Below are 72,089 nucleotides of genomic sequence, written 5' to 3'. Positions count from 1 at the left end.
AAATCCCTTAGGTAGATCCCGGTCCCGACAACGGAACCATTTGTTGGCTTATTGGGGCCTGACCCAGGTTTATAAATGTTTAGCCAAACAAATCCCAAAACTACCGGCCCTTTCGGCAACAGTCCGCGGAGCGCGAACTAAGGTCTCACCCGAGGTAGTATGGGAGGGTGCTTGAACTAGGTTTCCGCACCCTAGGGATGTCTTGATGAGGTCTGGAGAGTTTGCAGACTGATCTTTCGCACTTGTAATGCTTCGCGCAGCTATCTGACCTTCGCGTAGCCCTTGTATTGAACGCAAAGAGGCACTAACTAGATCCCTTACCCTTAGTATGTTTTATTATAGATCTAACTTAATTCAGTAATTTTTATCAATCATTCAATATTCGTAACTTAGTGTGCGCAAAAATAAAACTTAAAGAGATACATAAAACCATAATAGAAGAATAACCATACAGATCTATGAGTAGTTGCACTATATTTCAGAAACACTTATCTTTATTAATATTTGGTTCTAGTACAATCCAATTCCACCTTGCGCACTCAGTTGCAGGGGTCCGTGCACACAGCTGCAGACTCTACTAGGCCTCTGCGCACACAACTCAGAGCCTATTCTACTACTACAACCCTCGACTCGGACTTACAAACTTTAGAGTAAATATCTACTTGAGAAACCAATACCCATTTACATCAAAAAAAGCTACCTTCTACACTTTGAGCCTCTCTCTATTTATACATTCCCATGGTCCGCAGACCATGAGTTATAGAATATTTTAGGGTGGACTACCCTTAGACTTGACCCATTACAATTTGTGCTCTGCGCACTTCGTGGAGCCTTTATAATACCAATACCCAAAATTGTGGACTTTAAGCCCCAAAACCATTACGCGGGGGATCTACTGCCCAACAACGAGGAACACATCACACAAAGGACATTCACATCTTCCAACAGAGTAGTCCACTCGAATGTGACAGTCACAAAAACAAGTTAAGATAACACGAACAACACTCATGGATCAGTCTGAGATGAGTGTGACGGTTGATATAGCAAGGTTCATGAGAAAGTTTTGTCTGAAGTCCGACATAGTAGTTGACATAGACGGTCACATCATTAACAACATATGCAACACATTAACAACAAGATTCATATAGTTGCATATAAATCAATTCATATACAAGTATGTAAGTTAAACAACATATATCATTAAGGCAACCAAAATAGTCCAACTACAGTAACAACATATGCATGAAAATGTGTTGGCTCTTATTATTAAAGAAGTGTAAGTCACAATCATACAATACACCATGTAAACCTGCTAGCCCCAACAGTGGAATGTTACAGTCACATCCGCCTGCTCCTCCAAAGAGATATACTAGCTCCATGTAGTGGAGAAGCCAAAGCACATTACAATACTGTCCAAGCCTTCTTCAAGATAGTCTTAGTAAAAGCTTGGCTGACCAAAATCTTGTACAATGAGTTATGAGGGACTATTTATAGCAGAGGGTGGGGTGACCCTTGACATTCCCCTTTGTGATAGTTCAACTACCCTCATGACTCTTCACCCACTCTATGACTGTTACATCCAACTATTGACCCCTAACTTACACTTAACATACTCAACATTACAATGCACATGTACTCGTGTGGGACAACATGGATTGAGAAAGCCTTGCAAGACATCAATGACACTCGGTCTGTGGTGATGAGATCAGCTCTTTAACATGCTTGTGATGGTGAAGCTGGTGAGCTGATGCCAAGCTTGGTCATCCATGATGGTGTGCATGTACCTCATGGTGACATCTTGCTGAAGTGAACCCTTTCCTCCGTTGTAACCGGTGCATTGGTTTGGCCCCTTCATCCAACTCGTCTTCTAACATGCACATGGTCTTCTTGGGTATGGTTGAACCGGAAACACACTGATGCATAGTGTCCATGATGATCTTCAAGTGTGTACTGGTGGTCATGCGCATCAACTTGCTGAAGTGCATGTTTAGCCCCAATTGGACTTGCTTCTTGTCTTTGCCTTGGTGAGTGTGTTGAATGGGTTGGATTGCATGTGTGCGCTCAATGACATGCATGCTTCTGGATCCTTTTCATGTGATCAACAACACTGCTCACCATGTTTTATCTGTGTCAGCTACTGGGATGGATCCTTAACTTGTACTGGAGCAGTTTCATCCATAAGTGCATGTTGCGCCCACTGCTGTTCCCGTTCCTACTGCAATTCATTGAACTATTTGTGCAACTTCATGTTCTTCCTGAGTTTCTACTTTATTACATGCAACTCCTTCTTTGTTCCATCTTCTGCCTTAGCACGATCTTCATGTCACGCCATCACTTCATAGCCCGAGTCTCCAAAGTTTCTTTCATTATTAGTGGATTTGCTTGATCTTGCAACTTTTCTCCACCTCTATGTTGTCAACAACCTTCCTCTTGCATTCGCCGCGTTTGCTTCATTCATTGCGTTCGATGCATTTGGTTTGCTACCTTCAGCTGTTGTTCATGATGCTGCTTGCTGTGATGCTGCTGCTTGATGTCATTTTCCATGAACAACTTGACGTCTTCGTGAGTAGGCAAGCTCATAGATACTTGATCGATTGCATCCCCAAGTGTGCTCTGAATGGTGTCTTCGCCTTTGCTCTCTTGTAAGCCATTGTACCTGTACTGCTGAGAGGTAGATGAACATCTGCAATACCTGGATACATGACAATGCTTATAGCAAGAAATATTTTAGTTGAAAACTAGAATGAACATGAGAATTGACTTACAACATACCTAGGTGGATGATCATGATGGTTGCTCAATTTCAACCGAGAGGTTGGGAGACCGACTGCCAAGACTGCATAAGGCACTTTCTGGGCTACTGAGAGATTGACTGTCTGTTGGAACTATGTAATGCACAATCAAGTCTTGCTTCTGACAGCTGGGATTGCGCATTGCACAATTCCATCTGGGAAGGACTGCTAGCCTAGGGACATATTTGCGCAATTTCTTGGGCTAAGCAGCCACTGTCCTCTAGAAATGCGAAAAATAGTCCTGGAGGCCAGTGTTGGGCGGGAATGTGAAAATCTGGAGAGGAAGGTGAGCCTTCCTTTCTTAGATTGCGCAATGCAGCCTTGGTGAAAGCAAAGCTTGGGCCGACTTGCTGATGGGAAAATGAAAGAAAGTAAGTCAATGAATGCATGGAGACATGAAGTGATAGTAGAAGTGATTAACAGTGCATGCAAAACATGTATGAAAGATTCAACAAGAATATCAACATGCATGTGGGTGAGGCAGTTCGCTGGTTGGGTGAACGTCCATGCAAAACGGTTTCATGCATGTGACAACAGTGAGATAACAATGAAAATTGAAACAAAGCTAGGACAAGCTAGTATACATGTAAACAACAACAAGCGTTCAAATAAATCAAGCAAACAATACTCCCACAAGCGAAAAAACAAAAAGCGACAAAAATGCAACACAAGGCATGGGAAGAGAGCTTACCCAAAAAAAACTGATTTGAATGTGTCGATTGATCCTAGATGTGATGTGGTATGTTAGAGCTACAAGGTTGATGTGAGGAATGAGCTCTACAGCATCCGATTGATGATTTTTGATAACATCGAGGTTGGGACACACATGCCACAAATCTAGGGTAAGTGACACTTGGTGGGAGATTTATGAAATGATCCTTGCATGTAACCTCCAACTGCTAAACATAGATCCCTGAAACAAGGGATGCCTTTGCATGCTGCCTTGGGATAAGAAGCCCATCCATGCAAGTCAGTTTTTCTTAGTCCTTAAGGGAACCGGTCAACTCAGTTGCACATGCAAGAGACTACTTAGCTACTAGTGAAAAATGCGCATTTTTGGATGGGAGATGGGTTGGCTTCCCAAGGGATTTGTACAATTTCTAGGCTGAGTAGCTGACCGCTACCAAAATTTGTGCAAATCCTAGGCTGAATAGCCTGTTTCTGGGAGAATTTATGCAAATCCTGCTAGGAGGGTTGGTTGGCAAGATTGCGCAATCCTGGAGTCCAGCAGGTTGTCAGAGAGGGTTTCCCTCCAGAAATGCGTAATTTTCAAGGGGAAGCTACTCATCCTGCAGCTGGACCAAGTTCGGGTGAGGAGCTTGTGAAGGGAAAAGATCAAACTATGATCGACAAGCTGCCTTTGAGTAAGAAAGACACTGAATCTTGAGGACTTAATAAAGCAAGGCAAGCTATTGTGAAGGTTGGTAGGGAGGCTCCAAAAAAGCTAAGGAAAAATTTTTGAGGGTGGTTATAGCCGCTACAACACCTTCTAATCAAAAACATCTTTGATTTTTTCTTGATACTTGATTAAATTATGAGCTACTTGTTCTATATTTTCATTTAGTTCCACCAACTAATTAATCCCCCTGGTCAATGGATTTGGTTCTTCCTCTGCATCCTGAATCAATTTGGCTACTAGCATGGCTAATTGCCTAGAAAATAGTGTTGCAATTCCATATACTAGTTCAAATAGTGATTTTCTAGTGGATCTTTTTGTTGTCACCCTATTTGCCCAAAGAGAAAACTTAAGCTGAGAATCCAAATTCTTCTTATTCTGTGCAATAATATTCTTTAAAATTCTTACCAAAGTTTTATTTGATGACTTTGCCAACCCATTCCCTTGTGAATAATAGAAGGTTGAGTATAATGTTATATTTTTGGTAGAAACTAATAACTTTTGCAGACTTAAATACTTTGGCATTATCTGCCACCAAGTTCTTTGAACAACCAAATCTAGCAAGAATATTTTCTTCAATAAATTTAATAACCACCAAATGAGTTGTAGTCTGAGTAGGAATGGCTTCCACCAATTTTGTAAAAGAGTCAGTAGCTGTCATATTCTATTTGTGTTGTCCATTGGAAGGTGGGTGAATTTAACTTATGAAATCCAATCCCCACTATCAGAATGGTTCTTCTACAAAAAATTGAATTAATGGTAACTATTCCAGTTTCTTCTTCTCAGCAAAAATATGGCATTCTTTGAAGCCTTTCACCAATATGTAAACATGAGAGAACATAGTGGTCTAGTAAAACTCAACTTTCATAATTTTATGAGCTGTAACTTTCCAACCTTAATGGCCTCCACAAGCACATCCATGATATTCATTTACAATTTTGGGAATTCCATCTTCTGTCAAGCATAACAACAATACCCCTACATGATCCTTCCAATGCAGCTAACCATTTGAGATAATATACTTATGGGCTTTCATTCTTAGAGATTTATATTTTGTTTTATCACAACCTGGTGGACAACTGAGAAACAATAAATAATGGAAAATACTTTTGTACCAATATGGACATAGATATTTATATGCAATTCTATTATTTTTCTCATTAGCCTTACCATCCTTGCTCTCTGCATTTGGTTAAGAATTTTCATCCAACAAATTTATTCCATAGCTTGAAAATTTTCCTCTCATAAGATCTTGGCCAAACCTTTCCCTTTATTAAATTAGTTGGATTTGTGTTTATATCGTACTCTTGTATTTTTTCTATCCACTTTCCTCTTCTTCCTGCACTTTCTCCATGTGTCAAAACATCTTTCACTGCTGAATTAGGAGCATAAGTCATGACTGTTGACTGTAGAATATATGTTCTCAATGCCTTCAAATATTTGACAAGAGCATATGATTATTTCTCCAAAATATTATATTTTAGCTCTCCATCCCTTAACACTTGACTAAAAAACGCCACCAGTTTCTCTTTTTTATCTTCATTTTTCTACAACATCATTGCTGCAATAATAATAGGTGATGCAAAGGAGAAAATCTGGGAAGGTTTCTCATAATTGGGACTAACTAGAATAGAGACTCTCTAAAAGCATTTTTAATTCTTGAAATTTTTTCTATGGTTGTTGGGGTATATTTTACCTCTTTATCAATTTTAAGCATATCACTAATCTCCTTTATAATTTCTACATAATTTGGGATAGATCTCCTGAGAAAATTTATTCTTCCTAGAAAAATATGAATTTCCTTCTTGTTTCTAGGTAAAGGAATGTTATTGACATCCTCTACTCATTTAGGATTTATTTTTACTCCCTCCTTTGGTACTATATGATTCAACATTTTTCCTTCCCTGAGAGCAAAGTGTGACTTATTGGGATTCAGGGATAGCCCATATTTTCTACACTTCTCAAAAGTTTGTTGGAAGTGATCTGCTAATCATCAAATTTTGAGAATATTGTTATATCATCAAGATATATGACCACAAACATTTCCTTCTATCCAACAAAATCTATGTCCATGGCCCTTTGGAAAGTAGTACCAACATTCATTAGGCCAAAGGGCATCTTGGCATACATAAATGTACCCCAAGGTGTTGTAAAGGTTGTTTTCTTCTGGTCATCTAGATGAACAACAATTTGATTATATCCAAAAATCCATCAATCATTGATAGCCTTGAGGATCCCACAACTTTCTGCAAAATATGATCCATCTTGGGTAGGGGATAATTATCCTTCAGGGGTGCTCTATTTAAATTCCGAAGTCCACACATAGCCTAATTTCCCCATTCTTTTTTCTTATTGGTGATATCCAATCTGAATACCTTAGTGGAACTATGATTTTAGCTTGAAGTAATTTCTTGACCTCGTTCTCTATTAAAGGCAACAACAAATGGTTAACTTTTCTAAGCTTCTGTTTATATGGTTTTACCCCTGATTTTAATCTAATCTTGTGCTGAATAATATCTTTATTATATGTCCTTAAATTTTCCTAATACCAGGAAAAAATATAACGATACTTTTTGAACAGATTTACATACCTCTATTGGTAGTCCTTCGAGATTCCCTTCACTAATTTTATGAATTTGGGCTGCTTCTCTGTACCAATATTACAATATTCAATGTCTTCTTCCCAACTGTGCTTGGTTAACTTAACTAGAATTTGCACCTTATGTTGCAAAGGAAACGTTGTAAGGCATAGAGTGGGGAAGAATAGCGACATGTGAATGGGCATTGTTGAAAGCAAGGGTGGACGATAATGTGTATTCTGAAAATGGATATTTTGTTATTAAAACCTAATGCATTCATTAAATAGATGACAACGAAAAAGTTTCGGGCCCAGGTTGAACCAACACAAATATTTTCTACAAGACTGAAATTGCCTAAATGATTCCTCAATCAATGGAAATAACCGTTTCCCTCCTCTGATACCTAAAATACATTGTAGGAGACTGATTTTTCAAGTAACTTAATATAACTAGCAATTGCCCCAAAAAGTGCAAAGAGAGGCCGATTACAGACAAGTTTTTTTATGTATAAAGTGTTGAGAATGGAGGATCTCGGATTAGACTTTAGTTGGACTCCGTTGGTTTGGGAGATGTATCATGTGTTACCATTTGTGCATATTATGGGAATAAAGTTTGTTATGATGATGGAGATTATTTTCAACCAGTTGTGGGTTGGCAACAACTTTTGTGAATGCCTTGGGTAAGATTCCATCTTCTGGATAATGGAAATTCCAATGTCCATTTAGTCTTTACTAGAGTACAATGATTGTTGGCAAAGCTAAAGAAACTATCATCAATGTATAGAGCCAATGTAACTCGTAGTCATCAGTTTTTATCCATATAGGGATATGATTATAGGTACCAACCATTTGAGTGGGCAGCCGGTGTATTTGCTAAATAGGGATCATGTTGTCCTCATGGAGTTATTGGTTGTGCTTAGAAAATATAAAGTAGGATTGAGCATTGACTATCTGGCTGGATGGAATTTTTGATAAGTGCTGGCCAATTTTATCTATTGTGTAATCATCCAAAACATAAAGGCTAACCCAAGTGGATGCTTCAGTGGAAATTGTGTGGCCCTCACATTATCTAGGTCCTATAGAAGCAAATAAAAAAAATAACATCAAGTACAATCCATCTCTAAATCGAAAAAACATCAACAAACAGGGTAGTACAATCCATCTCTAAACCGAAAAAAACATCAACAAACAGGGTCTAGATGACCGTTAGCATAAAAAAAAAAATCATGTTACAAAAAATACCTATATATAATCAAAATCATTGTCTATATTAGGATCTCCATCATCAATATCACCCTCTAAGCATTAAAATAAGATAGAAAAAAAAGTAGCATCTCAAGTCAAGATTTTGTTTAAGTGATGGGTACATTTTTAGTAGGGTTTTGAGAGAAGAGTTCATCAACCAATGTCACTAACATTAAGGTACATAGAGAGCTTAGTGTTCTTGATTAATTACTAGTTCATACCCTCATACATAACAAAATACAACGGAAATGTGGCAATCCCCACAATCTTGAAATCCTGAAGTCTACTAAATTTTGAGTGAGATCTAAAATTTTACTTTCTCCATATGAAATTCAATGAGGTCAGAACTACTCTCAACATCCAAAGTCATTTCATGGTAATGTTATGAATTGAATAAGCAATACTAAAGCCATAGGCTTGAATATTAGGCTACCCCACTCAAAAATTCTTGTTTTTTTCTAAAAAATAATTACGTTTGGAACATCTTTAATCAAATTGTGCAGAATTGGCCAGTTTGGTACCTAACCAGCCAGTGCAATACCAAACTAGCCATTTCCGGTTCCAGACCTCAAACCAGACCCGTTTGGGTGTCAAAAAGATCGAACCGGCTGATTTCACCAGTTCCGGTCTGGTTCCAATAACACTGGTTCTATGTTATTCAAGATTTTTGAGCAATACCCTGTAGTTATCATGCATGCATATTTATGATAACTACTATACTTTTTCTTACCTTTGTCATTTCCCTGATTTAAAGGCTGCTCTGAGTTACTAATAGAGACAGTTCTAAAAGATAAGGCTTCGAGAACCTTGCTTTAGTTGGTGGAGGCTTAGTACATTTTCTTCTGAAGCTTTGGCCTCAAACTCGAGAGCTACTTGTAAAGCATTCTCCAAAGCATTTATACTAAGCAGGTCCATTTTTCTTTGGATATTTTGGTTGAGAGTCCTCTGAGAAGTGAGTCGAGGAACTTCCAAGTTCATCACCATGGACTTGAAGCCATCAAAAATATTGTTTGATGCCTTTGACCAGTTACTTGCCTTACGTGAATCCATTGCTTCATGATTTCCTCTGCTTTCCCCTTCAGGTATAACTTATCTTGCATTTCTTGCTTGAAGCATATCAAAGTTTGTGTAGGAGGTGAATTTGAGTTGACTAAGTCTCGTACAAGAGCCCACCACCATGTTAAGGGTTGGTCGCTCCATACTGACTTCCTTTAGCATCAACTTCTGTGCATCATTCAGTTGTTATATTTGAAAGAAGGCTTCTCGTACAAGAGCCCACCACCATGTTAAGGGTTGGTCGCTCTATACGGAATTCTATTAGCATCAACTTCTGTGCATCATCCAGTTGTTACATTTGAAAGAAGGCTTCTAGGCTTTGCAGTGAAGCATCCATAACTTATATTTTAGGATTGAAAGCTTGATATATAGTTCATATATCAGTGATGTTATTGTCCCATAATACCGTAACACTGAAAGATTCATATCTGGTTTGAATTTCGATGATAGTGCTGGCCTCACATTCTACTGGACTCTACATTTTCTAAAAGGCTGGGAACATATTTTGCATTTTAGATGCAATTGTTGGTTGTCAAATATGTCTTATACATTATTTTTATTGGAATTCATGCTTGCAAAGATATTTACTCTTGGCTACTTCCCCAACCATGATAGAGAAAAGGAGCCCAAACACTTGTGAGGCTTCTTCCTATGCATAGGTGGTGTGTCAGAATGGGTGCTCTTTTTGGCAGACATTTGAGTAACGGTCTTTCACCAATATAAGATTCCGGTATGCAAGTATAATATTCAACATAGAAATGCCTACATGAACTTAGACCTGAACATTGCCGCAGAATATAGACTTCAAAGCTAGTTCTTCAAAGTGCATGTAATATAGATTCATTAGAAAAAGGATACGTAAAGACAATTGTAATGTTGATGACAGACTTTGATCACCGTATTGAGGAACTAACATTGTGCCCGAGCCCTACTGGCTTGAGAGTTTTGACAGGGTTTTTGTCTGACTAATATAGTCATTGAAGGTGAGTATTGAATAGGTTCTGATTGAACCACAAAACCATGATGAGTCTCAATGATTCCTCAACAAGGAATCAACCAAAACAATGCAGGAATTACACAAGCCTTTCAGGATGCTCTCTAAAGAAACATGAAACTTCTCATTGTGTTCAACAACGTTTCTATTGAAGGTCAAGTTGGCTCATGTAAAGCAAGGGAATTTTTGCATCTTCAACAACTTCACATTGTCAAAGACAACAGTATTCTCTTGTCCAATGTAAGAAGAGAAAGAACACTTACAATGCAATATATTCATAAAAACATACTAAGAAATGATAGTTATCAAGATAGAATCTGAATTCAAATGTGGATACCATACAATACAGAAAACATTTGTCCCACAAAACTACAGTTCAGAAAATTCAGGAGTATACATATTATTAAAGCAAAAACATGCACTTCTTCAAATTTATTGAAAAAAATAGGTATGTGGATAGCCCAGACTAATTTTATCAAAAATTTTAATGATTGGATAACATAAACCCCTACAAAAATGCTCAAAGGTCCATTGAGCCTTCTGATGCAATCCCTTCAAGAAATGTATCTCCTTATCATACACTATAAACTGTACGAAACCCAACAAAAACTAGAGTAGCAGATCTTCTCTAAAGAACATTAGATTTATTATTGAGATTATTACAAGTTTGATTTAAAAAAGTTGATAGCCATCACACTTTTTTCTTGTGCTTGGTGGGCGTATGTATTTGTTTGTGTGTGTTGTGATTCTAAATTTGATAATGCACGTCATGTAACCTGTTCTAGGTGTTCTGGAAGTAAGAAGGATATGCACAGACATTAGGTACACCCTTTCAAGTTGAAAAATAAAAATTAAATAAGCACATAGAAAACAAAGAATATATGACTAAATACCTAGTGGAAGCTACTTATTTAGTATGTTGGCTCGGTTGGCATGCTTCATTTGAGTGTAACTTTGTTTATGAAGGTCTAAGCAGGCCTTTAAGGTGCAGGCAACAGTGTCCCAACTACAAATGCAGTCTCCTCGAGACTTCACACATGAATAGAATAGACAAACCTCTCTAGGCATCAACAACAACATAGTCTCCTGAAATCTCCCATGGCTAGCTCCTAAACGAGGGAGTAGTGACAGGCATTGGCGGGACAGGGAGAAGAAATGGGAAAATAACATATTCATTGGTGGCTTGAAAGTTAAAATGCATTTTCTTAAGAATTCTTTAGGGTTTCTTGGGAAGATGATTTTTTTGGGTTAAAATTGGATTTGGTTTGGTTCAGTTTTGGACAAACAACAGATTGACTATATGAATCCCAACTGAACCGAATTATTTGGCTGTACCAAAGTTCTTCGAGATTTTCGAATGCTTTCCTCGATTCAAAGAAACTTTTTTACCATGTAAAATATAGTTGTTTATTAGATAGAATTGCAATCAATTGAAAGCAAGAATAAACAACTAAGCACAACAAAACAACCACAACTCTAAAAGCATTTAAGCAAACTATACTACAAAAACAGAAATTAATAAAACATATCATTTATTACATGAATATGAAAAACACTACATATTTCAACAATAATTTAGAAAAAGGCATCACTCAGCATCAATCTCAAACAACATAAAATGCCATGTTTCATCAACTGCATGATAACTTGCAGTGGAATAGCGTTACTTAGAGGAAAGGAATCCTTTTGGAACATTATATACCATTTTTTAGTAGAATGGTTGAGACAAAAAAACACCCTTGAATTTTAGATGTCAAGAAAATACAACCTATATTTCTAACACATTGTTGATTTCATGCTTGCCAAAAATCCATGATGTTGCCACTGTTAAAAGACAATCCTTGGTTGACTAGGTTATTGTAGTTGTGTTTTAAAGTGCCTATAATGGCACACAACACATAGAATTTGAAACAATTTACAAAAATGTTCACTTTAAGGCTTTTCTGCATATGTTTCTGGCAATCCCAAAAGGAAATTTCTGAATCTTTCATATAAAAATTAAATGGGGAAACCAACAAGCAGAGAAAATATCATTATTTATTTTAACAGTAGGCCTCTTCTACACTTGTAATCATTCACAGTTAATGTCAGACTATGCCTCCTTCCATCTTTGCTAGGAACTTGCACTCCAAAAGTTGACTCAATCTTCTGCTTTCTAGCCATAAAAGCTAAAGGGGCCCCTTGAGCACCCCCATACTTCTGCAGTCCAACAAGTGAAATTGGAAGTTCAAAATCATGCAAAGAATACACCTTTTCATATTCTGATACAGGAGCATCAGTGTCGACAAGCTTTCCATCATCCTCAGCAGTTTCTATTGCTATGGCTTCCTCTACTTTGGCTGCATCTGCCTCTTTGTTTGCATCAGTGTTGTCTTCAGCAACCTTCGCCTTTGTATCATAATAATTTTGAGATTGAGTCCAATGCCGAGTGAAAGGATCATACCCTACTTCACTTGCTTTAAGATTAAGGTTTAGAGGCTTGATCTCAGAAGCGTTATTGAAATTTTCGGCCTTGTTTTTCTTATTATTTCTGCTAGCATCAAGGATTTTGCATCCTTGCTTTTTCTCTGAAGAGAAAGGACTTCTAGTTCCTTCAATCTCACTTTAATTCTCTCAACTTCTGAATAATCATGCCTGCTCTCCGCCAGCTCCATCTCTCTTCTAACCCTATCCTTTTTAGCAGCCACATTTGATGGCCTTTTGGAAGCCAACTTCTTTTCCTGCAACATTTATTTTACAGTTTCTGCAGAATACACAAATTGATTTATCTTTTTTAGCGCATTTATTTTTTCCTCAACTTCTGCTGGACTAATCATCTGACCACCACTGCATTCTACTTCCCGTTCCCAATCTGAAAACTCTTTCTCAAGTGGAGGTGAATCAGACACCCTGGCCATCTTCCATCTTGCTGCACTGCTCTTGCTACCCCATAAACAATTCAAATACTTGTATGTGGTGCGGTTCTCAAACTTGTATTGTTTATCAGGGTTTGTCGCATCAACATTTTTTACCATGCAAAGACGGTAAGTACTCTGTCCTGACCTAGACATTCCTATCCAAATTCTTACAAAGCAGCCCACAATGATATTCTTAAAGAATGGTTCCATAAACCACTTGGCAAGTTTTGATCTCCTTGTTGTTATGCTTCTAATATCTTCAAAGCTAGGAGTGTCAGCAGAGCCGGGACCATCACCATCACTATCTGATTCTTCGCCACTGCTTCCACTTCCTTCTCCTTCACTAGAGGATGAAAAACTAAGGCTCAGACTCGCATGATATTTTCTTCTACTAGGTGACGAATCCCGCCCCTTAGATGAACCAGTATTATCTCTCCGCTTACGCTGAATGTCAGAATCCTGTGCTTTCTCCCGCCTTGCTACCAATTCACTCAAAGCATTTTCTTTTACAGACCTTGTCGATTTCACAGAAGAGCGCATCTGTGAAGATGGAGGCCCTGTTTCTTTCCATTGTTGATTTCTAATCTCGTTTTGGCGAGCCCTTTTACGCATTAAATAATTATCCCTTGCTTCTGCTCGTTCTGCCAAAATCAACTCCCGGTCCAGTTCAGACATTTTCCCAAGCTACTCCCTATCTTATTCATCTTTGTATAAATCACTTCCTATGGATAATTCGCTATCGAAATCATCACGGCGACCCCTGTCATCATCATCCTTGTCACCAGAATCAAATCTCTTTTTTAGGGGCATTCTTGACCCAGAAGCCTTCCTATTTGTTGTCCCAACATCATCTGAATCATCGTCATCAATGTATTTCGAGTCACTGCCATCATCTGAATCAGAATCTTCCAGTCTCCCTTTCGCAGGATTTTGGTTTTGCTTTCCATCATTGTTAGATGTTCAACTAGCTGCTTCTAGCAGCAAATGCTCCAGTTCAACATAACTTTTTTTCCCCTCTAAACACCCATGCTGATTGAATAGTCCTTCATTCCCTGGCTAGAGCAGAGACTGCAAATACCACTCCTCATTATATTTTCAAAACCTAAAACCTACTATCATCAAACAGATTAAAATTGTGAGAGGCAAACCACACCATGGAGCTTAATAAATGTACATCATCGACATTACGTTTTGTAATACATGGTCCTTATAATGAAACGAACATTACTATCTCAATTAGTTCAAAAGAACCCTTAGACCTGTAAAGAAAGCACATTGAACATAGAGATGGCAAATTTCAAAAATATTTCTGAGCCAAATTCTTCATAGAACTGAAACGTTTGAGAAGTACACATATCACAAACCAAGTATGCGCAAAAGCGTGAGAATATAACAAACCCTAACTATACAATTAATACTGACCAAAAGTCATAGAATAATAAATAGCACATGAAATTCAAACCAAGTAAAATCAAAGTCCTACCAGAAATCTGAATATTGCCCTAAAGAAAATTTTATATTCACAATGAAAAAAAGGGCGTTACAGAACAGGCAACGAAACCCTAAACGACCAACTCAAATTTATATTAATGTAAGTACAGACACTGACAAAACTGTGCAGATGTAAGCTACTGAAAGAATGAAAAGACACCAGATTTCTAACAGAGATGAGAAACAGATACAGAACAATTAATGATTGAAAAAACTGAACTTTCTACAGGGAAAGAGTTAACGAACATTGTCACAAAAACCGAGTTCGAGTAAATAAATGGAATTTTATCTGATTGTCTGAAACGATAATTACCTGAATCCAAAACATCACCGAATACACAGACACTATTTTCAAAGAAAGAAAAAAACAGATCTCGCAACAAAAACTGGAACTCTCTGGATTTCAGCTAAAATAACTGGAAAGTGGCGAAGAACGTCTAAACGAGCGGCACGAAAATACACATAAAATCAGATATTAACACATACCTAGCCGACCTGAGATGAAACAAGGCCGAAGACCAGACACCTGAACTTGTAAACAGACCGACTCTGTCTCATGAAGCCCTAGCTCGCATACCTCCAGAGGAAACATCCCCGAACAATAACTCTGAAGACAGAGAGGCCATTGGGTTGGGAGACAAAAGGACAGTGTGAGGATCAACGATCAAACTTCGTTCAATCGTCTAACACCAAAAATCCACGGTCAACAATAGGACACGACATCGGTTGGGGCAATTCATTTCAAAGGGAAATGCCTTACGGCGTAACTAGGACATCATATGCATCAAATAATATTTCCAAAGGTACAAGGCCTTTTGGAATCACATTTCCTTTGAGTTGTACAATCTTGTGATCTACAATTGAATCCTTTTGAGGTAATTCTTCTTCAACTTCCTCTTCTTCATTCTTACCTTCTTCTTCTTAAATAAATTTTTGAAGAATAAAATTCCCCAACAACCTCCATAAAACGTTTTATCTTCTCCTCATCCTAGAATACTTGCCAATATTTTACATTATCTAGTATTGAGGGTTTGCATCTAACTTCAACTTCATATCTCAACCGAGGGTTCTGTGGAGGTTTGAAAGTACTGGCTGCTTTTTCCAGAGAATCATCCAATTTATTTTTTTCTCTAGGTAAGAACTGAATATTGAAAGTTGAGAAATAATTATCAACAAGGTCCCAAACTTCATTTTGATATGATCTTAACCTTGGATGTTTAGTTTGACATTGACCCTTTATTTTCTTCACTACTAATTCATAATCTCTAAACACAGATAAATAATCAATCTTCAATTTTTTTGTAGCTTGCAGTCCAAGAATCAAAGCTTCATACTTTGTAATATTATTTGTTGAATCAAACTCTATCTTATAAGAAAGAGGTATCATCTCACCTTTAGGGTAAATCGATAGAACTCCTGCACCATTTCCCTCTCTAGAGTATGCTCCATCAAAAAACAACTTCCAAATGGATTTTTGAATTGTTCTTTCGTTTGAAATGTTGTTGGAATTTGAACTTGCATATCTCCAAATACTTCTAATAAAAAACAAGAAAAATCCTTCTCCTATCCATACACTGGGGATTTATTTGGATTACTTTCTTTGGTAATAGTTTTGACAAACATGGATTCTTTGTATAGCCTGCTCCCTTCACCACCAAAAATTGGAATTGTGGCATATGTTAAATCCAAATTCATAGATCCACTAGCTTAACACCCATGATCTTAACAAAAGCATCCCAAACTTACTAGAATATCAACAATAAAAACATCCATTGCAATAATTCTAACGTGAATTTATGCCAGGGTGACCACCATATATTTAATCAAGCCCACACATGACTCTTTTTGAATCAAAACAATATAAGTTTTTATAAGTTTTTGAAATCTACTTGCCAATTTGTTCCTTAATAGAAAGAGGCATAAGATTATGTGATTCCCTTGAATCCAACATGAAATTATGAAACATAAAATCATGAATTAGAAGAGTGTTATAAAAAGGTGAGGTTGTGGAATCCTTCTCCTCCACATGAGGCCCAAACATGACAACTGGCATTTCCTCTTGCAAATTTACAGTCTATTGCGTAGTACTCACTTGTGACAAATTTATGAAATTTTCAATTTGCTTTTTATAAGTTGGTTTCTTTTCCAGTTCAACTAATGGGACAAAAATATTCACCTTCTCTAATTCATTTTCAATGTTAAAAGAATGAGAATTTTTCTCCAACTTTGCTTGTTCTTCTTCTACCCCTTTATTCCCTTTGGATCTCCTATTGAGTTTGAATAATCTAGTTTGCTTGTTTTTCTCGACTAGGCTTGACTTGCTGAATTTTGATGGATATGCTTCATGGACTAGAATAGTCCAAATAGGCTACTTCCCTGTATCATTGCTCTTCTGTATATTCTGCTGGGGTTTCTCCTCATTTCTATCTTGGGTCTTGGACCCTTTTCTTGATTTCAATTCATAATTTTTTTGCAACTCAACTTGCATCGAGTTTGAAAATATCTTGCAATAATCAATTTCTTCCTCATTTAAAGTGACCTAAGGGTCCAAATCAACATCATATTCATATGTTTCTTCTCCTTCATCCTCCTCTGAAAAGGTAGAATATTGGTTTTCTTAAAACTTCAATGCTTCTTCTAGAGTCTCCTCAAGTTTATATTCAATATACAAAGGAAGCTACACTTGATCCTACTGGTCCTTTTTCTCCCTCTAAAAAATTCGTAGAGGTGCTCTCCTGAATTGAGGATTGAAATTTATGTTAGGTGCCTACTGAATTTGTCTTGGTGGATTCTTGTTTTCCAAATCTAGTTTTACCAATTTATTTGAAACATTTCTTATGACCTTAGTCATCTCATCCAATTTTTTCTCTTGAGTATCTTTTTTCTTAAATGAAGATACAACTTCTTTCTTCCCTTTTCTTTTGTCACCGTGATTAGTCTTGGCCTTTAATTTTCCAGCTGTTGGTAAATTGGCCTCTACCTCCAGAGTGTTAATTTTTGCAAATAGGGTCAAATTCCACCTTGTACAACTCATATGGCCGAGATGATGATTGAATTAAATTCCTCTTTTTGAGAGGACCAAAACCAACCTAATGATCACCCTATTTGGACAAGCAAAACTTTATTTTTTGAATTATTTTATCCACTCATGTATAATGGAATAGGTCGGCCCTAAGCACATGTAAAATTGGACAGGTCGGACTTAAACCCAAGTGGACCCTCATGGAAGCCTATAAATAGAAGAGACCTCAAGCTCATTTAGGCACATTGATCGAGCCATATTCTACTCTCTTCTTTTGTCTCGGTTCACACAGGTCTGATGGAGGAATTTCATGCAAGGGTCCAAAATTATAGGGGTGAAGCTCACATGGGTCTATGGTTTCTATTTCTTGAACGCACGTGCGTAACTAAGCTTTTTCGTCCCTGGATGCACACACATAGTAGATAAGGGAGCATACAGATAGTCTTAGATCCTCACACAAAAGCCTGAAGGGAGAATCCAGGGTTTTTAAAGCAGATTAGATGGAGTTGGTCCCTGGATGCTCACATAGAGTGGTCAAGGGAGTGTCCCGGCAGTCCCAGACACATGCATAATAACTGGAAGAGAGCGTCTTGGAGTTTGGAGTAGTTAAGTGTGCGTTTGACCCTGGACGCATGCATACATTCTTCATGTGAGTGTCCAGGTCAAACACAGATGCCCTCACATAGTGCCTAAGGGAGCTTCAAATTTTTTTTAGTTGCACACAGTTCGACTTGTTGGGAGCATCTAGGTCTTTGATTTAGGGATTGATAGTTGTATTTAGTTGGCTTTAGTGGTCTGATGGATCAAGGGTTTCTCTCTTCTGTTCTACAGTCTCTTCTATAAATCTATGTTGCAAGTTTATGTATTGGGCTTATTGTACTCTCTGCTGAAAACTTCTTATGACAATCTAATAAAGAAGAAGATTTGAAATGGTTTTCCCCCTTGTGGGGTTTTTCCTTGTTCTTGGACCAATTTGCTGTCTCTTATGGTTGTGTTGTTGTCTTCTTTGTCATTTCATATATTTTTCTATATTCAGTTACATTTTATGATTGGTTACATTACTAATAATTGAATGCATTATTAAAAGAAGAAGTAAATTCATTTAAAGTAATTGATACATCATAGAACAATCTAAAAAATTAACATGGTATCAAATTTGAGGTGAAGGACAAGCCCAAAAGAGGACAAGCATTGAATCCCTCATTATTAGAAAGAATATTTCCTAGTTAAGGTCAAGATGTCTTCCTCTACCTTCAAGGAGCATGAAAAGTTGGGCGACGCATTAAACTTTGCTTCATGGAAGGTCAGGTTGGAGATCATAGATGAAAACAATGATGTGCTAGAACACATTCAAGGAATGATTCCCGAGCCCTTAGAAAATGCTTCCACTTCCCTCAAAAATAGGTACAAGAAAGGTGAGTCCAAAGCAAACCAAATTATAGTTGATGGTAATTTACAAGATCATTTACTTGCATATGTTGGGAACTTAAGAAAGTCTAAAGACATGTATGAGAAGATAGCTGACATATATGAAATCAAAAATTTGAATGAGATCATCACCTTGAAAGATGAAATCAAGGAAACCAATATGAACAAAGGAGAGGTTGTTCATCCTACATTATGAAGATATCTTGCCTTAGAGATCAATTGCAGAGAGTTGGAGAAAATGTTTCTGATAGGGAACTAGTAGTCGTGACTCTTAGAGGTCTACCTCCTATTTGGGAAACCTTCATTACTACAATAATAACCAATAATTTCCTTCCATCATTTGATGAAATTGTCGGGAATCGTACTCAAGAATAATCGAGGATGATTGCAATAGGAAGGATTTAAAATCACGAAGAGGGAGAGCCCGTTGCATATATCACTCATGACAAAAAGAAGAAGGGAAAAGGAGGTCCATCAAGGAAGCCTCCTTATCAAAATACAAAAGGAAGGAATGAAAAATATTTATCTCATATTGAATCCTATAATTTCCACAAGAAAGGTCATTACGCTGGAGATTATCTAGAGAAGATAAAAAGGCCACGTTACAACACGAAAAGAAACAAAAATAATAAAATAGGAAAATAAAATCAAAGGAATAACGACGATAGAAGATATGAAAGAATAAGAAGAGATTCCTCAGGTGGTCGTGAATAAGATCATCCTCCTCAAAACAAGTCAAGAATTCTCAGGTATCAAAGCAAAACTGTAAATAAATCTGAATACATTCTTATTTCTTCCCTTACAAGTTCTTCTCCACCATATTAATGGGATAGTTGGTTGGTTGATAGTGGGGCCACTCATCATTTCTCTAGATACAAGAAAGTCCTCTCTAATCTAGTAAAGAGTGAGACTAAGGTGAAGATCATTCTTGGAGACAAATCCACTCATCGCGTGAAAGGTTTTGGGTCCATCAAAATTAAGTTGAATTATGGGGAATAAATTTTGTTGCATGATGTTATGTATGTGTCGGGATTAATGAATAATTTGGTATCTATATTTGCATTGGAAGATAAAGGGATGAGGGTTTCCTTCTGTTGTAGCGACTGCAACACCATCCAAAAATTTGGCCTACACTCAAATTTTGGAGCCTACTATGGATCCTATGATCAATAATTCCTTAAGTCACTTATTAGTAAGGTTATGATTTCAAGCTCCCTTCTTAAATATTAAGAGTCATTCACAGTTTCATATTTATATAATATGTGTCATCTTCGGGCATGGGGATTATCACTTATCAAGAAAAGGGAATTTTTTTTTACTTCAAGGATAAAATTTGTGAAAATGAGTTGTTCTCATCATATAGACATGTTTCACACTCATTTGCAAAGTTTCATGCACTATTACACAAGTATTGCCATTATCCTAAAACATTATATCATTGGAGCCACACTTGTCATAATTTGCCACAATGGTTGTTTCATTAAGCGAAGTATGTTTTCATATGTTCTGGATGGTATATGTTGTATTACTAAGTTTTCAAGTGTGTGATCGTAGTCAAGTTCTATCATTTTTCACATTGGTTAGACTGATCCCACACTTAGCCAAATTCCAATTATTCCTAACAACCTAGCTTCAACTAGATTTCTTGAACTGCACACTTCGCATTTGCAACCCTCAAGGTTTTTCCTTGCCTTTTAGAACTCTGTAATGCACAAAAATCCAAACCTCCCTTGGCATCCAAAGTTGTGCATTAGATTCCTCTAGTGTCCTTCCCTCAACCAGAACCCACTGTCTCCAGAAACTGCGCAATTTTGTTCCTCAAGCATCTCAGATGCCTATCCCACGTTGTGTTTTGAAACTGCGTAGATTTGTCTTCCAAGGGCCTTATCCTGCAGCAGCCACTGCATGACTGAACTACGCAATTTTTTCTCTGAGTGGCCACTGCGAAATTATTTCCCTTAGTGAGGGTTGTGCAAAAATTTCCCTTAGTTGGGCCCGAGTTGCGCATTGCATAGTCTCAGTGGTCAAGCTTGACCCTTTGCTACATGAACTATGTAGTCACTGAGCCTTCTCCTCCTGTCACTCAGTCTTGATCCAGTTTATGAATCCAAGTGCAACATATTAGACTAGGGGTTTATCAGACTGATGTCATCTTGTCATGAGTGGATTACAGATACAAGAATTCTACCAGGCTATTGCAATATGATGAAGAGGTGATGAAGGAGGGCATGCTAGATGAAATTCAAGGAATTGAGGAGAAAATATAGTTATTAGATAAGAATACCAAGGAACCCAGGGTATGATAGAAGATCGAGACTGCATGAAGACTCCATCTAATGTATAACCCTTTGGAGGGTAGGTATGGGAAACAAATCACATATTTTTGAAATACACCTCTTAGTGTGGCATGAAGGACCGTTTATCATTGTCATATCATTAAGTCTTCAATGGCATGCATGGTTGCAAGCACTGAAAGTCATTCCATGTGTTTCCTTTAAGTGTCTTGCTCCCTTTCGCTTGTTGGAACAATTGTCATCTTTTGGCATGTTTCATTATTATGACATGTTTGCGAACCTTTTCTGGTGATCTCAAAGGTTGGTATTTGTGTATACGAGTTTTCCTAGCCATGTAAACACCTTTCACACTCATACAAAATGCCTTGAGAACTATCGCACAAGTGTCATCATGTTCGTCCTAAAGTCTATCCCAAGTGTCACACTTATTGTCTCTTGTAATGAGACAGTCCCTTAGAGGGTAATGGTTTGCTTGTTGTTCTAATGGTTTGTGGTTTTCATGTCATCGAAGTATGCTAAGTGTGTGATCATAGTTTGAGTTCAACACGATTTCATCTTTTCCCTCACACAACCATTTTCCGAATATTCTTGACCAGGAAACTCAACTTCACTAGGCCTCGACTGAGTTGTGCACTATGCAGTCTCAACCCCAATGATGTGACCTTGCTGATTCAAACTGTGTAGTGCACAGTCATTGTCCTCCAGGGTAGTTCACTATGCAATTATAGAGTTCAACAACCTTCCTTGATTCCCAGAATTGCGCAACAGTTCCTTCAAGTCCGGCTTGAATTGGGTATTTCACACTTTCAGTCCTCAAGATTTTCCCTTTCCTGTTGAAATCCCACGGTGCACAGAGAACCCAATATCCCTTGCCCTACGGAACTGCGAAATTTTTTCCCTCATTGTCTTCCCTCACCCCGAGATCATTGTCCTCAAGAACTATGCAAATTTGTCCTCCAACGTATTTCCATGCATGACTTGTGGATGTTTGTAAGACTATTTTGTGAGCATTTATATTTCATGTTCATTTTCACATGTACTAAGATAGTTGAACTATTTCGGTTGTTTTAGTGCTTATCTTATTGGAAACATGTGATAATGGTTGTTACTACTGCCTCATCCTTATGGGCTATTCCACAAGATACTAGACAAACCTTTCCTTACTCATCAGATGTAACAACCGTCACATCCACCGTGGACTACTCCGCTGGATAGTAGACAAATATTTCCCTGTTCATTGGTTTTAATGACTATGGCATCCACTGTGGACTATTTTGCTAGATGTTGGATAGGCCTTTTTGGTTCACGTGTGTCTCTTCCTAGGTGGTACTATTACCTCGCACTTATAGGATCACCTTCCTCCCCCCTTTTGCAGTAAGAGAACCTTGACACAGTTACATTGCAAACACACCAGGCACACTGACCTTGTTGTTTGAAGATACCATTGCATCACTCTCTTGTGTTGACAACTAGAGACAAGGTAGATCTTTGAGTATTTGGAAATTGGGCCTTTAAACTAGATGGGACTCCTACACCAAATGGTGTGAGGTATAATTGGACTTCATATAGGGGAGATCCCCTTGGTTGACGGATTTATAGCACTGTCAACAAAATGGCGCTAGAAGGAGGGCAAGACTTCAGACCATGCGTGTTGAGTCTGGTTTGAATCACTTATTTAAAATGGCTCTTCCCCAAATTATAATCCCAGGATGTTTCTTTAAAGAGCTTAATTGTACCATCCTTACGGAAGTTATTCATGACCTGTCTCAATTTAAGTTCGATGGTGAGGATGAATAGACTTTTTTTGAACATTTGTTTCAAGTTGTCTGACTTTGTTTTTGTCACCTTATGTGTTCCAAAGATGTCATTACTAGATTACTCACCATCACATTTGAAGGTCATGTTAACCAGTGGTGTCATATATTACCCATTGTTTCTATCCATTCATTCGATCAGCTTGACAAGATGCTGTATAAATATTTCGATAAGTATAACCACCAAGATGTCTGTGAAAGAATCTATCATTTGATAATGAAGCCTGATGAATTAGTTGAGGATTTTTTTGATTGGTTCCTTCACCTCTGTTGGAAAATTCCTGAAAAAAATTTGAACTCGTATTTCTTGAAATAAGAGTTTGAGCGCTTGGTTCATATCTTCTTATATAGTGAGCTTGAATCTCCTATTTTCCCTTCTTCCTCAACTCTAGTGAATCATGAGGCACCTCAAACTTTAGAGGAGCTTATTACTCATTTTTAGGTCCCAATGTGGGTGCCTCCTTATGGTGATTGTAAAACTGGGAAATATGTGAATCAAATCTCTAGCCTATCTTCTCATTCTTCTCCCACTTCAATGGAGGAAATTCTAGAATAGGTCATGAAGCCTATGATGAAGACTCACTCCATTCCACAAGAGGATGTCACCATTCACAACTCTAATATGAAGGCTGAACCATATTTTTGTTATCCTCTATCTTCTTCACATCTTCTCTTCGTACCATGACCTGCTTAATCAATTTTCTTCACCAGCTAATTCTTCACATTCTCTTGATTCTTCAGCTGTTGGCTCAAATTGTGATCAAGTACAAGGCAGTCACATTACGCAGGTAAAGGAGAAAAAAGGCGAGGACACTTTTCAATTTTTCCTCTCAGTTTTGAAATCTTCCACGTCAAAACAATGAGTTTCCATTTTTGAATGATTCTCAATCCTATAATCTCGGTGGAAAATCCAATACAATCAATTCTTTCAACCAACCCATAGCCTTAGGTAGTAATCATTCCAATGATGATAATTCTATTTATGTGTGTTGTGAAGAATTCCCAACACATCATATGATATTTTGGTTCCTCATGAAGAATTTAATTTGGATCTAGAATCTACTTCACTCAAAGAAGACGTTCATATTGAAACTTCCCCTTCACCTCAATATCCTTTGTGTCCTACCATTAGAAACACATATACTTGCGATGGATATACTCCATGTTATTTTGTTTCTTCATCTGATGAGTTATCTTATAACACACCCTCCTCCCAGGTCTATCCAAGCAACGAGCGAGTCGAACAGACTTGTGATGAGAGAGGTTACTAAGGGATTCAATCTCCTAGGTGACCTTAAGGAAATCAAATCGACAGAACTCATCAAAAAAACCCATCCACATCAGCAACAACACCCCCAAGAGACATGTCAGCCACTTAGAAATCCTATCCCTGGGTCCTATTGATGTTTAAGCCTCTTAACCCAATGTTACTCTCATGCTATAAGAAAGACAGTGACCAACAACTCAAAGTCGCTCTCATAGGCCTCTGTGCTAGTGACTGTGGAATTTTCTCAGCATACTTGTGCCAACGACCTCGAGATTTGAGCCACTTTTCTTGCCCAAAATCCCAGCCTATACCCAGAACTTGCTACAACCTTCAGAATCATTCAAAGACATGATAATAATGCTGATAAATCAAAATCAACCTTAGGACTAGGCTTGAGCATCCCTAATCAGGACTGACATTTTGTCAAACACTTGGCATCAATGCAACCTACAGGTCTAGGATACAAGATAAAGCATAAATGACTGACAAAACTTATGAAACATAACCATAAGGATCACCTCCTTATCAATGGAACTAGTACATCATCAATTAGGTCTTGCATCCATCCATTCAACATTTACAAGTAAATACATGAAATAACCATGACATAAACCAATCATTCAACCATGCTTATAAAAAACATAAAACCATATAGATATCAGAGATAAGACAACCATTAAATCCACATATGATCCAGGTGGATATTGGTGGCTACCTACCAAGTCCACTTGGACCCCCACCATTGTTTCTCTCAGTTATGTCAGTTTCCTTAATTGTAGCACAACTTACTATTTTTAGCAATTTTTCAAGTCCTGAACTTTCGGAGCCGTTTTGAGGCCCTAAACGACGTTTTTTGGGAAAAATGGGAGCAACATGGGTCCATGGACCGATGTTGCTCTTCCGAAAGTTGTAGTTCTCGAGATAGATATTTCTAGCGAGATATTGTGCGCATCAAACGGAGATCATATGCCAAAGTTACGACCCCAGGAAGTTGATGTACCAATTTATCCAAATGGGGCCCACAGTTTGGCGTGTCATCTTCTAGGGTTAGGTTTTTGGATGTTTAGGGTTTTCCATTATTTCTCAACAATAAATATGCCTCCGAGCCTCATTGTAACACAATTCAAAGGCATGTAGCCACCACATCTCTTCTTAGAGATAAGCTACCATCGCCCTAGCTGGTTTATTTCCATTTCTGTTTGTAAGCATATTTCAGTATTTTACATTAATGAAATGAAGTATTATTTCTGCTACATCTTTGTGTTTATAGTTATCTCTGTAATTTTTTGTGTTCCTGTTTAAATTTGGATCAGTGATATCCAAGCGATCTATTTTTTTTCTCTGTTTTTCTTTGCATGTCCCCAACGAGGTCGGGATATAAGGAGTTAGGGCTTGAACTGGTCGAACCTTTGCAAGACCAGCCTCACAAATCCTAGCGGCCTCCCATCGTGGATGAAAAGAAAGATGAGGGGGCAGAAGATCCTATCAAAATCTTGCTCAAAGAATCCCTCAAGCAACAAAGGAGCGTGATGATGGAAAAATTTGCCAAGATCCTTCAGCGGCTACCCAAAGACGACTCATCGGCTTCCAGCAGCTCCTCTGGAAACACACACCCTTTAAGGTACAATTTAATTTGGAAATTCCCATCTTCGAGGGTCAAATAGATGCAGATGCCGCAGATAAATTGTTAAATCTGCCAGAGGATTATTTTTTTGTTCATGATTTTTCCAGTTGGGAAAAGATTATTTTCGCTCTTCTCAAAGCAGCCCCCATGTCAAGGATTGGTGGGAAACCTATTGCGAGCTAAAGGATGAAAGTACAAGCTCACTATTTTCAGCTGCACACACTTGGGATTTGTCTAGTCAATTTAACGTCTTAAATTACTCTACATAAATTATCAATCCGGGTATCGTAAACTGATGAAGTGTGGTGCACCATATGTGCTTAGTTAACCTTTTTCTTACTTCGTTGTTTTATAGTTTTTATCTTGTTTTGGGGTTTTGTTCTTGTTGATCTCCTAAAGTGTCTAATGCAAATGGAAATCCTATTCTAAGGTCTTAAGAATACTTTTAAAGGTCAAGTATGGATGTAGATTTCAAGACAAGGTTTATGTCCCTTATGGTAACTTCCAAAACTTAGCACTTCAAAAGATCTCAAAACATGTTATTGATAAAATTAATACTTGAACAGGAATGTAAATATGCAGCTTCTTAAATCAAACAAAAGATGAAATACTGATCACGAAATCACTGTCTCTGTTGCTCATCTAATTACAGAAATAAAATAAACTATTGCACTCAAACAAACCAAAAATTGCAGACTAATGAAAGCAAGATCAATTTACTTCACTTATAATCTGATAGCTCGCCAAGTAGCCTTTCCGGGTTAAGCCATGGCTGTTGAAAATGCAACAAGATGATGGAGCTTAGTGGAAAGGAGTTGCCTTCACTAAGTGGGCCCGCAGGCTATTTTTGGTGCAAAATCTATTTTTAGACTATGTCTATTTTTAGACATATGGATCGTGGTCTATGAGTTGCAGGATGCTATTTGTAGATGATTGGTCATGTTGGTAACAATAGATGGACTTCTATTTTTAGACATATGGGCGGAGTCTATTTTTAGACTGCCAGGCTAAAAATAGAACAGTCGAATATTATTAGCTCTTAATAATATTTGGACTACAAACATTATCTTATCCTCTTGGAGCACTTCAGTTCAAGCTACGAATGTGGCACATGCAGCTGCCAAAAGGAAATATGCTTTTCTTATGGGTCAGTTGAGCTATTGCATGATGGACTTCAGTTAGAACTCAAGTGATTGAGTTTGGTGGAGTTGATTGAGGAGTTGATGGAGTTGTGTTCAGTTTGACTTGGTTGAACTAGTTGTATTTAGTCTAACTGCAGAATACACTAGTGATGAGTGATGTGAATTAATTATTAATTAATTCACTAATTATTAACTCATAAAGCAACTAAAGAATACATCAGTTAACTCAGTGCATGGACAGTTCAGTGGAGACAAGTGTTAGAGGTGGGTGAAAGAGTGAGACTGCTATCAGTTGTGACTATAGTTGTGCATGAGATTTGCACATGCATTGATGGAGATTTCCAATGAGGATTGCACAGTACAAGCCAAGGAAAACGAGCTTGGATCGTTCCTATTCTTGCTTTAGATTGTGCAGTAGAGGCAGGTAGACAGCGAAGGAGATTTGAACCTGTGACTTGATTCAGATCTGAGCTAGTTTGTGTGTAGTAGGTGGAGATAGTACTGAGTACTTGTGAGGAGTATTGTACTATGTATTGTTACATGTTCTCTATCATTATAATATACAGATAGTTGGGGGTTTTCAGATGTATGCTTTCCTGATTACATATTGTGTTAATGTGCGCATGCGATTGATGTTTCATTGTTTTTAATGTCGCAAAATCGATGGTCAACGTAGAGGAGGTTATGTATTATGCATGCATTAAAAAATAGTGTATAATAAGGATAATCTTTGTGAATAAGTGTCATATTATTCAAAATTTCTACATGGTATCGGAGCAGAGTTGATCATAATTATTCAGAAAGTGTTTACATTTTATTTCTTCAGGCAGAGTCTGTAATCGGGCCAGGTAGCCTCTGGATTCATCCTTCTTTTGGAAGGTGAGATATTCGGTGAATGACCATAAAGTCAATCTCTGTACGAGAAATACTTTGTTCTCACGAATTTTAGTTCAGAAGCGGTTGAGTTTTGAGCTGGTGGAATTCGAATTTGCAGCAGTGTTTTCTTGGTGTCAAAGTTGAAATGTCTTTCAACGGATTGTGATTGGAGTATGCCCTTGAAGGCAGCTCGAATTATATTGCATGGAAAGACAGGATGGAGGCGGTGTTAGATGATAATGGGTTAAAGGAGTTCATAGATGTTGAGGTCCCAAAGCCTACTAATGCTGCTCACATTGATGCTTGGCAAAAGAAGATAGCAAAGTGTCGAAGGATTCTGTTGGAGGGCGTGAAGGATCACATTGTATCCAACTTGCATGGAAAGGCTTTCTCCATACTTGATGTGGAAAGCATTGAAAAATTTATTCCAAAGCAAGAGTGACCAGAGGAAGTTGGCGCTCAAGGATAAACTCAAAAACATTAAGTGTGAGAATGGAGACAGTATGCCCAAGTATCTCACGAAGTTCACCCAATGTCGGGATGAGCTGGGAAGTGTGGGGGTGACTGTCGATGATGAGGACTTGGTGAACTTGGCTCTCCTTGGTCTTTCAAAGAGTTGGCATTCCTATCAGGACTTTGTCAATGGTCGGGCGAAATTTCCAGGATGGGAGAGACTTTGGTCGGATCTTGTGCAAGAGGAGATCAGGCGGAATACCAGGGATGGATCTTCATCAAAGGGATCTGATGAAGAAAATTGCACTTTGGTTGCCAAAGCAAAGAAGGGGAAGGAGAAGGGTTCTTTTTCTGAATCTAGTTCTTCCAATGATGGGAAGAAGGTTGACAAATCGAAAGTGCGATGCTTTCTTTGTCATGAGGTGGGCCATTATGCTGCAAATTGTCCACGGAGGAAATCCAAGAAGGGATCCAGGGAAGGATCTGAAGGTGAGGCACTTGCTTCACAGTTTGAGTTGGATTTCACACTCTTCGCATGCATGGTTTCATCCATGGTGGGAAGTGGTTGGTTTCTTGATAGTGGAGCTTCTTTCCACATGACTGGTGACAAGAGTTTGTTTAGTACTTTGGAGGAGAAAGATCTCCAGATACTCATAGTAATGGGTAATGATGAGAAGTATAGTGTCTCAGGTGTAGGCATGGTTATTTTTCAGAGGGAGCATGGAGCTCGCCTTACCTTGACTGATGTCAAGTATGTACCAGGACTGAAGAGAAACTTGGTGTCGATCACGATGCTGGAAGATGGAGGCTATGATGTAGTCTTCAGTAAGGGAAAGGTTTTCCTTAGACACATCATCACTAGACAGGTGAAGCAGATTGGTTCACGGGTCAAGAACCTATATGCTCTTGAGGTTCAAGATGCATGCAAAGCCTTGAGCAGTGAGGCAACTAATGGAGACTTGGTGGTTGAGAGGGAGCGTATATTACCTCTCAACATGCAGAGCCAAAAGAAGTCTTAGACAATTGTGGAGGAGCCACGATTGGTGCAGCAGCTTCAGGAGGTTGTGGAGCAGCCATAACAAGGGAAGCTGAGAGGAGATCGAGTAGAGACATCTACTCATGCAGAGACCTCCAGTAGGGGGAAACTTTGAGCCAGGTGGGCAAAGGGATCGCATGCAGCCATACCTCTAGGTAGGAGGTGGCGTGATGTGGATTGATCGTCCCAAGGAGGAGGGGCAGGATCCTTGAGGTACCTAACCTCTTGGATGAGACCTTGCTACGACAACCCCGATGTGGAGTAGCAGGAACTAACTGATTGGGTAGAGACAGATGTGGATGGAGCAGCAGAGAGAGTGACAGTGTAGGGAATCCCAGGACAGCGCATAGCTGGCAGGCTGTAGTAATGCGAGAGGCACAAGTGTTTTGCACAGTGCTAGGTGGCACAGAGAAATGTGCAATGGTGCGAGATGCATGGAGATGTTGCAGTAGCACAGATGTCAGAGAGGGAGCACTTTTCAGCAGCGGGTAGAGCTTCAGCATCAGAGTATGTTCCTAGCCCAACAGAGTGGTTAGTTGGGAGTGTTTTTTGTTCCAAGTGTTGTTGGAGCAAGTGGACCGGGCAAATGTGTTGCATGCAAAACATTCCAGAGTTGCAGGATAGGGGTTGCAGATAATCCATATCTTGTTGAGAGGGAGTGTTGAAAATGCAACAAGATGATGGAGCTTAGTGGAAAGGAGTCGCCTTCACTAAGTGGGCCCGCATGCTATTTTTGGTGCAAAGTCTATTTTTAGGCATATGGATCATGGTCTATGAGTTGCAGGATGCTATTTGTGGATGATTGGTCATGTTGGTAAAAATAGATGGACTTCTATTTTTAGACATATGGGCGGAGTCTATTTTTAGACTGCTAGGCTAAAAATAGAACAGTCGAATATTATTAGCTCTTAATAAAATTTGGACTATAAACATTATCTTATCCTCTTGGAGCACTTCAGTTCGAGCTACGGATGTGGCACATGTAGCTGCTAGAAGGAAATACGTTTTTCTTATGGGTCAGTTGAGCTATTGCATGATGGACTTCAGTTAGAACTCAAGTGATTGAGTTTGGTGGAGTTGATTGAGGAGTTGATGGAGTTGTGTTCAGTTTGACTTAGTTGAACTAGTTGTATTTAGTCTAACTACAGAATACACTAGTGATGAGTGATGTGAATTAATTATTAATTAATTCACAACTATTAGCTCATAAAGAAACTAAAGAATACATCAGTTAAATCAGTGCATGGAAAGTTCAGTGGAGACAAGTGTTAGAGGTGGGTGAAAGAGTGAGACTGCTATCAGTTGTGACTATAGCTGTGCATGAGATTTTCACATGCATTGATGGAGATTTCCAATGAGGATTGCGCAGTACAAGCCAAGGAAAATGAGTTTGGATCATTCCTATTCTTGCTTTGGATTGCGCAGTAGAGGCAGGCAGAGAGCGGAGGAGATTTGAACCTGTGACTGGATTCAGATCTGAGCTAGTTTGTGTGTAGCAGGTGGAGATAGTACTAAGTACTTGTGAGGAGTATTGTACTATGTATTGTTACATGTTCTCTATCATTATAATATACAGATAGTTGTGGGTTTTCAGTTGTATGCTTTCCCCGGTTACATACTATGTTAATGTGTGCATGCGATTGATGTCTCATTGTTTTTAGTTCCGCAAAATTGATGATCAACGTAGAGGAGGTTATGTATTATGCATGCATTCTGCAAATAGTGTATAATTAGGATAATATCTGTGAATAAGTGTCATATTATTCAAAATTTCTAAAATGGCTCCGGAGATAACGTCAATAACATGAAGAATTGATGTCTAAATTAGCTACTTGCAAATGAAAGTAAAATCAAGTCACTTCACTTATAATTCGATAGCTCGCCAAGTATCTTTTTGGGGTTAAGCCATGGCTATGGAGATAACGTCAATAACATGAAGAACCTGATATCTAACTACAGAGATGAAAGTAAAATCAAATCACTTCACTCATAATCTGATAGCTCGCCAAGTAGCTTTTTGGGGTTAAGCCATGGCTTTGAAGATAACGTCAAATCACATGAAGAATTTGATATCTAAACTAAATAACAACAGCAAATAAATAAGACTGAAATCAAAGCATAACTGAAATTGAAAAGCTTAAGAAAAAGTTCAGCAGAGAGGCAAATCTCATGTCACTATTTGATGCAAAAACATGTAAAGAAAAACTAATCTACAATCAACCGGTTGAACACGCTTGCATGAATTAAAATTGAATCAATAGAAACTCTAATCTATCAAACTTGAAAACAATCAAATGACATAATGAAATCAAAACAAAATTACAAATAAAATCTACTCTACCTTACATTCTAATGTGCTCCATGACATCTACTTCACATCTCCTTCCATGTTGAGAACATCAAAGCTTAATTCAAATTCTTCAAAATTACAAAGTACAACAAAGCTTTCCAAAGCTTTCAAAAGCCATCAAGGAAGAACTATAAACTCCAAGCTAAGTTAAGACTAACAAGCTAACAAGCTCTAAACTCTAAAAAACTAAAAAATGAAGGAGAGAGATTTCCTATTTATACAAAAAGATGAGAATCCATCTCATTAATGAGAGTCCATGAATCTCTCCCTCTACCTCTAGAGTCCTAATCAAGATAGGAACTGATAAGACACATGTCTTCTGAGAGTTACAATACAATTAGGAGATGTGACACATATCCTCATGATCCCATGATTCTTTCCACTCAAATTCGAATTTGGCCTTAGAGTGCCACATAAAGGTCTTCTAGAAGCCTCCTTTTGACCTACACATGTCAACAATCTCAACCCACTTGTTAGGTATAAGCATATGCACATTATTTCCTAATTTTTAACCACAAATTCACTTAAAAAGGCTAAGAATTAGTAAAGTTTGGAAAAACATAAATGTGGCCCAATGATAATGAAAGTGGGATGAATGTAGTGACATAGTAGTGAAATGGAGGTGAAATGGAGGTGATATAATGGACATAATAGTGAAAGTGTAATGAAAATGAATGACATTTTCAAGACCCAACATACCCCCAACTGAAGTTATTGCATGTCCTCATGCAATATATATTACATTAACTCTTTTGATCCTTGAGTTTGGCTTAACTTTGCATAATGATATTTTGATTATTTTTGCAAAGTATATCTTTATTGGATTGCATGATGGTTGGTTCTTGTGTGACAACCATGCTTTTGTTTGTATCTAATTTATCCTTTAAGCACTTTTTGAAAAGCCATTGTATGCTCATAATAACAATGTAACAGTTAATATATGTTGGAAGTATGTGGGCTCCTGAATATGATATGGACATGGCAAGATATGAATATGAATGTATTCCCCCCCCCAACTGATGGTATTGGCAATTTTATGAAATGAGGAAGAGAAATGTTTTTCCAACAATTATCATTCTAGCTTTTTATGGAATTCTATGGTCAAAAGTTAGAAAATGGCGTACCTTAACTTACCCTTTGGAATGGATGAGTTGTATGTGTGGTGGCTGCAAAATTCTGATCATATTCTTCTTCAAGTGGCTGAACAAGAAGAGTCATGGATAAAGAGTTAAGATGACTTTTTATTGCTTCTACTAAAACTTGCTGAATCTGCTCCAAAATGCTGAAAATAATAGTCTTCATGTCTTCAAAACTCATTGGCACAATTCCTACTATGTGAAAAAAATGTTCTGATGTCGAACATAGCAAGAAATTGTTGACTTAGTGGCCATTAATGGATGCCACTAGTCAGCACGATAACTCTCACCATTGATGAAAATGAGAGTCAAGATGCCCAAACACATCTTACTAGGTACGAATGAATTTTCCGATGTCGAGTCACCTAGAAGATCTGATGAACAAGGGACATAATGTATTCCCATTATTTGTCAGCATGAGGACTTGCCATTAAGGCATGCAAGCCTCGAGGTGTTTTACAGAGAACTTAGACTCAAAAGACTATGGACTCAATAATTTGCATTGAAGCAGGGCTTATTTGCAGAATGAAAATGACAAGAAATGGAAAATGAAAATGGAAGATGGCAATGGAGAGTAGAAATGACAATGGGCAATAAGCATGTGAATGGGCCTCTTGTTTTTATTTGTGGGTTATGAATGGACAAAAAGAGATGGAAAGTGTATGTGAATGTAGATGGAAAATATGAAGTGAAATGAGGTGAATGGTTTATTATGAGGTATGGATATGATGGAGACAGTAGTATCTGAAAGTTTTTCAAGTGTTTGGATTTGATTTTGCATCGACATATTTCCTCTTTGTTGTTGATCATCCTCTTATGAAACAAATTGATCTCTTAGAGAGACACCATTCTCTTGCAGTCATTTGTCCTTCCTTCTGGAACTTGCAAAAAAAACTAATACTTCTTCTGCAATGGAATGTAAAATTATCAAAGGAGAGAGGTGATCAATCTCTCTATTTATGATATTTAGACACAAAACTAAGAATTTTTATTAATGAAACAAGTACTCAAAAGAAAAATCAAAATAATTTATACCTGATTTGGAATTAGTGCCTCAAGTTGATGTTGCTTCTTTTCAGAAATTTATTTCATTATTTACCGTTTCAAACTCTAATGATGCATTTCTCATTGTGTAGATCTTTTTGAGATCTTTCCAACAATACTTGAATCATCAAAATCTGATTTTGCATGAGAAAGTTAGGCTGATTTGAACAGTGAGGTTTTTCAGCTGCACAATTGGAGAACAACTGCAGAATTGGACTTTAGCTGCGGAATGTGCACGGTTCCTGTAGCTAAAAATATTGAATAAAAAGTTAGCCATTCATCTTTCATCATCAGTCCAAAATTAATCAATACCTTCAGAAAAGTGAGCAAATAACTTATTCATTTCATTGATTCAATTTTTTTTTCTTGACATGCGGCGACTTAGTGTGACGACTTAATGATAACACACACTTTGACTTTCCTTTGGCCGGGGTCTTTTTCATTGACTTGGATCAAATGAATAGGACACCATCCATGTACTGACATTTTCCCAGCTACCTATGTGGTTTGTTTCGTCTCTTGACACCTATAACCTATAGAAGTATGAAAATGGTTGCAGATTTGCCAGTTAGTTGCGGAATCAGGCTGCATTCCGCAGCTAAAAGACAGTAAACCATTAGTTTTGAAATTCAGCACACAATCCTCCTACTTTTGTATGATCAGTAACAAAATCCATTGGTACCAAGGCATAGTTCTCAAGGCCGTTGATTAAATGAATTATAGAAACTGAATTCAGCCATATGCTAATTATTGATTTACTCAAATTACTTAAAACCAAAGCATATAATCCAGCCTAGATGTAAGTGCAGTTTGATAAAGATGAAGTGGAAAATAGTCATGAGCTTGATCGGCACTTTTCATGGGATTACGGGTTGACAAAGGTCGTTTTATTGCAAAGTTTTTGGCTAAAAGTATCGTCAGACTACCAAGCACATTATAATAAAGTTAAGCACGTACACAAAACTTGTCAATGAAGACAAGATCCATGAGTACCAACACCTGTGCCAATATTTTAGCAAGTAAAACACCAAGCATAGGAATAATTTTTAGGTGGGTGTTTGGAGAAGTGTTGTATTTGATCATCTTACTGTCAAACATAAAGTAGCGGAACAAGATTAAACGGGTGGTGAAAGACGTGTTTCCTCAAACAACCAAAGCGTGCTGTGTTTAAACTGTTCTTTGTTCATTTAATAGAAATCCTTTTTTTCTCACACATTCAGTGACACGGTGGATGACCTGGAAGCCAAGGAAATCAGATCTGAGCGGATTTCTCAAAGAAATCGAAATATGGCCACAACTGTTCAAAAGAACTGTTTTTCCTCACGCGGCGTGCAAAACGATGCTTCAGAGAACGATAAATTCTCTCAAACCGCCATGAATTTATTAAATCCATTCCTGGGTTATCTAATTGACCCTATTGGAAAAAAAACCCATGTTTTATTTTTTCCAAATTCGCCTCCGTTTGGCCAGATCGTGCATTCAAAGTTTGACGTTTTTTACTATTTTGTGTTTTTGTGAATTGCTGCATTCGGCTATAAAATTTTCGAATCAGAGGTAGGATGATACACCTTTATTTGCCAGCGGTAGTATGCATAATGTTGAAACACATAATTTGGTTTTAGCCTCAGGAATGTAAATGAAATTCGTGAAGTGGAATTCTCTGTAAAATCGATTTCAAAGAAAGATTGTTTTCAGATGCAATCAACAACAAATATGGTGAACGAGCGAATTGCCAATAACCAAGAACTCAAAGAAGTCTATGAGGCCTTCAATAGAGATCATGAGCTCAACATTTTCTCTAGGAGTATTGGTGACTGCAACACTCCTTAAGCCTCTGTTTTCAATCTATTTACACAGTTTATGTAGGCCATCCATAGGTTTCAGATTCTGTTATCATCGAGAAATTTCCTATGTTGGCTTTCCAAAAACTTTACAAAACCAAAAGCTTCCTATATGAGTAATATGCACAGTCCAAATGAATGCAAATGGATTTATTACAAAGGGCTGAGGATGCACTGAAACAAAATCACGAAGAGGCCAGAACATTAAATCAATAGGTATGCAGATTTTTCAGATTTTGACATTGGGAGGTTTCAAAAAAAAATTCCACATTAATTGGATTCTGCATACACTCTTTTGAAAGCCACAAAAGGGGTTTTTTTTATTTATTTCAATTGGCCTCATCTTATTTTCTTCACAACAGTCCATGCAATTCGATATGTTAAATTTGCACTTTTGATTTTTTTTTTTTTAATTTTTTTAAATGTTCTTCCAGGTTTGTTTCAAGGCCAAAGCTCAAACAGGAATGCAGATTTTCTATTGAGGCCACAATGGAAACTGGAATTGGGGATATCCATTGATTGTTTTTCTTTTCTTTTTCTCTAAAATTGTGAAATTTTATAAGAATGATTATTGATTTTCAATTTCAGGCAGCAAAAGACTTCAAGGTAAATATGCTAAAAACAGGTCTTTGACTGAGGTCTTAAGCTGATTTTTTTATCAATCTGGGCTGGGTGACTAGGATAGGATCCATGTCGGGATAATTCTGGAGATGTCCATGTGGTCGGTTTCTTCATTGGACGCCTGTAACCTATTAAACCTTGAAACTAGCTGCAAAATTCACAATTAGCTGCGGAATTAGGCTACATTCCGCAGCTAAGTTGCAAAATCTTATTAAAACAAGATACAATATTTTGAGGACCACTACAAACCATAACCAGTAAATCTTGGATAGTTGAACATATCAAATCAGTTGGGTTTCATTTTTTTTTATTGAATCAATTGAAATGATGAAGTTTATTTTGTCTCCCTTTTTTTTACATAACAACTCTTTTTCTGATCCTCTAGATCACACAAAGTGCAGGAGGAGAGCGACTCAATAATTATTAAATTTTTTAGATGTAAGAAATAAGGTCTCCTAATTACACTTCCCCAAAAACGACGCCAAAATGTCTTGTCAATTTAACGTCTTAAATTGTTCTACATAAATTATCAATCCGGGTATCATAAACTGATGAAGTGTGGTGCACCATATGTGTTTAGTTAACCTTTTTTTTACTTCGTCGTTTTATAGTTTTTATCTTGTTTTGGGGTTTTGTTCTTGTTGATCTCCTAAAGTGTCTAATGCAAATGGAAATCCTATTCTAAGGTCTTAAGAATACTTTTAAAGGTCAAGTATGGATGTAGATTTCAAGACAAGGTTTATATCCCTTATGGTAACTTCCAAAACTTAGAACTTCAAGAGATCTCAAAACATGTTATTGATAAAATTAATACTTGAACAGGAATGTAAATATGCAACTACTTAAATAAAAAAAAAGATGAAATACTAATCATGAAATCACTGTCTTTTTTGCCCATCTAATTACAGAAATAAAATCTAAACTATTGCACTCAAATAAACCAAAAATTGCAGACTAATGAAAGCAATATCAATTTACTTCACTTATAATCTGATAGCTCGCCAAGTAGTTTTTTCAGGTTAAGCCATGGTCCGGAGATAATGTCAATAACATGAAGAATTGATATCTAAATTAGCTACTTGCAAATGAAAGTAAAATCAAGTCACTTCACTTATAATCTGATAGCTCGCCAAGTAGCTTTTCGGGGTTAAGCCATGGCTCTGGAGATAACGTCAATAACATGAAGAACCTGATATCTAATTGCAGAGATGAAAGTAAAATCAAATCACTTCACTCATAATCTGATAGCTCGCCAAGTAGCTTTTCGGAGTTAAGCCATGGCTCTGGAGATAACGTCAAATGACATGAAGAATTTGATATCTAAACTAAATAACAACAACAAATAAATAAGACTGAAATCAAAGCATAACTAAAATTGAAAAGCTTAAGAAAAAGTTCAGCAGAGAGGCAAATCTCATGTCACTATTTGATGCAAAAACATGTAAAGAAAAACTAATCTACAATCAATAGGTTGAACACACTTGCATGAATTAAAATTGCATCAATGGAAACTCTAATCTATCAAACTTGAAAACAATCAAATGACATAATGAAATCAAAACAAAATTACAAAATAAAATTTACTCTACCTTACATTCTAATGTGCTCCATGACATCTACTTCACATCTCCTCCCATGTTGAGAACATAAAAGCTTTATTCAAATTCTTCAAAATTACAAAGTATAAAAAAGCTTTCCAAAGCTTTCAAAAGCATCAAGGAATAACTATAAACTCCAAGCTAAGCTAAGACTAACAAGCTAACAAGCTCTAAACTCTAAAAAACTAACAAATGAAGGAGAAAGATCTCCTATTTATACAAAAAGATGAGAAGCCATCTCATTAATGAGAGTCCATGAATCTCTCCCTCTACCTCTAGAGTCCTAATCAAAATAGGAACTGATAAGACACGTTTTCTTAGAGTCATAATACAATTAGGAGATGTGACACATATCCTCATGATCCCATGATTCTTTCCACTCAAATTAGAATTTGGCCTTAGAGTGCCACATAAAGGTCTTCTAGAAGCCTCCTTTTGACCTACACATGTCAAGAATCTCAACCCACTTGTTAGGTATAAGCATATGCACATTATTTCCTAATTTTTAACCACAAATTCACTTAAAAAGGCTAAGAATTAATAAAGTTTGGAAAAACATAAATGTGGTCCAATGATAATGAAAGTGGGATGAATGTAGTGACATAGTAGTGAAATGGAGGTGATATAATAGACATAATAGTGAAAGTGTAATGGAAATGAATGACATTTTCAATACCCAACAGGGTTCATTCCAGGATGCCATCAAGGAGCAGTACTACCTTGTCGGAAGCTATGAGGATCAATACATAAAGTGGACGACACTAAGGCAAGGAAGGGACCAAGACGTGCCAGAGTTTACCAATATTTTCAATACCCTTTGTACAAAGTTGGGTATCAAAGATTCAGAGCAACATTCGGTACTCAAATACCGCGGTTGCCTGCATAAGTACATCCAAGAAGAAATAGAATACCTGAACATCCCCCCACTCGGCACGACATACCGATATGCTGTCAAGGTCGAGAAAAAGTTTAAACAGAAGAAGCGAGACTATGGATCTGCGAATTTGAAGCAAGGGAAAGGTGCCCCCAAACTTCAGAACAAAGGACAAAGCCAAAGCGAGACGACCCAAGACAACCCGCCAAAGATGCAAGTAAAGAATAGTGTTGTGAAGCCAAGAAAGGACACGGGAAAGTGGTGTGAGTTCCATAAGAGCTCCACTCACAACACAAGTGAGTGTCGGGCCAAGCAGTCACTGGTGGCCGAGCTAAAGGTTTTAGAATCAGAAGCATGTTCCGACTCTAAGTCAGAACCCGAAAAAGGGAAGCAGATTATCGATGCGGAGCCCAACGCCACCGTTGCTACCAGAAGATAAAAAAGGAGGAACTTGAAGATCCAGAGGAGGAGGAGCGTCTCTTCCACTCCTAGATGTGGGTAAAGGGATCCCTGCTACAGTTCATTGTCGACAATGGGAGCCAAAAGAACCTCATTTCAGTAGAGGTCGTGAAGCAGTTGGGCTTACCAACCATAGCACATCCACAATCATACACCATCAAGTGGCTTCACCAAGGACAGGATCTTCGCGTGAGCTAGCAGTGTTGCCTTCCATACAACATCAAGCCCTTCATGAATGAGGTATTATGTGACATTGCTCCCCTTGAAGTTTGTGATGTATTATTAGAACAACCATACTTATGGAAGCGACATGCTGTGTATGAATCAAGGCCATGCGTTGTTACTGTTACATTAAGAAATAAGTTGTACAGGATACCTGAGGTAGCACCGCCTACCACCATCTCTTTGGTTACTGCAAAACAATGTAGTAAGCTCATTTCCAAAACCGGGAAATTTGTTTTCCTGATGATATGCCCTCAAGGAAAGAAGAAGATGGTGGCCACGACCTCCAAACAGGGCCCATCCGCATGACAACTACAAATGGACAAGGTTGTGGAGGAGTACGAGGATATCTTCACCTCCCCCGCAGGGGTTCCTCTGCATTGTCAGCTCAAGCACTCCATTGATCTGACCCCAGGTGCACCGCTGCCCAATGGACCAATCTATCGGCTCTCCGTTTTGTAGAACGATGAATTCAATAGTTGGATTCTGGTGCTGCTACAGAAAGGTCACATTCGTTCGAGTTCATCGCCCTGTGGGAGCCCGATCGTGTTGGTACAGAAGAAGGATGGGATTTGGAGACTCTGTATTGACTATCGGGTGTTGAACACGATCACTGTCCGTAATAGGTACCCGATCTTGCAGATTGATGACCTCCTAGACCAAATAAAGGGGGAAAAATATTTCAACAAGATCGATCTGAAATGAAGATATCACCAGGTACTAATCGAACCCTTTGATGTGTGGAAGACTGCCTTCAAAGCCAAGGAGGGCATTTTCAAATGGTTGGTTATGCCTTTTGGATTAACGAATGCTCATGCAACCTTCATGAGGCTAACGGATGACATCTTGCAGCCATTCACTAACTCATTTGTAGTGGTATACTTGGATGACATCCTGATCTTCAGCCAGAGTTGGGAAGAGCACCTCCACCACATCCGGCAAGTTCTCCAAACACCACGACAACACAAGCTATGTGCCAATTTGGAGAAATGCACTTTTGGCATGACCTAGGTTTAGTATCTGGGATACATTATTGATGAATAGGGGGTGCATGTGGATCCAGCCAATATCCAAGTCATTCGAGATTGGCCATCTCCAACCACTCCGACAGAGCTCCACAGTTTTCTAGGGCTTGCCAACTTCTACTGCAGGTTCGTGTTCGGGTTTTCTCATATCACTTGGCCCTTGAGTCAAGTCACCAAGGGAGGAGTGAAAGCAAAATTCTTTTGGTCTGAATCTCAACAGAAGGAATTCACAGAGTTGAAAGATCGGCTCTGCATGGTACCAGTGCTCATGTTACCAGATTTGCAACAACCATTTGAGGTCGAGACAGATGCCTCTGACTATGCTATTAGGGCAGTCCTTATTCAACACCGGCATCCAGTGGAATATCACAGTGAGACACTTTCAGACACAGTCCAAAAGTATCCCACTTATGACAAAGAGATGTATTCCATTCAGTCCTACTGACAATGGAAGCATTACAATTTGGGGAAGGAAACGGTCATCCACACAGACCACCGACCCCTGCAGTTCATACAAACCCAAGGGAAATTGCAGAATGATCACCATTAGAAGTGGTCTACATACCTGCAACAGTTCCATTTGAATATCAAGTACAAGAAGGGCAACATGAATAATGTTGCAGATTTCCTAAGTCGACCACTGATCATGGCGTTAACAACTGTGCTCAACTCTTGTGGGCACAAGACTTCTGATTGGCCACTTCTTTAAAAAAGCAACCTAGAATTCGGCCGCACATACCAGACACTCTTGGAGGGTTAGCATGTTCCATATTTTTTAGTAGATGAGGAATGACCTATTATAGAGTTTTGTGAACCCAACGTTTCGAACTACTAAGTGAGTCCATCATCAGGGGATGCGTCAATAGATATTTTCAGATCTTAATGATGTATCCAGGAGTTAGATTTAGGTTATATATATAGGATATTAAAGAAAATATGTAAGAAAATAGGTCAGTTATTATTTTACTGATTTTTACTTTATTTATTTAATTAATTTAATTTTTATTAATTATTTTTATTTTTATTTTTTTTACCTCCAGGATGCTCTGTTATGCCACGTGGGTCACCTTTGTGTTCCTTCAAGCGAGCGGGCCAAGATGATTTGGGAAGCACACTACAGTCGGGTTGCTGGGCATTTCGAGGTTGAGAAAACAATGACAATACTGCAAAAGTATTTCTATTGGCCGAATCTTCGACAGGATGTCGGGAAGTACATCAGATCATGCACTGCCTGTGCCATTGCCAAACTGACCATCAGGAAGCAATGCCTCTATACCCCTCTACCTACCCCTAGTCGACCTTGGGAATCCATCTCCATGGATTACATGTCATGCCTTCCTTCCACTAAGCATGGAAACGACTGTGTTTTTGTGGTCGTTGACAAGTTCTCGAAGATGGCCATTATAGCGGCTTGCAAGAAGAATATCACAACAGAAGCCACTGCTAAACTCTTCTTTGAACGAGTGTGGGTGCACTTTAGGATCCCACATTCTATCATCCCAGATCAGGATAGTCGGTTCCTCAGTACATTTTGGTCTAGTCTCTGGTCGATGCTCAACACCAAACTCACTAAGTCCACAGCCTTCCATCCTCAAACTGATGGCCAGACAGAGGTTGTCAACAGGATGATTGTACACATTCTGCGCATGTACAACTCAAAGAATCCATGCACATGGGACAAGAGCCTCCCCTATTTTCAGCACAGCTACAACCGAGCTCTTCACAACTCGACTGGACACAACCCTTTTTAGGTGGGCTTGGGATTCCAGCCACTATGTCCCATTGATGTGGCCATGCCATTTGTAGCTACTCACACAGATTCGACTCATGTCCAGTCCAAAATAGATAAGGAAACTAACTTCATTGAGCACATCCAACATATTCACCAACAGGTCCATGACATTCTAGAGAAATCAAATGCCAAGTACAAGCAACGACATGATCAACATTGGGTGCCACACAAGTTTCAGGTGGGCAACAAAGTTTGGTTGCATTTGCAGAAGGAACACCTTACTAGAGCCTATTAGAAATTGAGACCACTCTGATATGGTCCCTACACCATTACCAAGGTTGTGGGAGACAATGAATTTGAGCTCAACATTCCCCCATTCCTTGGCCTGCACCTAGTGTTCAATGTGGACCGCCTTCGGCCATACTTTCCACCATTACTAGACACATCCGACATTGCAGAACAGCTCATACCCACATAATTAAATCCAAATTGCATGGAACAAGCTGCAACTGATCAGATCATGGACACACAGATCAAGCACACTCACCAATAGAATATCCAACTGTACTGAGTTGTCAAAGCATGCCACCTCCTTCACTAGGGCAAGTGGCTCACTAGGGACCAAGTTCAGCAGAAGTTTTCTCATCTCATAGAGGAACTCAACGCAATGGGGACCATTTCTTCCTAAGGGGGGAGGAATGATCCAGGTGGATATTGGTGGCCACATACCAAGTCCACTTGGACCCCCACCATTGTTTCTCTCAACTTTTTTAGTTTCCTTAATTGTAGCATAACTTACTATTTTTAGCAGTTTTTTGGGAAAAATGGGAGCAAAATGGGTCCATGGATCAATGTTACTCTTCCCAAAGTCGTAGTTCTTGGATAGATCTTTTTAACGAGATATTGTGTGCATCAAACGAAGATCATATGCCAAAGTTACGACCCCGGGAAGTTGATGTACCAATTTACCCAAACGGGGCCCACAGTTTGGCGTTTCATCTTCTAGGGTTAGGTTTTTGGATGTTTAGGGTTTTCCATTATTTCTCAACAATAAATAGACCTTCGATCCTCATTGTAACACAATTCAAAGGCATGTAGCCACCACATCTCTTCTCAAAGATAAGCTACCATCGCCCTAGTTGGTTTATTTCCATTTCTATTTGTAAGCATATTTCAATATTTTACATTAATGAAATGAAGTATTATTTCTGCTACATCTCTGTGTTTATGGTTATCTCTGTAATTTGTTGCATTCCTGTTTAAATCTATATCAGTGGTATCAGAGTGGTCTGCTTTTTTTCTCTATTTTTCTTTGCATGTCCCCAACGAGGTCAGGATATAAGGAGTTAGGGCTTGAACTAGTCGAACCTTTGTAAGACCAGCCTTGCAAATCCCTACGTCGTCCCATGGTGGATGAAAATAAAGATGAGGGGGCAAGACATCCTATCAAAATATTGCTTGAAGAAGCCCTTGAGCGACAAAGGAATGCGATGATGGAAAGCTTTGCCCAGATCCTTCAGCGGCTACCCAAAGGCGATGCATCGACTTCCAGCAGCTCCTATGGAAATTCCACACCCTTTAAGGTACAAGTTAATTTGGAAATTCCCATCTTTGAGGGTCAAATAGATGCAGATGCCATAGATAAATTGTTAAATCTGCTAGAGGGTTATTTTTTGTTCATGATTTTTCCATTCGGGAAAAGATTATTTTCACTCTTCTCAAAGCAGCCCCCCACATCAAGGATTGGTGGGAAACCTACTACGAGCTGAAGAATGAAAGTATAGGCTCAGTATTTTCAGCCGCACCCACTTGGGATTCATTCCGGGATGCCATCAAGGAGCAGTACTACCCTGTCAGAAGCTATGAGGATCAATACATAAAGTGGACCACACTGTGGCAAGGAAGGGACCAAGACGTGCCAGAGTTTACCAATATTTTCCATACCCTTCGCACAAAGTTTGGTATCGAAGATTCGGACCAGCATTTGGTACTCAAATACCACGGCTGCCTGCACAAGTACATCTAGGAAGAAATAGAATTCCTGAACATCCCCTTGCTCAGCACGAAATACTGATATGCCAAAATTTTAAACAGAAGAAGCGAGTCTTTGGATCTGCAAATTTAAAGCAAGGGAAAGGTGCCCCCAAACTATAGAAAAAGGACAAAGCCAAGGCGGGATGACCCAAGACAACCCGCCAAAGCTGCAAGCAAAGAATAGTGACATGAATCTGAAAAAGGACACAAGAAAGTGGTGTGAGTTCCATAATAGCTCCACTCACAACACAAGTGAGTGTCGGGCCAAGCAGTCACTAGTGGTCGAGCTAAAGGCTTCAGAATCAGATGCATGCTCCGACTCTGAGTCAGAACCCGACAAGGGGAATGACAAAGGGAAGCAGATTATCGATGTGGAACCCAACGCCATGGTTTCCACCATGAAGATACAGAAGGAGAAACCTAAAGATCCAGAGGAGGAGGAGTGTTCTTCCACTCCTAGATGTGGGTAAAGGGCTCCCTGCTACAGTTCATTATCGACAGTGGGAGCCAAGAGAACCTCATTTCAGCAGAGGTTGGGAAGTAGTTGGGCTTACTGACCACAACACATCCAAAACTATACGCCATCGGGTGGCTTCACCAAGGACGGGATCTTCGTGTGAGCCAACAATGTCGCCTTCCACACAACATCAAGCCCTTCACAGATGAGGTATTGTGTGACATTGCTCCCATTGAAGTTTGTGATGTATTATTAGGATAACCATACTTATGGAAGTGACATGATGTGTATGAATCAAGGCCCCGTGCTGTTATTATTACATTGGGAAATAAGTTGTACAGGGTACCTGAGGTAGCACTACCTACCGCCATCTCTTTGGTTATTGCAAAATAATGTAGTAAGATCATTTCCAAAACTGGGAAATTTGTTTTCCTGATGATATGCGCTCAAGGAAAGAAGAAGACGGTGGCCACGACCTCCAGACAGGGCCCCTTCGCACGACAACTACAAATGGACAAGGTCGTGGAGGAGTACGAGGACATCTTCACCTCCCCCGCAGGGGTTCCTCTACATTGTCAGGTCAAGCACTCCATCGATATGACCCCAGGTGCATCGCTGCCTAATGGAACAATCTATCAACCCTCCATTTTAGAAAATGATGAAATCAAAAGGCAGATTCAGGCGCTGCTGCAGAAAGGTCACATCCGTCTGAGTTCATTGCCCTGTGGGAGCCCGATCGTGTTGGTATAGAAGAAGGATGGGACTTGGAGACTCTGTATTGACTATCGGGCGCTGAACAAGATCACTGTCCATAATAGGTACCCAATCCCGTGGATTGATGACCTCCTGGACTAAATAAAGGGGGAAAAAAATTTCAGCAAGATCAATCTAAAGTCAGGATATCACCAGGTACCGATAAAACCCTCTGATGTGTGGAAGACTGCCTTCAAAGCCAAGGAGGGCCTTTTCAAATGGTTGGTTATGCTTTTCAGATTGATGAACGCTCCTGCAACCTTCATGAGGCTAATGGATGACATATTACGACCATTCACCAACTCATTTGTAGTGGTATATTTGGATGACATCCTGATCTTCAACCAGAGTTGGGAAGAGCACCTCCACCACATCTGACAGGTTCTCCAAACACTGCGGCAACACAAGCTATGTGCCAATTTGGAGAAATGCACTTTTGGCATGACCTAGGTTCAGTATCTGGGATACATTATTGATGAACAGGGGGTGCATGTGGATCCAGCCAAGATCCAAGTCATTCGGGATTGGCCATCTCCAACCACTCTAATAGAGCACTGCAAATTTCTAGGTCTTGCCAACTTCTACTGCAGATTCATGTTGGGGTTTTCTCATATCACTTTTCCCTTGAGTCAAGTCACCAAGGTAGGAGTGAAAGAAAATTTCTTTTGGTCGGAATCTCAGCAGAAGGCATTCATAGAGTTGAAAGATTGCCTCTGCACGACGCGAGTGCTCGTGTTACCAGATTTGCAACAACCATTTGAGGTCGAGATAGATGGCTCTGACTATGCTATTGGGGCAGTCCTTACTCAACACGGGCATCCAGTGGCATATCACATTGAGACACTTTCAGACACAGTCCAGAAGTATCCCACTTATGAAAAAGAGATGTGTTCCATTGTATAGGCCTACCAATAATTGAAGCATTAAATTCTGGGGAAGGAAACAGTCATCCACACAGACCACCGACCCCTGCAGTTCATATAGACCCAAGGGAAATTACAGAATGATCGCCATCATAAGTGGTCTACGTACATGCAACAGTTCCATTTGAATATCAAGTACAAGAAGGGCAACACCAATAATGTTGTAGATTGCCTCAGTTGACCACCGATCATGGCGTTAACGACCATGCTCAACTCTTGTGGGCATGAGACTTCTGATTGACCACTTCTCTACAAAAGCGACCTAGAATTCAGCCACACATACCAGACACTATTGGAGGGTCAACATGTTCCATATTTTCACCTCCAGGATGCCCTGTTATGCCACCTCGGTCACCTTTGTGTTCCTTCAAGCGAGCGGGCCAAGATGATTTGGGAAGCACACTACATTCGGGCTGCTAGGCATTTCGAGGTTGAGAAAACAACGAGAATACTACAAAAGTATTTCTATTGGCTGAATCTTCAACATGATGTCAGGAAGTACATCATATCATGCACTGCGTGCGCCATTGCTAAACCGACCATCAGGAAGCAATGCCTCTATACACCGCTGCCTACCCCTAGTCGACCTTGGGAATCCATCTCATGGATTACATGTCAGGCCTTCCTTCCACTAAGCATGGAAATGACTGTTTTTTGTGGTCGTCGACAAGTTCTCGAAGATGGCCATTATGGTGGCTTGCAAGAAGAATATCACATCAGAAGCAACTGCTAAACTCTTCTGTGAACGAGTGTAGGTGCACTTTGGGATCCCACATTCTATCATCCCAGATCGAGACAGTTGGTTCCCTAGTACATTTTGGTTCAATCTTTGGTCGATGCGGGACACCAAACTCACTAAGTCCATAGCCTTCCATCCTCAAACTGATGGCTAGACAGAGGTTGTCAACATGATGATTGTACACATTCTGCGCATGTACAACTCAAAGTGTCCACACACATGGGACGAGAGCCTCCCCTATGTTCAACACAGCTACAACCAAGCTCTTCACAGCTTGACTGGACACTGCCCTTTTCAGGTGGGCTTGGGATTCTAGCCACTATGTCCCATTGATGTGGCCATGCCATTTGCAGCTACTCACATAGATTCAGCTCATGTCCAATCCGAAATAGATAAGGTAAATAGCTTCATTGAGCACATCCAACATATTCGCCAATAGGTCCATGAAATTCTGGAGAAATCAAATGCCAAGTACAAGCAACGACATGGTCAACATTGGGTGCCACACAAGTTTCAGGTGGGCAACAAAGTCTGGTTGCATTTGCAGAAGGAACGCCTTACTGGAGTCTATCGGAAACTGAGACCACTCTAATATGGTCCTTACACCATTACCAAGGTTATGGGAGACAATGCATTTGAGGTCAACATTCTCCCATTCCTTGGCTTGCACCTAGTGTTCAATGTGGACTGCCTTCGGCCATACTTTCCACCATTACTAGACACATCTGACATTGCAGAACAACTCACACCCACAGAATTATATCCAAATTGCATGGAACAAGCTGCAACTAATCGGATCATGGACACACATATCAAGCACACTCGCCAACAGAATATCCAACTGTATCAAGTTGTCAAAGTAGGCCACCTCCTTCACCAGTGCAAGTGCCTCACCAGGGACCAAGTTCATCAGAAGTTTCCTCATCTCATGGAGGAACTCAATGCAATGGGGACCATTGCTTCCTAAGAGGGGAGGAATGATCCAGGTGGATATTTGGTGGCCACATACCAAGTCCACTTGGACCCCCACCATTGTTTCTCTCAGCTTTTTCAATTTCCTTAATTGTAGCACAACTTAGTATTTTTAGCAATTTTTTGGGTCCTGAACTTCCGTAGCCATTTTGAGGCCCTAAACGACGTCTTTGGGAAAACTGGGAGCAACATGGGTCAATGGAAGGATGTTTCTCTTCCCAAAGTTGTAGTTCTTGGATAGATCTTTCTAACGAGATATTGTGCGCGTCAAATGGAGATCATATGCCAAAGTTACAACCTCGGGAAGTTGATGTACCAATTTAACCAAACGAGGCCCACAGTTTGGCGTTTCATCTTTTAGGGTTAGGTTTTTGGATGTTTAGGGTTTTCCATTATTTCTCAACAATAAATAGGCCTTCGTGCCTCATTGTAACATAGTTCAGAGGCATGTAGCCTCCACATCTCTTCTCAGAGATAAGCTACCATCGCCCTAGCTGGTTTATGTCCATTTCTGTTTGTAAGCATATTTCAGTATTTTACATTAATGAAATGAAGTATTATTTCGCTACATCTCAGTGTTTATGGTTATTATTGTAATTTGTTACATTCCTGTTTAAATCCGGATCAACATATAACCAATGCAAAAGTAAGAGAACTTAGCTTTTATTATTCATAGGAAAATCCAACCAGGTTTGGGACTTCCATGTACCACCTGACCATAGACATGGCTGAACCAAATCTCTATTTCATCCAATCACCCTCATGCCATATTCCAAGCATGAATATGGGATCTTATAGAAAAACCAATCCAAGAACAACCAAGGGAATCCAAAGGTTAAACCACCTCCACCCTCATCAAACCATGATCACAACAAAACTAATGCTTCGATCATAACTGAACTGAACTTGGAACGCCATCAGGAATCCATCACTATCCTTGAGGAATTTTCAGTCTACTTGTCTCTCAAGCTTTACTGCAATCTAAACTAGATCACTAGCCCCTAGACCGAGACCAGCATCTCAGGCTTTACCGCAATCCAAACTCGGATCATTAGGCCCTAAATTGAGAATTCTCCCTCAAGATTTACCATGTATCCCAGCAAAACCGATCAAGGGATTCCTAGGCATTTGGGAATAAAACTTGAGATCACCTCTGCCTCGGATTTTGAAATCCATGCAGAAAACCAAAGCTCAAAACTGAAATAAATATCCCAATATACCATGGCATCTAGAAAAATGCAAGGCTAGGCTGATAGCCACTGTCATAATCTGACAAAGCCATGCCACATACATCAAGAGAACCATACACCAACATGCAAAGCCATGCATGTCCAAACGAGCTAGGAAATCACACATGCAAAAGGTTACCTGCAAGTTTTCTTGTTGAAGCTGGTTGAATCCTTCTTTCCTTTCCTTGATTCTTTCTTTCCTTCTTTTCCCTTTGCTTGGTTTTCCTTTCTTGATCCAAAGCTAGAGTGCTCCAAGAAAACTCTAAGTGACCAAGCATGTGAGAGAGAGAGAGAATAATGAAAGAGCTCCAAAGCTAAATTGACAAAAGGCCACCAACTGATCCTCAGAAGCCTTTTTATGAATGAGGCTTCTATTTTCTTCATTTTCCATTATTTTCCTTCAATTTCCTCCTCACATGTAATCTGTGACCCTAACCTTACTTTTCTCCTAATTTCTTTTATTTTCATAAATAAATGTGCTAAAAATTCCTTTTTGCCTTTTAATGCCTTTGCCTTAGCCTTTGCCAATTTTCCTTAGCCAAAACACACATCCAATGGTGCCCACTAAGATATCTTGCCCAACATTCAAGTTGGAACACATGCCCCTTAACCGTGGTCTTATTTTTCCTTTATTAACTTTTATTACATGAACTTTTCACCAGGGTGGTTACATATCTCCCCGAATGATGCTAGGTGGTGAGGTTGTCCCTGATGAAATTGAAAATAGTCAAATCATAGAGAACTCTTCCCACCCCTCATCATATCTTCTTTGGCATGAAGACAAATCTTCAAATCAACTTACGCATGAGATCTCACCAATGCATTTATCTTTGAATGTGCTATCAGAAGAGCCTCTTCAACTGAGTAATCTATTTGATGAAGCTGAAAAATTTGGTGAAACCTGTGAAAAATATGGTTGTCATCCAAAGATCAGTTTCAAAATCAGCAACAACAACTATCCTCAAACCATGCATGATTTGGTTCAAGCTTCAAAATGTGATCCTACAATCCTGGAAAGTTCTAGGACCTTCCAGGGAGATGAGGAACTTCAACTTCCATTGATGGTTATTTTAGGATCTTGTGACTCTGGTAAGTTCCCTGAACTAAACCAAATCTAGTTTCTCTTGCACAATTCGTCCATTTACATGGTTTCACTCGATGTGGATTTCCGTGTGGAAAATGTTTAGTATTCCGGGTGTGATATTTCGAATTTTCAATATTTTACTTCTGTTTGAATTCAAGAATCTGTTATAGTTCATTCATCTTCATGCAAATATCTCACATCAAACTTGGGTTGGGAATGTCCATCTCTCATAAATTCATGGAGATGTGAAGTTGATCATCTCAAGGACTATCTTTGCCCACAAGAATCATACTTATCGAATCTATCCCTTAATGGTTTGCTCCTCGGTCTTCTTTTGAATCTTATATTGCATATATGTCCTCTCATCAGACTAGAAATCTCCTTGAGCGATAATGAATGCACAATTTGTCACACAAATCAAGTTCTTCTCCATTCACTGTGCCTCAACCGATCTCATGAATTCGTGGTGCTATCATATTTTTAAAAATATTTTGATGACTATGATGCTTGTACAATTTGTCACCAATTTGAGGAAGGTGGTCTGTCATATCTGGCTCACAAGGAACTTGGTTCGATTGTTCAGAGCATTCACAAGATTGTTCAAATTGATTTTTCTTTGTTTATTGCAAACTAGGAATCTGATGCTTCAAACAACTCATTTGACGAATTCTATGTCTTTGGTGACTATCATTCGACTTATCATTTTCCCATCAGCACATGCAATAATAGTTGTTTCACACCCTTTGGTCTTCACTGTTCAACATCTCTCTATTCAGTTTTTTAACAAGCAGGTGAGGCACTTTAGCCTTCACTGATGGTTATGGCAGGTTATAAGTATCTTGGCATGAGTATTGAGAATGATCAGATTTATTTTCCCTTACAAGAATCCCATCATGATCGTGCTTCTCAAATAAAAATTCATCTTTTCAAAGTTCACGAGGTTTTCAAGAGGGCCATCATGACTTGTACGATCCAATCTTTGAATGGCTGGAATAATCTTACTTGGCAAGCTCTGTAGCAAACAACAAGTTTCTATATTTCCTCACGCTTGCCAAGGAGCTCTGTGTAGATGAATACATATCCACAAGAAGTTTCCTAGGTTCATTGAAAAGTGGTATTCATAAAAAAGGTAAGCATGTGAATTGGATAAGCGAAGTGGGTGTGACACACCTTTCCACCAACAGACAAGACCTTCCTTTTCTTGTGCAAGTTTTTCAAGTTTTTGTATCTTTTATTGCACATCATTTTACATATGTTTTAATTAATCATATATATGTAAATGAAGGTCGGGAACAACTACGGTGGCTTCACTGGAAATTTCATTACACGGAACCTCGACCTTCTAGATTTTAGGTTAGAAGTAGGATTAGTTGCACCATTATCTTTCCATTTCTTGCACCTATTCTGCACTCATTTTCCATACCCTTTTCTTGTTTCCTTATTCTGATTCTACATCATGTTTTCTTTAGCCATTTTGTTTTCTTGACTTCTATTTTGTTTCCTTGTTGTATATTTCAAGTTTCCTCTCGTTTTGTTTTTCTTTCTTTTTGAGTTTCTTTTTTCTTTCTACATGAAGATAAGTGTTGTGCCTGAACCTGTTTTGGCCTTTTAGTATGTGTGTGGCTGAACTATAAAGAGTCTTGTGGCATTTCAACATTTGTCTAGTCTTGTGTCTGTCTTCCTTATAATTGGTTGTATCTTTTGGCTGATGAAGTTCTAACAAAAAATATGATTCGTCTCTAAGGAGAGGTTTGGTCCCACCATGAACCCATGTCTAGTTCAGAAACCTCATGCCTATACACAGTTCTTTCTGCTTTTGTATTCTAAAGCTAATCCAAATAGTAGAAATGAAGAAGGGCGAAAATATAAACAAGAAAATCTAAATCAAAGGTCTCTATATGCTTCTTTGAAGGAACAACCTCTTCTGCTCTCAATAAGTTGGGATCCCTTTCCCGCCCCAAAATAAATAAGCTCCAATGCACAATTCTCTTTAATAAATAAATAAAGGTGAAAGAAGAGAAAGGATTCATGTGCAGAGAGGTGAAGCAAGCAACTCCGCCAGGGTACCATCCAGGTTCACTGGTAGTGGAGAAATGTTTGTGTTCTTGCGTGACTCCGTCATGGTACTGTCCAAGCCTGTTGATAGTGGATCAACACCAGAGATGAAAAAATATACTTTGAAAATTTTAAACTCAAAAGCTAAACTACCCTTCCCAATTCGAAACATTGTGATCATGCTAAATATTATTTTGTGTTCGACCGAGAAGGTATAGAGGGGACCATGGCTGTTCGTGGCATAAGTGAGAAGGCCAAGGTAATTTTCACAATGAATCAATACTCCCTAAAGAACCAAGGCCCTATACGAAAGGAGTTAACCAAAAAAGAGAAGTTGAATCTACAAGTGTGTCGTCAAGTGTTGTAGCAGCTACAACAACCTCCAAAATTTTGGCCTACATTCAAATTTTGGATCCTACTATGGATCATATGATCAATTTCTCCTTATTTACTTATTGGTAATCTTATGATTTCAAGCTCCCTTCTTAAATATTAAGAGTTGTTCACACTTTCATCTTTATATAACATGTGTCATCTTCGGGCATGGGGATTATCGCTTGTCATGAAAAGGGAAGTTTCTTTTGCTTCAATGGGAAATATTTGTGAAAATGAGTTGTTCTCATCATATATACATGTTTCACACTCATTTCCAAAGTTTCACGCACTATTACACAAGTGTCGCCATTATCCTCACAAAGTCTATCATCGAAGCCTCACTTGTCATAAGTGATGAGCCCCAAAAATGTACAAGTATTTGGGCTCATTCAACCTCCTAATTTGGCTTAGTCCACCATTCTCATTTGTTTATTGCATGTTTTTGATTATTTTTATGTTAATAGAGTGAATTTGGTTAGTCATTATGCCAACAAGTCTAACGGGTGCTTTGTGTAGCCTTGTTGGTCAACTTGGAGACAAAATTGAAGGTCTTAATGAGCACTTGGAAGCCAAATTCGTGGGAGAACAAGCTAGAGGATTTGTAGGAAGGTGTCCCCCTCATTTATGGGCCCTTACCTCGAATTCTCCACCATCAGCTCGGAGTTCAAAGGCCACCAAATCAATGAGCACAAGGGCAGCCAAGCAAGTCAAGTTGGACTGCTGTTAACTACAAGTCTTGGGCAGCCAAGTCCCTAACTTTTAGGAGGACTGTTGGGTCCTCAAATTGTATAAATAAGAAGGCTTGGGGCCTCATTTTGGTTAGCTAGTGGGTAGTCATTTTGTAGCCAGTTAGTCATTTTGTTTTAGCCATTAGTTAGCTAGTTTGTAGTTCGATTTTTATGCAATAGATTAGCTTTGCTTTTAGCTCATGTTCAAGTTCTCCTTGTGGACAGTTTTGATGTACTTTTCATTTCTTGATTAATAAAGATGGATCTAGCTTTGCACCAGCTCTAAATCGCTCTTGGGAGGCTGTAGTTCTTGGGGTTGGGCCCATCTCAAGCGCCCAGTACCTCCCTTGTTTATATTTATGTGTTTGCTGCGTTCTTGAAATAAAATCTGCTCTTTAGATCTTGCTTTGTTATTGTAGTTGGTTTTGATGGGTAACGTAGCTTTTTATGCTTAGAATCGATTGGTAGGAGTTTGTATGCATTTAGATCTTTTGGCATGTTCTTGCTCATGTGATGTATATGGTTCTCTTTTCAAACAAGGCTGTTGTTTACTCATTCATTAACAGTTGGATTGAGTTAGCTAGGACTTGGTTTGTTTGCAAGAATTCATTGATTTGTTTGAATAAGCATTGTGCAGGGCATCTCTATCACCTTCATCACCTCCTCATTCATCTGAGCCTCGTTCAGATCAGCTTCTCCATCACCAAGTCTGTTTCCTCATCTCCCATCTACTCTTTTGCCACATAACCCTACCTTCTTGCTTTTCCATTGCCTAAACCTTCGTTGATGCAAGTCAGCCTTCCACATCATCTCACCACTCCATCCATCAGTTCCTAGGTCACTTCAGACCCCCATCCTACCTCCATAACCATCCATGCATCTTCCATCAACCATCCATCCTCAAACATCCCATTTCAGAACATCCTGTAGAAGAATTGCAGACCTTCCTGTAGAAACCCCTGCGTTTCCTGTAGAATCCCCTGCAGACATCTTGTAGGAGGCCACTCACTCGGTTGCTGAGCCTCTGAACGTGAGGAACCTCTGTGGACTGATGCTAAGGATCTCTGGGGACCTCTCCTAGCCTCCCCAACCTTTCCCAAGCTTTCCTTCCTTCCGCATCACATCTGCACAACCAAACCCTAATAAGCACAAAATCACAATCACTCCATCCACTTAAAGAAAAAATACGAAAACATGTATTTTAAGATGCAAGTAGATTAGGTTCATGCATTTTCACTTATTAGAAGTAATGGCATCATTGGTAGAAGTTTCCTTCACATTCTTTGCATCATAGAGGTTAGACTAGTTAAATTAGGGTTTCCTAGGGTTTCCATGTTTTGATTTGCTTTCAGTTCATTTTTGCCAAGTAGATTAGTCTTCTTTGAGCTAGCTTTCGTCCATCATTTAACAAGCTTCTTCTGAGAACCTATAGAAGTTGGCTTGAGCCCTAGCGGACTTGTGCCAGCTGACCAAGTGACAGCTGCGACAAGAGCTAGTACTTGTGCATACAACACCGTCGCTTCCAAGTTTGTACGAACTACCGGGTTGATAAAATTAAGAGACAGGAAGCCCCAGGAGTTGTAGCATTATTGCTACAATACTGGAGCTCACCATCTTTTTGGCGCCGTTGCCGGGGAAGCGGCAGAGTATTGGTGATTGTTGCTATTCTTCTATTTTCTACTACAACCTTCTGCTAAGTAGTTTATTTCATTTCCATTATGCAATTTTGTTTATGCAAAAGTAGATTAGCACTTCCTGCTTTCATAGATTAGTATTTCCTGCTTTCATAGATTATCATTTCAATTCCGCAATTTCATTTCTGCAAGCATAGATTAGCATTTCAATTTCGCAAGCGTAGCCTAGCATTTCATTCCTGCAATTTCATTTGAGCAAGATAGATTAGTCCTTTCCTGCTTTCATTTCAATTCCGCATTTTCATTTTAGCAAGATAGTTAGTTGCAGTTCAATTTATTTCAGTTTTGCAAGTAGAAGTAGAAAAAAATGAAAAAAAATCAAGCAAAAAGATTTCATTTCATGCCTTGTAGGAGTAGAGATAAGTTAGAAAAATGATTGCAAAACACCCCCACTGCTTCACACAGCCTTCTCTCTTCTTCGATGGCTGTGATTGAAGAACCCCTGGGTGGACATCAAGACATATTTGAAGAACCTCTAGGGGAGAAGAAGAAGAAAACATTCCTCTGGAGCAAATGGCTACAAGCAGAAATGTTGGGAGCAACATCTTGTCCAAAGATGAATTTGAAAATCAGCTGGAAGATTTCAAGAGTGATATGAGGCAGTTTCTTGCCATGCAACTGGATACCTTGCGGATCCAAAAGAAGCAAGAAGAAGCCAAGAGGGCTTTGGCCATTTTTTGTCCTAGGTGCACTAGAAGGCATCCTAGGAACGAATGTCCATTGTACTCCATAGAAGTGTGTTTTGTCTGTGAAGAATACCATCCTACAGATCAGTGCCCTTCCTTACCCAGAATCAAAGCTGCATATCAAAGAGCCAAAGGAGCCACTGAATCACTCTACTATATGAACCAAAGGAGGCCATATGGACCTAGATCTTACCAACAAGAACTGCAAGGGACACCCGAGACCTATTATGACCCCTATCAAGCCACTCTCATGCCTTCTTGGGGTCCCCCTACTCATCCTTCCTGGTCTACACCTCCTCTTTGGTCATATCCTCCTTGTTCCTTCACAGATCCATATTATGCCCAACCAGTTGCTCATTCATTTCACTCTTATGCTCAGCCACAGCCTCAGTGGAATGCACCTTATCAGGAGTGGAGGCCCCAGTACAACTCTCATCCCGCTCATTTTCCTCCACCACCTGCTCATCCACAACCATCGCCTCCTCCTCCACCAAGGCAACCCCAAATGCCTACTCAACCACAATGCCATCCATCTCCATCTCAATTTCACACCTCCACTCAGCTACCCGTTGCACCATTTCCAAAACCATGCAATGGAGCAGCTCAACCAAATTGCAAATCTGAGGCACAACATGTGCAAATGACTCCTCTTGAGCTCAATGATGTTCACCAAAGCTCAGGAAGAGTGTTGCAAAACAAAGATTATATTGACAACATTGAAGGACCAAAGGAAAAAGAAGATTCAGAAGAGGAAATCAAAGAACCATGGGCTGCACTTGATCAAGTGAAGAGATCAGAATCAGAGATCAAGAAAGCTTCCTCATGGTTACCATCAAACCCTCCATGTAGTCAAGAGAAAGAACAACAAAAAGAGAAAGAAGAGGAAGTCATGTTAGAAGGTGACATGAAACATGATTCAGATCATAAAAAGGACCAAGGATATCAAAGCTGTATTGAGACATGGTTCCAGACAGTCACTAAGTTGCAGCAGTACTCTCTTCCTCAGCTATGTTTTGTACTTTCAAAGTCAGATCATTTTGTCTCTGAAATTTGGATAGTTGTCAAAGCATGCATTCCGAGCCTTCACATCATTTTGTCTCTAATCTTGATGTGCACATGGCTCCATTGGAAGTATTCTTATACTTGAAAATGATTTTGTTTTTTTTCAAGTAGGGTAGGGTAGATAAAAAAGAAAAAGAAAAAAAGAGGAAAAAAGAAAAAGAAAAAAAAATGAAAAAAGAGGAAAATAGAAATCTAAGGTGAAAACCTCCTCGGAGGCGCCTTAGATTGGCTCATTGATTGAAAACCTCCATGAGGCGGTCAATGGGTTGGAAAAAAAGAGAAAAGAGAATAAGATCTTTGGGTGAAAACCTCCCTTGGAGGCGCCCAAGGCAGGCAATTAGGGTGAAAACCTCCATGAGGCGCCCTAGTTGTTTTTCAAAAAAAAAAAAAAGAGAAAAAAGAAAAAGAAAAATGAAGCTAATCTCCATTGAATAAGTTCATGTTGCAGCAATGACATTGCAGGTTAAAGAAGGACGTTTCATGACAGGAGGAGCACTCAAATCAAAGACAAAGGAGTTTTTGTGCCTTCTACAGGAAGTTTCGTATCTTCTACAGGAAGCTTACAAAAAAGCCAAATTGATCTCCGAGGAGGACCTGAAGGCTTGGAATATGTCCATGAGGCCTACCAACATCCATGTTTCCATTCCTCACCCCTTTTCCATTATTTTTTTCATGTCATTATGCTTCTTTCCTCAAAACTATGTCTTCTACAGGAAGCTCTGTATTTCTACAGGAAACATCCTGTAGAACCTTTGGACGAGCCAAATACAATTTCAAAAGTGAATATGATGATGGGAGTCTATTGGTTAGGCCTGCAAGCACTTGTGTGTCCATCCCTTGCCTTTCTCCATCATTTGTCCACCTCATTTGCTTCTCATTGTGCTTCTACAGGAACTTCCTGTAGAAATTGTGGGAAACTAGGCATGCATTTCAAAAAGTGGTTTGGCAAGCATGGTAGCTTCCTCAAGGGTTCAGAAGCCCTCATGCAATCTTCCAACTCCTCCTCCATCATCTCCATACCTGCATCACAGCCAAAATTCATTTTGTCATACCATGCAAACACATGCAAAGTGCCTTGAAGCAAAAATCCATAGAGCAGAATTTGTTTTTGCCATAACTTGAAAACCATGCATCCATTTGACAAACCGTTTTATGGGGTATTGTACAAGGTTGATGACAACATGCCTGAGCAGTTTCATGCAATTCCGGTGCACGGTTTCCAAGAAATCAGCCTCCATCACCATCAGCCATTTTTGCGTTGTCTCCATATCCGTGCATCCATTTTAAAACATGTTTCATGGGGAGATGCACATGGGTGATAGTAGCCTACCCAAGGAGTTTCAGCCGATTCCGATGCACGGTTTCCGAGAAATCAAGCTCTGAAATCTTCAGCCATTTTCCATTTTTCTCGAAATTCGTGCATCCATTGATCACGAATTTTCTATGGGAGATGCATAATGATGGTAGTAACATGCTCACCGAGTTTCAGATAAAACCGATCTACCGTTTGGGAGAAATGGAAAAAAGAAGTTCTGGTTGTGACCATGCAGCAGCAGCAGCTTGAACGGGCAGAGTTGAACGTGGAAATGAACGCGTGCAGCTTAGATCTGTCCAGAGGGCACCTGCACAAGAAAAAACAGCCATAAATCATCAGTTAAGCCACCATACATGCAGCAAATGAAGATCAACACATGCATGCAGCAACACGCTTCACAATCAGCCGTTTAACTTGCAGGTACGTGACTAAACTTGTTCCTCTGTTTGCATGAATCTAATCTAAAGCAATGCATGAATGAATGAGATGAGTGGGTTCAGCCAAGAAGGGAGCCACGTTCAATTGCACTCAGCAAGGCAAAAATCACGCACGCATGGATCAACCATTCACGTGAAGTTCAAAACAAAACACAGTCAGTTGGGGGATTAACTAAACTCTAGTGCAACTAATGGAATTGAATACAAGCAGAGAACAAATAGATAACAATAGCAGTTCATGACATTACTTCAATTCGAAAAAGCCAGCACGCATGTCTCTGCCACCTCACCACAAATCAAGCAGTGAATAAAGGAAAGCTCGGTTGAAGACTCACGTAATTGTTGTTCAGGTACACTTGCTAACTGTTGTTCATTTACACTTGCAAATGTTAAAATCACGTCCTTCATCAAGTTTTTGGCTTGTTAACAATTCTCCCACATGCAAAGATCATTGAAAGGCGCAGAGACATCCTACAGGCGTTTCTACAGGATGTCGTCTACAGGAAAGTGCAACAGAGTCTTTTCAAAAGCAGAGAAGCCCAAGTTTTTTCTTCATCCAGTTGAAACTTGAAGAAAGCCTATTGTTTAGCTGAAGTCAAGATTGTTGCAAAACAACTACAGCCCAGGGACAAATGGATTGCTTCTCCGTGGCAGAGTTTGGACAGACTAAACAGGGATAGAGTGCGAAGTCTTGAGCACAAGAAGCACTTGAATGAAAGCAAGGAAAAGAGCTCGAGATTATGAAGTTTTTCCAGATAGAACATTATTTTCTGACTTCAAATGCTCTGCTACCTCATTGGTGAGTCTTCACCAAGGAATTGATTATGGGATAGAACTGTATATTTTGAAGTGATTCATACCATTCAAAGTTATCCAAAACAGTAGAGGGAAAAATGACCAGAGAGTTCTTAGTTATAGATAAGCTTGCATTGAAGGATATTGATGAAAGTTTATCCCTCTTGGAGAAAGCCCCCTGCTTCATTGAACGACATGGAAATCAAAGAGTAAGAATACCTTTGGTAGGTTCTTTCATCTCTTAGGAATTGTATGAGATTTTCTTCAAAATAATTTGAATTTATCCTAGACCAATATGGAACATGGGGAGAATTAATTGTTGAGGAAAGATGCCATCTCTGCAATATGATCATGAATTCAAAACAGAGCAGTAGAATGTTGATAAAGAAATGAATTCAGCAGTGTCTATAACTAAAATTGTTGACATGAAGTTCTTATTTTCCTTGAGACACATGCAGAGCCATAAATGAAACAATTGACTGCCAATTTTGTTGTCAAAATTTTGCTAGATGACCAGGAAGAAAGTAATTAATTTCTGCTGAGTTTTTCTAGTAATTATACTCTTACGAAAAATAACCCATGAATAAAAGCAGGAATATATTTTCCAAAAAGGGTCAGATGACGCAAAGATTTTGTATCATATACTTCCATAGATGACAAAGATTATTCTTTCAAACATGGATATGGGACAGCTCATAAAACAGGAAAAGCAGCAGGCAGTGGGAAGAACCAAAGCAAAGAAGCATGGTTTCATGACAGTGATGAAAGGACACGAGAACATGTTGTCATGATATGTGTTGGAATAAATGGTGAACTGAATTGTTGAAAAAATGAATGAAGAGTTTTGGCCAAAGATATCAGTCCTTTTAACAGTGAAGAAAAAGAGCAGAAAGGGGGAGAAGATGAAGGCTGCCACAGCCCAGCTGAAAGGAAAATCGCCCACAGCCAAGCCAGAACTCAGCTACAGGACTGTTTCTACAGGAAGACAGAGACTGTTTCTACAGGAAGCCAGCGAACAGTTTCTACAGGAAAGTCTGAAAAGCGGGAAGCCAAAGGAGAAATTGGCCGAGATGCTAGCCAAGGAAGTCACCAAGGCCATCAAAGACAAGGGGAGAGATTTGGTTGCTCAGAGGATGAGCAACACTTTCAGTAGGGGGGTGATGATGAGCCCCAAAAATGTACAATTATTTGGGCTCATTCAACCTCCTAATTTGGCTTAGTCCACCATTCTCATTTGTTTATTGCATGTTTTTTATTATTTTTATGTTAATAGAGTGAATTTGGTTAGTCATTATGCCAACAAGTCTAATGGGTGCTTTGTGTAGCCTTGTTGGTCAACTTGGAGACAAAATTGAAGGTCTTAATGAGCACCTGGAATCCAAATTCGTGGGAGAACAAGCTAGAGGATTTGTAGGAAGGTGTCCCCCTCATTTATGGGCCCTTACCTCAAATTCTCCACCATTAGCTCGGAGTTCAAAGGCCACCAAATCAATGAGCACAAGGGCAGCCAAGCAAGTCAAGTTGGACTGCTGTTAACTACAAGTCTTGGGCAGCCAAGTCCCTAACTTTTAGGAGGACTGTTGGGTCCTCAAATTGTATAAATAAGAAGGCTTGGGGCCTCATTTTGGTTAGCTAGTGGGTAGTCATTTTGTTTTAGCCATTAGTTAGCTAGTTTGTAGTTCGATTTTTATGCAATAGATTAGCTTTGCTTTCAGCTCATGTTCAAGTTCTCCTTGTGGACAGTTTTGATGTACTTTTCATTTCTTGATTAATAAAGATGGATCTAGCTTTGCACCAGCTCTAAATCGCTCTTGGGAGGCTGTAGTTCTTGGGGTTGGGCCCATCTCAAGCGCCCAGTACCTCCCTTGTTTATATTTATGTGTTTGCTGCGTTCTTGAAATAAAATCTACACTTTAGATCTTGCTTTGTTATTGTAGTTGGTTTTGATGGGTAACGTAGCTTTTTATGCTTAGAATCGATTGGTAGGAGTTTGTATGCATTTAGATCTTTTGGCATGTTCTTGCTCATGTGATGTATATGGTTCTCTTTTCAAACAAGGCTGCTGTTTACTCATTCATTAACAGTTGGATTGAGTTAGCTAGGACTTGGTTTGTTTGCAATAATTCATTGATTTGTTTGAATAAGCATTGTGCAGGGCATCTCTATCACCTTCATCACCTCCTCATTCATCTGAGCCTCGTTCAGATCAGCTTCTCCATCACCAAGTCTGTTTCCTCATCTCCCATCTACTCTTTTGCCACATAACCCTACCTTCTTGCTTTTCCATTGCCTAAACCTTCGTTGATGCAAGTCAGCCTTCCACATCATCTCACCACTCCATCCATCAGTTCCTAGGTCACTTCAGACCCCCATCCTACCTCCATAACCATCCATGCATCTTCCATCAACCATCCATCCTCAAACATCCCATTTCAGAACATCCTGTAGAAGAATTGCAGACCTTCCTGTAGAAACCCCTGCGTTTCCTATAGAATCCCCTGCAGACATCCTATAGGAGGCCACTCACTCGGTTGCTGAGCCTCTGAACGTGAGGAACCTCTGTGGACTGATGCTAAGGATCTCTGGGGACCTCTCCTAGCCTCCCCAACCTTTCCCAAGCTTTCCTTCCTTCCGCATCACATCTGCACAACCAAACCCTAATAAGCACAAAATCACAATCACTCCATCCACTTAAAGAAAAAATACAAAAACATGTCTTTTAAGATGCAAGTAGATTAGATTCATGCATTTTCACTTATTAGAAGTAATGGCATCATTGGTAGAAGTTTCCTTCACATTCTTTGCATCATAGAGGTTAGACTAGTTAAATTAGGGTTTCCTAGGGTTTCCATGTTTTGATTTGCTTTCAGTTCATTTTTGCCAAGTAGATTAGTCTTCTTTGAGCTAGCTTTCGTCCATCATTTAACAAGCTTCTTCTGAGAGCCTATAGAAGTTGGCTTGAGCCCTAGCGGACTTGTGCCAGCTGACCAAGTGAGAGCTGCGACAAGAGCTAGTACTTGTGCATACAGCACCGTCGCTTCCAAGTTTGTACGAACTACCGGGTTGATAAAATTAAGAGACAGGAAGCCCCAGGAGTTGTAGCAATATTGCTACAATACTGGAGCTCACCAATAAGGTACCACAAAGATTGTTTCATTAAGCAAAGCACGTTTTCATATGTTGTGGATGGTATATGTTGCAACACTAAGTGCTCAAGTGTATGATCATAGTCAAGTTCTATCACTATTCACATCAGTTCCACTAATCCCACATTTAGCCAAATTCTGAAGTATTCCAAGCAACCTAGCCTCATCCAACTTACTTAAACTGCGCACTTCGCATCTGTAACCCTCAAGGTTTTTCCTTTATTTATAGAATGGCACAATGTGCAGAAATCCCAGCTTCCCTTGGCATCCAAAACTATGCAATGGCTTCCTCCAGTGTCCTTCCCTCAACTGGAACCCACTATCTCTAGAAATGACACAGTTTTTTCCCTCAAGCATCTTAGTTTCCCAGTCCATCTTGCCTCCTAAAACTACACATATTTGTACTCCCAGGGCCTTATCCCACAAAAACCATTTCTTGCTTAAATTGGAAAATATTGTCTCTCAGTGGCCACTGTGAAATTCTTTACCTCAGTGAGGGTTGTGAAGAAATTTCCCTCAGTCTAGACTGAGCTGCACACTATGTAGTCTTGATGATAAAGCTGGACCCTTGGCTAATTGATCTACACAATTGCATTGTCATTGGGCATTCTCCCCTGGCCTATCACTTAGTGCCGACCCAGTTTATGAATACAAGTGCAACATATCAGACTAGGGGTTTATAAGATTGATGTCATCTTGTCATGATTGGATTACAAATATAGGAATTCTACTAGGCTATGGTAAAATGATGAAGAGGTGATGAAGAAGGAGGACATGCTAGATGACATTCAAGGAGCTGAGGATAAAATTTAGTTATCAGATAAGAAGACCAAGGAACCTGGGTATGATAGAAGATTGAGATCACACAAAGACTCCATTTGATGCATAACCCTTTGGAGGGTAGGTATGGTAAACAAAGAACATATTTTTGAAATACACCTCCTAGTGTAGCATGAAGGACTGCTTATCATTTTCATATCATTAAGTCTTCAATGAAATGCATGGTTGCAAACACTAAAATTCATTCCATGTGTTTCCTCTAATTATCTTGCTCCCTTTCGCTTGTTGAACCAATTACCGTCTTTTGGCATCTTTGGCTGCTATGACATGTTTGCGAACCTTTTCTAGTGATCTCGAAGGTTGGGCTTTTTGTAGATGAGTTTTCCTAGCCATGTAAACACATGACACACTCATGCAAAATATCTTGAGCACTGTTGCACAAGTATCATCATAGTCATCCTAAAGTCTATCCCAAGTGTCACACTTGTCATTTCTTGACGTAAGGTAGTCCCTCAGAGGGTAAAATTTTGCTTGTTGCTCCGATGGTGTGTAGTTTTCATGTCCTCAAAGTATTCTAAGTGTCTGGTCACAGTTTGAGTTCATCATGAGTCCATATTTTCCCTCACACTTAGCCATTTTTGGAAATATTCTCGGCTGGGAAACTCAGCTTCATTGACCCTCGACTGAGCTATGCACTACATAGTCTCATCCCTCAATGATGTGACCTTGCTGACTAGAACTATGTAATGCACAGTAATTATCCTCCAAGGCAATTGCAATGCATAATTCTAGAGTTTAAAAACCTTCATTGATTCATAGAATTACGCAACAGTCCCATCAAGTCCGGCTTGAACTACGCATTTCACATTTTCAGTTTTCAAGATTTTCCCTTGCCTGTTGGAATCTCGCAGTGCGCAGAGAGCCCAACCTCCCTTGGCCTCTAGAACTACACAAAGGTGTCTCCCAGTGTCCTCCCTCAACCAAAGCTCATTGTCCTCAAGAAATGCACATATTTTTCCTCTAGGTCCCTCTAATGGCCAATCCTCCTTACCTCTGGAAATTGCATAGATCTATCTTCGAGGGTCTCATCTCGTATCAGTCACTATCTGCCTAAATTGCGTAATCCTAACTCTCAGTGGCCATTGCACAATTTTTTTCTCTAGTGGGGACTATGTTGGACAATCCCTTAGTCAAGCCTAAGCTGTGCTATGTGTAGTCTCAGTGATCAAGCCCTCTCCCTGTCACCTGGAACTATGCAATGCGTAGTTACTGGGCTGTCTCTCCAAGCCTGTTACTTGTCCCGGGGTCAGTCCATGGATAACAATGCAACATCTTAGACTAGGGAGTTTTTGGGTTTGATGTCACCTCGTCATGAGTGAATTGTAGGAACATGCACACTGTTAGATCATGGTGAGATGATTAAGAAGGAGAAGAAGTAGGAAGCATGTGTGAAGAATCACTTACAGTTGGATAGACAAAGGAATCGATCAAGAGCAAGAAGAAGGAACACATATATGCAACCACCTCTCAAGACAAAAATATCATTGCAGACACCGCATCATCCAGCTATGTGAAGGAGAAGAGAAAGCACATCCAATAACACATCTATCACTCAGCAGCAACAACGGCTTGACAGTGCAACCTTAGCAATCCAATCCATGTCAATAGTGTCATGTTGAGTCGTGTGATGAGTTGTCAAATGCTACATCACTATTATGAGTCGTGTCTATTGTAAATCAAATGTATTGTAAAGTAGAATTCCAATGGACACACATGAATATGAAGAGTCATGTAAGTTGAAAAGCCATAGGAAGTTGAACAGTCATGAGGGTAGTCAAAGAGTCACAAGGGGAGGCATCACCCTTGGTTATATATACCCCCTCATTGTATGAGAAAAGGAATTTTCACCTTGGTCCTCCTACAAGGTATTAGAGAGATCAATTAGTTCTTTGAGGAGCAAAGATTGGCTGAATGTCCCACTACTAGGGCCAAAATAGGGGTGACCGATCAACAGAGACTAAAAATTAAGACGAGTAGACAATAGAACAAAGCTTTGGTGCATTCGAACTTCTGATTAAATTTGAAGTTTCCTAAACAAAAGATCTGAGATAGTGACCTCTCTTCAACCAAACATGCACGCGCAACACAACTTCTCTCCATGAGTCTTCAATACGCTTTTGCCTTAAAGCTCAAGGTTCTTTTGGATATAGAAACTGTCCTCAGACAGGCAGCCCAGTAGGCTTCGATATTAATAAAAACAAGAGGAATACATAAAGCTTAATACAATAAGAGATCTTAGAGTTCTCTGTCAAGCGATGATCCTGAACTTCTGCAGACCCTTTCTTATATAGACTTCCTAGCGAATCTAATCCTAGCTAAGAGATGATGTAAAAGCGGAAATTATTGAGGGTCCTGTCGGTATTTCTTTCATTGACGGTGTCTACTCACCTTTTTCCAGTACAATGATTTTAGCTACAACATGTGACCACATTATCACATTGCTAGCTAAAGGTTCTACCATGGTCCCATCAGAATCCTATATGAATCATAATCATTATCATGATCAGAAGAATCATGTGCTGGCTTGTACTCATTGAGTATCTTCTAGTAGTGGCATTCTATTAGCCGGTTGTATTCTTCATCGATATCTGCTGCTGGGTCCTGAGCATCTGTCAAATCTTCTCGGAAAGTAGATGCTGTTACTTTTCCTTTGGCATCTTCATCTAACATTATTGTCCTCCTGGATGCTGCTTTTGAAGATTCTCCCTTTTCCATATTTTTATTTATCCTGTGGAGGCCCGGTTGCTGAGGTGTGTACATGGCTTCTTGTTTCTCCCACTTGTTAAGAAAAGGTAAAGCACTGATCTCAATGTCTAGAAAAGAATATTTAAAGACATTTCTTACTGTGGGTGATCTTTGCACTGCCAATTCGATGCCATTTAGGAGTTCACATTTAAAAATTTGAAACATATTAGTTGAAATCTCGATTGCATATGAAACCCATTTTTTGAATTATTACTCATAAAATCTTTGTGTTGCCAGCCTAATTCGAAAATCATTAATGTGCAGATCCTTTTTGAAATCATCAAACTTATTATATGGATGACATTGTTATTCCAATTAGGTGAGATAACATTGATAGTTACCAAAGCCTTTTGATTAACCACAAATTTTAGTACTTTGGGTTCTCCTTGTAAATCATCCATTTTTTGCAGAATTTGTAGTTTTTCTGCCAGCTTTAAATTTCCAAATTCATGGAACCAACCAGCATGTTGCTTAATAATTTCTTCATTGTTGTTGGTTTCGATTTCTCCTATCCTTTCATGGCTGAAAACCTGTGCAAACAGATTGGGATCAATACTTTGTCTTAATCTGAGGCTGTGAAAATCCCAAGGGGATGAGAAAGTTCTGAGATATTGCATCGTCCGTTGAATGCACTGAGATATCCTGGTAGTTGTCTTTTCTGTAGAAGCCCTCTTTTATCTCCCAATCAGCAAATCCTTCAAATATCTCATATTGAGGAAAAGTATCATTTGCTACATAATTCTCATCAAACCTTTGTAAGAAAGAGGCTTCTAATTCTTCAAAAATGTCAGGAATTCTTAAAGATAAAATAAATTTTCCTAATTCAGGCTTTATAGGAATATATTCAAGATCTAAGAGCTTTGCTCCTGTGAAAATGCTAAGAGAAAAATCCACTCCTCCAATAAGTTGATGAAAATTCAAAACTTTGAGGGTCCAGATCATTTTTTCAGTGTACTCGCTAGACCATAGATCAGATAAACTTCTAAAAAAGATTTTTACCTTCATATTAGGCAAAGGATATATCTTTACCAGTGTATCATCTAGGCCCAGAGAAGTACCTATATTATTGGATTTCCATGCTTGGAATTTTCGTATCCAAGTATTTCTCCTCAGTCTCATTCCTACAACCCTTTTCATTTCTGCTACGATGTGGCTTGCATGTCCTTCAAATAGCCTGAATCTGTTAAGGAATGTAGAAAAACTATCATCTTGTGGACCTTTACCTGGAATGGTAAAGCATGAACCTGTACAAGTCATGAATGCTTTATTCATATCCCTAGTTAATGAATCTGTTAGAAAATTTGAATTACCTATGATCCACTCAACTTCAAAATCAAACTGTTGGAACCAAATCTGCCAAGCAAGAATTCTTCCCTTTGTAATCTGTCTTGATATTTTGGCAGATAGAAAATATTTGAAATTCTTGGAGTTTTTTTTGATGAAGAATTTTACGGGAGTAAGATATAACTCAAATCGTTGTATCCCGTTGAATATAGCCAATGTTTCTTTTTCGGCTATGAAGTAATTCTTTTGACTGGGTGTAAATTCACCCGAAGCATAAGCAAAAAGTTTTTCTTCACCTTTCTCCCTTCGTTCTAAAAGAATGGCTGCCCAAAAATCTAGAGAAGCATCAGTTTGGAGAATAAGCAAACCATCACCTGGTGGCTGAAGCTTTGGCAGTTGTTGGCATTCTGCTTTCAATTGTTTGACTGCTGTTGTTGCTTCTTGTGACCATCCTTGTTTGAGATTTTTCCTGATCGACGCTGTTTTCTCTGTCAGATTTGGGATATACTTGTGAAGATAATTCAGAACTCCTAAAATTGTCTTGGTATCCTTCAGTTCATTTGGAAATTGTGTCAATTTGGTTAATACATGAGGTTGCATTTGAATTGCACCATCGACAACATTAATCAATACTGTCTTGGAATAAAGACATTTTCCTTTCTGACAAAACTATACCATGCTATTGAACTTCTTTAAGAAAAACTTATAAATGCTCTAGATGGGTTTTTACATCTGGACTATGAATGAGGATATCGTCTATATATGTAACAATGAAATCATATTTAGAAAAAATAAAATCCATTCTTCGTTGGAAGAATGTAGGGGCATTTTTCAAACCGAAGGGAACAACCTTCCATTGGTAAAATCCGGCTGGACAAATAAAAGTAGTTTTATGCTGGTCTTCTGGCTAGATCTAAATATGATAATACCCAGACTTCATGTCAGATTTACTGAATACCTTGTTGTGCTGAATTTTTTGCATTATAGTCTCTGGCCTTGGAAATGGATAGTTAAAGCTCTGAGTAATGGCATTGAGGGGTTTATAGTTTATCACCATTCTAGGTTTTCCCCTAACTATCTCAGAATGATTCCTTACCAGAAACGCTGAGCAAGCATAATGGGACTCGCTTGGCTCAATGAGCTGCGTCTGTAGCAATTCTTTTATTTGTTTCTCTATTTCCTGCTCATCTGAGGGAGTGCAGGGAATCAGCTTTCCTTTGACTCCATTGTCATGCAAGTTTATAATTTCTTGCATTGGACTTTCTGTTTCCCAAAACTGTTGTGGGTTTTCCGAGCAACTCTTTAGAAGTCTTTTTTGGATATAATCTTGTTCTGTAGACGAATTGGGATCTATGCATGCCAATTGTTTTGTTTTAGATTCTGCTCTTGCTTCATAGAACTGTAGGACTTCTTGCCAATCATCAGAATCTTTTACTGGCTTTCTGGCTCCTATTCTTTTCTGGCTATTTTCATGTCTTGCTTCTGAGTTTGTAATAAAGAACCTAGGGACAGAAATAGCTTTCTTTTTCAAATTGATAATTAGCTTATCTTAGCTGATTGTCACTGGAAGCACAGAATTTAAAAATGGCATTCCCAACATTAAACTAGCTGAGGGATCAAAATGCTATATTGCAGAGATCTTAACAATACTCACTCCAACTTTCAAAAAAATATTGTCTACATAATGAGTTAAACTGACAGATCCTCCAATGGTTTCTCAAAACATTATATTTTGCAGTGGTTTCCACAGAGATTTAAATAAAGATGGTCTAGCAAAATTATTAGATCCACCGGTATCAATGAATGCATCTACAGATATCCATTCATTTTTTACTTGGACTTGAACCGGGATATAAATGAGGCTATTGGTTTTGAATATCTTTTTTAACAATGTATTTTCTTTTGTTCTTTTAATCTCTGGTTGTGAAAGACTGGTTGAGGCTGTTGTCCTTTTCTCAAAGGGGCAAAAGGCATTTACTTCCGGAAAAGGTACTAGAGGCTGCTTACCCTTTTGTATCAACTTTTCTGATTGCTCTGATTGTGAAGTTACAGATTCATCATCTGAATCATCTGATGTTTCACTAGTGATTTCAGTGTCACTTTCTTCTTCACTGTAATGGTTTTCTTCTGAAAACTCATCGTCAGAACATGATGGACAAATATTCATCTTTTGAACATTTTCTTCTTCTTCTTCTGCATCTGATATTTCAGTTATAATATATACATCTGAAATAATATTCTGAATCTACAACTGACCAATCATCTTTAAACTCTTCTATATCTATACATGCTTTAAGATTACTAAATGAATTTTGTGGGCACTTACGTGCAAAATGTCCTTCTTTTTTACAAATGAAACAACAGTTGTTGTTTTTGGGTCTTGATCTTTTCTTCAAAAATTTATATCTCCGGAAAGGCTTTCTTGGATTTGAGACTCTCTTGGGTTTAAATCTACCATACCTTTTTGTTTTCTTCTTCTTTCTGAAAGGTGTCCATGGTAGCATTATTTTGCAGACATCTGAAATGGGTGTGATGTCATGCGCCTTCTTCTGCCAGCATAAGTATTTAACTTTCTTTATAACCCTGAAAAGAAGGTCAACCCAATAAACTTGATCTAGTCTTTTGTTCTGTACATCTAGATATTTCATAATGAGGTCTCCTAGATTGCCTGGTAACTTTGACAAAAATGAATTTTTTTGAGCCACACCATTTGAGAGATTAGCTTTAAAAACCTTAGCCATGAAATCTTTACTGAATCGATCAAGATATTTCAGATCTTTTAATTCCATTCTACTAAGATCTATTATTATTTGTTTTCTCTCATCAACTGGTTCTGGCACGAACTGTGTCTTTAATAATAACTCCAACGTAGACATTCCGGCTTCCATGATGGCTCTTCTTTCTGCTTCTGATGGTCCCATCCACCAATCATAGACTATACCAGTCATACGCTTTTCTACTAGGACCATGATGGATATATTATCCAATTTTGTAGTAATATGAATTTGATACAAAGCTCCTATCCAAATCCGGATTGATTCTCCAGGGTTCGAAGAATTATCTAGAACTAAGATATAGCCACTAGTATTGGCTGCATACAAGTATTCTTCAACACGAGGGTATTTATTGACTTCTTTCAAGATGTGCATCTTATTCTGATTATTTATAGATGGCAAAATGAAATAAGGGAATTTAGAGGCAGCTTGTTCAAGGGTCATGACTTCTTTCTTTGACTCGAAAGGTTTATTAGTTTTGTATCTCTCTTTCACTGGTTGGCTTTCCAGTGTCCTTAGAAGTACCCTCTTCTGCACTGGTTGTAGTTACTGCTTCTTTTGCCTCTTCTTCTTCCTCTACATCCCAATAATTGGGTGCATTCATATCTATATGAAACTTTGGAATTTATTTGGCCTTCTTCTTATGTCTTCCTTCTCCTTTCTTCTTTTTCTAGCTTCTCTGATTGTTGCTCATCGTAGAGCAGTTTCAGATTTTCATTTATCAGATCAGCTTGTTTTCCTAGGTCATCTAGAACATCCTTTGCGTGAGCACACCAAGTGATTAGATAGTTACCTATCTGGTATACTTGGTCCATGTCATTTGGATTCTGTGAATTCTGTTCTAGTAATGGGGCACAGTCATCTCTTGTGGGTGGCTGTCTGGTATTGGATGAAGAAGTACTAAACTTTGTTTTAGGCGGCCACTTTCCTCCTTTTACAAATCTACGATTTGCAAACTGAAATTCCTCTACAGGTGGAGTAGTATTGACATATGTTCTAAACATTTTATTTACAACAAAGAATGGTTTTTCTTCTGGTATATACAACTGGTTTGTAGACAGTAGTGTACTAGTGGAAGAACTAGGCTCTTCTGGTGTAGGAATATGGCGATAGAAAGATCTTCTTCCACTGACAGGAGTTGGTTCATTTTCTGAGATTGCTGGTAGCACATGTTTTTCTGGCATAACTATTGGTCGTGGTATTCTTGGTCTGTTTGGAATAATTCTAACACAACCATCTGACACAGACATTCTTTTGAGCATACTATTTGAGCTATCTGTAGCTGCCAGAGACTTATATTGAATGTACCAGTCACTAGGCAACGCTTGTTTGTCATAATGAACACCTTCTACCTGTGCATTGCTTACTCCTACAACAACACAATCTTTTAACACTGGTTGTCTTAACTTAGGATGTACAGTATTTGTTAACTGAAATGAGGTTTGGACTATCACAGACAAATATTCACTATCTTCTACCATTTCGAGACCTTGTACTCCAATCAAGGCTTTCCAACAATCTTTAAGGTAGATATCAGACAAACTAATGGCATAGTCTAGATAGATAGTGCCATGTTGACATCCCGAGGATAGATTCCCAAGTATAGTTCCTATTCGAGCATGTTCATATATATTGTGTCTGGTATCGAATAGCTC

General features: G+C 39.0%; 1 pseudogene; it reads right to left on the bottom strand.

Moving 5' to 3' along the window:
• Positions 1-12,098: 12,098 nt before the first annotated feature.
• Positions 12,099-66,092, bottom strand: LOC149182169 (protein RTF1 homolog pseudogene; annotated as a pseudogene).
• Positions 66,093-72,089: the final 5,997 nt, after the last annotated feature.

Source organism: Pinus tabuliformis, chromosome 3_2 (assembly GCF_031772625.1).
Source record: "Pinus tabuliformis cultivar Carrire ecotype Pingquan chromosome 3_2, CPIR1, whole genome shotgun sequence".
Classification (NCBI taxonomy): domain Eukaryota; kingdom Viridiplantae; phylum Streptophyta; class Pinopsida; order Pinales; family Pinaceae; genus Pinus; species Pinus tabuliformis.
The sequence above is the reverse complement of the archived record's forward strand: the minus strand, read 5'-3'. Positions and strand labels throughout refer to the sequence as shown.